This window comes from Columba livia, unplaced genomic scaffold, assembly GCF_036013475.1.
Source record: "Columba livia isolate bColLiv1 breed racing homer unplaced genomic scaffold, bColLiv1.pat.W.v2 Scaffold_107, whole genome shotgun sequence".
Lineage (NCBI taxonomy): Eukaryota > Metazoa > Chordata > Aves > Columbiformes > Columbidae > Columba > Columba livia.
In genome coordinates, this window is record NW_027043012.1 from 924,746 (window position 1) to 995,942 (window position 71,197).

Genomic DNA, 71,197 nt, shown 5'->3' on the forward strand with positions numbered 1-71,197 from the left:
TGCAGGTGACAGGGACACTGCAGGACTTGGTGTCAGCTCAGCAATTTCTCACTTCCCCTAAGAAGCGGAATTCTGCAAATTGCTGCCTTTGCTCTTGAAAGGATGTCATCAGGTGGGTGTTTTGGTGTCATACACTGAAAACAGAGCAGAAACTGTGAAATATTCCCATGATATGCATGGTCCCTGCCCCAAAGCACCATGACTCAGCCTAAGGAGATCTGCAGCTTATTTTTTTGTATTGCCAGCAGATTGTGGAAGTACAGTATAAAAACCATCCTTATGGAGAGATCTTGGTATTTTAGGCTTAGTCTAAGTGTCTCAAGTAGCTGGGGTTTTTGCTTGGGCCTAATCCATACGGTCTTATGGCTTTCCTCCTAGTCTGAAGACGGATGTGCTAGAAACTATAAAGCAAAAACACGTCCTGCAGCCTAGCCTTGCCTTGCCTGTCCTTGCCTGTCCTAGCCTCGCCTTATGTCCTTCTCATCCTGTTCTCTGTCCCATCCTCTCTCACTAAGCCCTCGTCTGGCTGCATGTCTCTTCTTTCCTTTTCTCTCACTCTCCTGCTTCCTGCCTCTTTTCTTGCAATTCCTCCATCTCACTCCTGCAGCCCAACACTACTTTTTATTCTTCCTTCCCTTTCTCCTGCTCCCTTCGCTTTCTCCTTCTGTCCCATATCTTTCTTCCCCACTTGTCTCTTGCAGACTTTGGGCCAAACTGGCCCCAAATCTGGGCATGGTTTGACAAGTTTTCAGAGGCCTGGCTGGTGGCAGCAGGGACACCAGGCTGTGACAGGCCCGGAGCTGACAGGCTCCCCATCCCCTAGGGGGCGCCTGGCTGCCACACCCAGCTGACATAGAACCTTTGTCACAATGTCCGCTACCGTGGCGAGGATGCGGTGACTCTGCAGGTGACAGGGACACTGCAGGACTTGGTGTCAGCTCAGCAATTTCTCACTTCCCCTAAGAAGCGGAATTCTGCAAATTGCTGCCTTTGCTCTTGAAAGGATGTCATCAGGTGGGTGTTTTGGTGTCATACACTGAAAACAGAGCAGAAACTGTGAAATATTCCCATGATATGCATGGTCCCTGCCCCAAAGCACCATGACTCAGCCTAAGGAGATCTGCAGCTTATTTTTTTGTACTGCCAGCAGATTGTGGAAGTACAGTATAAAAACCATCCTTATGGAGAGATCTTGGTATTTTAGGCTTAGTCTAAGTGTCTCAAGTAGCTGGGGTTTTTGCTTGGGCCTAATCCATACGGTCTTATGGCTTTCCTCCTAGTCTGAAGACGAATGTGCTAGAAACTATAAAGCAAAAACATGTCCTGCAGCCTAGCCTTGCCTTGCCTGTCCTTGCCTGTCCTAGCCTTGCCTTATGTCCTTCTCATCCTGTTCTCTGTCCCATCCTCTCTCACTAAGCCCTCGTCTGGCTGCATGTCTCTTCTTTCCTTTTCTCTCACTCTCCTGCTGCCTGCCTCTTTTCTTGCAATTCCTCCATCTCACTCCTGCAGCCCAACACTACTTTTTATTCTTCCTTCCCTTTCTCCTGCTCCCTTCGCTTTCTCCCTCTGTCCCATATCTTTCTTCCCGACTTGTCTCTTGCAGACTTTGGGCCAAACTGGCCCCAAGTCTGGGCATGGTTTGACAAGTTTTCAGAGGCCTGGCTGGTGGCAGCAGGGCCAGCAGGCAGTGACAGGCCCGGGGCTGACAGGCTCCCCATCCCCTAGGGGGCGCCTGGCTGCCACACCCAGCTGACATAGAACCTTTGTCACAATGCCCGCTACCGTGGCGAGGATGCGGTGGCTCTGCAGGTGACAGGGACACTGCAGGACTTGGTGTCAGCTCAGCAATTTCTCACTTCCCCTAAGAAGCGGAATTCTGCAAATTGCTGCCTTTGCTCTTGAAAGGATGTCATCAGGTGGGTGTTTTGGTGTCATACACTGAAAACAGAGCAGAAACTGTGAAATATTCCCATGATATGCATGGTCCCTGCCCCAAAGCACCATGACTCAGCCTAAGGAGATCTGCAGCTTATTTTTTTGTACTGCCAGCAGATTGTGGAAGTACAGTATAAAAACCATCCTTATGGAGAGATCTTGGTATTTTAGGCTTAGTCTAAGTGTCTCAAGTAGCTGGGGTTTTTGCTTGGGCCTAATCCATACGGTCTTATGGCTTTCCTCCTAGTCTGAAGACGAATGTGCTAGAAACTATAAAGCAAAAACACGTCCTGCAGCCTAGCCTTGCCTAGCCTTGCCTTGCCTGTCCTAGCCTTGCCTTATGTCCTTCTCATCCTGTTCTCTGTCCCATCCTCTCTCACTGAGCCCTCGTCTGGCTGCATGTCTCTTCTGTCCTTTTCTCTCACTCTCCTGCTTCCTGCCTCTTTTCTTGCAATTCCTCCATCTCACTCCTGCAGCCCAACACTACTTTTTATTCTTCCTTCCCTTTCTCCTGCTCCCTTCGCTTTCTCCTTCTGTCCCATATCTTTCTTCCCCACTTGTCTCTTGCAGACTTTGGGCCAAACTGGCCCCAAATCTGGGCATGGTTTGACAAGTTTTCAGAGGCCTGGCTGGTGGCAGCAGGGACACCAGGCTGTGACAGGCCCGGAGCTGACAGGCTCCCCATCCCCTAGGGGGCGCCTGGCTGCCACACCCAGCTGACATAGAACCTTTGTCACAATGTCCGCTACCGTGGCGAGGATGCGGTGACTCTGCAGGTGACAGGGACACTGCAGGACTTGGTGTCAGCTCAGCAATTTCTCACTTCCCCTAAGAAGCGGAATTCTGCAAATTGCTGCCTTTGCTCTTGAAAGGATGTCATCAGGTGGGTGTTTTGGTGTCATACACTGAAAACAGAGCAGAAACTGTGAAATATTCCCATGATATGCATGGTCCCTGCCCCAAAGCACCATGACTCAGCCTAAGGAGATCTGCAGCTTATTTTTTTGTACTGCCAGCAGATTGTGGAAGTACAGTATAAAAACCATCCTTATGGAGAGATCTTGGTATTTTAGGCTTAGTCTAAGTGTCTCAAGTAGCTGGGGTTTTTGCTTGGGCCTAATCCATACGGTCTTATGGCTTTCCTCCTAGTCTGAAGACGAATGTGCTAGAAACTATAAAGCAAAAACATGTCCTGCAGCCTAGCCTTGCCTTGCCTGTCCTTGCCTGTCCTAGCCTTGCCTTATGTCCTTCTCATCCTGTTCTCTGTCCCATCCTCTCTCACTAAGCCCTCGTCTGGCTGCATGTCTCTTCTTTCCTTTTCTCTCACTCTCCTGCTGCCTGCCTCTTTTCTTGCAATTCCTCCATCTCACTCCTGCAGCCCAACACTACTTTTTATTCTTCCTTCCCTTTCTCCTGCTCCATTCGCTTTCTCCCTCTGTCCCATATCTTTCTTCCCGACTTGTCTCTTGCAGACTTTGGGCCAAACTGGCCCCAAGTCTGGGCATGGTTTGACAAGTTTTCAGAGGCCTGGCTGGTGGCAGCAGGGACACCAGGCAGTGACAGGCCCGGGGCTGACAGGCTCCCCATCCCCTAGGGGGCGCCTGGCTGCCACACCCAGCTGACATAGAACCTTTGTCATAATGCCCGCTACCGTGGCGAGGATGCGGTGGCTCTGCAGGTGACAGGGACACTGCAGGACTTGGTGTCAGCTCAGCAATTTCTCACTTCCCCTAAGAAGCGGAATTCTGCAAATTGCTGCCTTTGCTCTTGAAAGGATGTCATCAGGTGGGTGTTTTGGTGTCATACACTGAAAACAGAGCAGAAACTGTGAAATATTCCCATGATATGCATGGTCCCTGCCCCAAAGCACCATGACTCAGCATAAGGAGATCTGCAGCTTATTTTTTTGTACTGCCAGCAGATTGTGGAAGTACAGTATAAAAACCATCCTTATGGAGAGATCTTGGTATTTTAGGCTTAGTCTAAGTGTCTCAAGTAGCTGGGGTTTTTGCTTGGGCCTAATCCATACGGTCTTATGGCTTTCCTCCTAGTCTGAAGACGAATGTGCTAGAAACTATAAAGCAAAAACACGTCCTGCAGCCTAGCCTTGCCTAGCCTTGCCTTGCCTGTCCTAGCCTTGCCTTATGTCCTTCTCATCCTGTTCTCTGTCCCATCCTCTCTCACTGAGCCCTCGTCTGGCTGCATGTCTCTTCTGTCCTTTTCTCTCACTCTCCTGCTTCCTGCCTCTTTTCTTGCAATTCCTCCATCTCACTCCTGCAGCCCAACACTACTTTTTATTCTTCCTTCCCTTTCTCCTGCTCCCTTCGCTTTCTCCCTCTGTCCCATATCTTTCTTCCCGACTTGTCTCTTGCAGACTTTGGGCTAAACTGGCCCAAATTCTGGCCATGGTTTGACAAGTTTTCAGAGGCCTGGCTGGTGGCAGCAGGGACAGCAGGCAGTGACAGGCCCGGGGCTGACAGGCTCCCCATCCCCTAGGGGGCGCCTGGCTGCCACACCCAGCTGACATAGAACCTTTGTCACAATGCCCGCTACCGTGGCGAGGATGCGGTGGCTCTGCAGGTGACAGGGACACTGCAGGACTTGGTGTCAGCTCAGCAATTTCTCACTTCCCCTAAGAAGCGGAATTCTGCAAATTGCTGCCTTTGCTCTTGAAAGGATGTCATCAGGTGGGTGTTTTGGTGTCATACACTGAAAACAGAGCAGAAACTGTGAAATATTCCCATGATATGCATGGTCCCTGCCCCAAAGCACCATGACTCAGCCTAAGGAGATCTGCAGCTTATTTTTTTGTACTGCCAGCAGATTGTGGAAGTACAGTATAAAAACCATCCTTATGGAGAGATCTTGGTATTTTAGGCTTAGTCTAAGTGTCTCAAGTAGCTGGGGTTTTTCCTTGGGCCTAATCCATACGGTCTTATGGCTTTCCTCCTAGTCTGAAGACGAATGTGCTAGAAACTATAAAGCAAAAACATGTCCTGCAGCCTAGCCTTGCCTTGCCTGTCCTTGCCTGTCCTAGCCTTGCCTTATGTCCTTCTCATCCTGTTCTCTGTCCCATCCTCTCTCACTAACCCCTCGTCTGGCTGCATGTCTCTTCTTTCCTTTTCTCTCACTCTCCTGCTTCCTGCCTCTTTTCTTGCAATTCCTCCATCTCACTCCTGCAGCCCAACACTACTTTTTATTCTTCCTTTGCTTTCTTCTGCTCCCTTCGCTTTCTCCCTCTGTCCCCTATCTTTCTTCCCGACTTGTCTCTTGCAGACTTTGGGCCAAACTGGCCCCAAGTCTGGGCATGGTTTGACAAGTTTTCAGAGGCCTGGCTGGTGCTAGCAGGGACACCAGGCAGTGACAGGCCCGGGGCTGACAGGCTCCCCATCCCCTAGGGGGCGCCTGGCTGCCACACCCAGCTGACATAGAACCTTTGTCACAATGCCCGCTACCGTGGCGAGGATGCGGTGGCTCTGCAGGTGACAGGGACACTGCAGGACTTGGTGTCAGCTCAGCAATTTCTCACTTCCCCTAAGAAGCGGAATTCTGCAAATTGCTGCCTTTGCTCTTGAAAGGATGTCATCAGGTGGGTGTTTTGGTGTCATACACTGAAAACAGAGCAGAAACTGTGAAATATTCCCATGATATGCATGGTCCCTGCCCCAAAGCACCATGACTCAGCCTAAGGAGATCTGCAGCTTATTTTTTTGTACTGCCAGCAGATTGTGGAAGTACAGTATAAAAACCATCCTTATGGAGAGATCTTGGTATTTTAGGCTTAGTCTAAGTGTCTCAAGTAGCTGGGGTTTTTCCTTGGGCCTAATCCATACGGTCTTATGGCTTTCCTCCTAGTCTGAAGACGAATGTGCTAGAAACTATAAAGCAAAAACATGTCCTGCAGCCTAGCCTTGCCTTGCCTGTCCTTGCCTGTCCTAGCCTTGCCTTATGTCCTTCTCATCCTGTTCTCTGTCCCATCCTCTCTCACTAACCCCTCGTCTGGCTGCATGTCTCTTCTTTCCTTTTCTCTCACTCTCCTGCTTCCTGCCTCTTTTCTTGCAATTCCTCCATCTCACTCCTGCAGCCCAACACTACTTTTTATTCTTCCTTTGCTTTCTTCTGCTCCCTTCGCTTTCTCCCTCTGTCCCCTATCTTTCTTCCCGACTTGTCTCTTGCAGACTTTGGGCCAAACTGGCCCCAAGTCTGGGCATGGTTTGACAAGTTTTCAGAGGCCTGGCTGGTGCTAGCAGGGACACCAGGCAGTGACAGGCCCGGGGCTGACAGGCTCCCCATCCCCTAGGGGGCGCCTGGCTGCCACACCCAGCTGACATAGAACCTTTGTCACAATGCCCGCTACCGTGGCGAGGATGCGGTGGCTCTGCAGGTGACAGGGACACTGCAGGACTTGGTGTCAGCTCAGCAATTTCTCACTTCCCCTAAGAAGCGGAATTCTGCAAATTGCTGCCTTTGCTCTTGAAAGGATGTCATCAGGTGGGTGTTTTGGTGTCATACACTGAAAACAGAGCAGAAACTGTGAAATATTCCCATGATATGCATGGTCCCTGCCCCAAAGCACCATGACTCAGCCTAAGGAGATCTGCAGCTTATTTTTTTGTATTGCCAGCAGATTGTGGAAGTACAGTATAAAAACCATCCTTATGGAGAGATCTTGGTATTTTAGGCTTAGTCTAAGTGTCTCAAGTAGCTGGGGTTTTTGCTTGGGCCTAATCCATACGGTCTTATGGCTTTCCTCCTAGTCTGAAGACGGATGTGCTAGAAACTATAAAGCAAAAACACGTCCTGCAGCCTAGCCTTGCCTTGCCTGTCCTTGCCTGTCCTAGCCTCGCCTTATGTCCTTCTCATCCTGTTCTCTGTCCCATCCTCTCTCACTAAGCCCTCGTCTGGCTGCATGTCTCTTCTTTCCTTTTCTCTCACTCTCCTGCTTCCTGCCTCTTTTCTTGCAATTCCTCCATCTCACTCCTGCAGCCCAACACTACTTTTTATTCTTCCTTCCCTTTCTCCTGCTCCCTTCGCTTTCTCCTTCTGTCCCATATCTTTCTTCCCCACTTGTCTCTTGCAGACTTTGGGCCAAACTGGCCCCAAATCTGGGCATGGTTTGACAAGTTTTCAGAGGCCTGGCTGGTGGCAGCAGGGACACCAGGCTGTGACAGGCCCGGAGCTGACAGGCTCCCCATCCCCTAGGGGGCGCCTGGCTGCCACACCCAGCTGACATAGAACCTTTGTCACAATGTCCGCTACCGTGGCGAGGATGCGGTGACTCTGCAGGTGACAGGGACACTGCAGGACTTGGTGTCAGCTCAGCAATTTCTCACTTCCCCTAAGAAGCGGAATTCTGCAAATTGCTGCCTTTGCTCTTGAAAGGATGTCATCAGGTGGGTGTTTTGGTGTCATACACTGAAAACAGAGCAGAAACTGTGAAATATTCCCATGATATGCATGGTCCCTGCCCCAAAGCACCATGACTCAGCCTAAGGAGATCTGCAGCTTATTTTTTTGTACTGCCAGCAGATTGTGGAAGTACAGTATAAAAACCATCCTTATGGAGAGATCTTGGTATTTTAGGCTTAGTCTAAGTGTCTCAAGTAGCTGGGGTTTTTGCTTGGGCCTAATCCATACGGTCTTATGGCTTTCCTCCTAGTCTGAAGACGAATGTGCTAGAAACTATAAAGCAAAAACATGTCCTGCAGCCTAGCCTTGCCTTGCCTGTCCTTGCCTGTCCTAGCCTTGCCTTATGTCCTTCTCATCCTGTTCTCTGTCCCATCCTCTCTCACTAAGCCCTCGTCTGGCTGCATGTCTCTTCTTTCCTTTTCTCTCACTCTCCTGCTGCCTGCCTCTTTTCTTGCAATTCCTCCATCTCACTCCTGCAGCCCAACACTACTTTTTATTCTTCCTTCCCTTTCTCCTGCTCCCTTCGCTTTCTCCCTCTGTCCCATATCTTTCTTCCCGACTTGTCTCTTGCAGACTTTGGGCCAAACTGGCCCCAAGTCTGGGCATGGTTTGACAAGTTTTCAGAGGCCTGGCTGGTGGCAGCAGGGACACCAGGCAGTGACAGGCCCGGGGCTGACAGGCTCCCCATCCCCTAGGGGGCGCCTGGCTGCCACACCCAGCTGACATAGAACCTTTGTCATAATGCCCGCTACCGTGGCGAGGATGCGGTGGCTCTGCAGGTGACAGGGACACTGCAGGACTTGGTGTCAGCTCAGCAATTTCTCACTTCCCCTAAGAAGCGGAATTCTGCAAATTGCTGCCTTTGCTCTTGAAAGGATGTCATCAGGTGGGTGTTTTGGTGTCATACACTGAAAACAGAGCAGAAACTGTGAAATATTCCCATGATATGCATGGTCCCTGCCCCAAAGCACCATGACTCAGCCTAAGGAGATCTGCAGCTTATTTTTTTGTACTGCCAGCAGATTGTGGAAGTACAGTATAAAAACCATCCTTATGGAGAGATCTTGGTATTTTAGGCTTAGTCTAAGTGTCTCAAGTAGCTGGGGTTTTTGCTTGGGCCTAATCCATACGGTCTTATGGCTTTCCTCCTAGTCTGAAGATGAATGTGCTAGAAACTATAAAGCAAAAACACGTCCTGCAGCCTAGCCTTGCCTAGCCTTGCCTTGCCTGTCCTAGCCTTGCCTTATGTCCTTCTCATCCTGTTCTCTGTCCCATCCTCTCTCACTGAGCCCTCGTCTGGCTGCATGTCTCTTCTGTCCTTTTCTCTCACTCTCCTGCTTCCTGCCTCTTTTCTTGCAATTCCTCCATCTCACTCCTGCAGCCCAACACTACTTTTTATTCTTCCTTCCCTTTCTCCTGCTCCCTTCGCTTTCTCCCTCTGTCCCATATCTTTCTTCCCGACTTGTCTCTTGCAGACTTTGGGCTAAACTGGCCCAAATTCTGGCCATGGTTTGACAAGTTTTCAGAGGCCTGGCTGGTGGCAGCAGGGACAGCAGGCAGTGACAGGCCCGGGGCTGACAGGCTCCCCATCCCCTAGGGGGCGCCTGGCTGCCACACCCAGCTGACATAGAACCTTTGTCACAATGCCCGCTACCGTGGCGAGGATGCGGTGGCTCTGCAGGTGACAGGAACACTGCAGGACTTGGTGTCAGCTCAGCAATTTCTCACTTCCCCTAAGAAGCGGAATTCTGCAAATTGCTGCCTTTGCTCTTGAAAGGATGTCATCAGGTGGGTGTTTTGGTGTCATACACTGAAAACAGAGCAGAAACTGTGAAATATTCCCATGATATGCATGGTCCCTGCCCCAAAGCACCATGACTCAGCCTAAGGAGATCTGCAGCTTATTTTTTTGTATTGCCAGCAGATTGTGGAAGTACAGTATAAAAACCATCCTTATGGAGAGATCTTGGTATTTTAGGCTTAGTCTAAGTGTCTCAAGTAGCTGGGGTTTTTCCTTGGGCCTAATCCATACGGTCTTATGGCTTTCCTCCTAGTCTGAAGACGAATGTGCTAGAAACTATAACGCAAAAACATGTCCTGCAGCCTAGCCTTGCCTTGCCTGTCCTTGCCTGTCCTAGCCTTGCCTTATGTCCTTCTCATCCTGTTCTCTGTCCCATCCTCTCTCACTAACCCCTCGTCTGGCTGCATGTGTCTTCTTTCCTTTTCTCTCACTCTCCTGCTTCCTGCCTCTTTTCTTGCAATTCCTCCATCTCACTCCTGCAGCCCAACACTACTTTTTATTCTTCCTTTGCTTTCTTCTGCTCCCTTCGCTTTCTCCCTCTGTCCCCTATCTTTCTTCCCGACTTGTCTCTTGCAGACTTTGGGCCAAACTGGCCCCAAGTCTGGGCATGGTTTGACAAGTTTTCAGAGGCCTGGCTGGTGCTAGCAGGGACACCAGGCAGTGACAGGCCCGGGGCTGACAGGCTCCCCATCCCCTAGGGGGCGCCTGGCTGCCACACCCAGCTGACATAGAACCTTTGTCACAATGCCCGCTACCGTGGCGAGGATGCGGTGGCTCTGCAGGTGACAGGGACACTGCAGGACTTGGTGTCAGCTCAGCAATTTCTCACTTCCCCTAAGAAGCGGAATTCTGCAAATTGCTGCCTTTGCTCTTGAAAGGATGTCATCAGGTGGGTGTTTTGGTGTCATACACTGAAAACAGAGCAGAAACTGTGAAATATTCCCATGATATGCATGGTCCCTGCCCCAAAGCACCATGACTCAGCCTAAGGAGATCTGCAGCTTATTTTTTTGTATTGCCAGCAGATTGTGGAAGTACAGTATAAAAACCATCCTTATGGAGAGATCTTGGTATTTTAGGCTTAGTCTAAGTGTCTCAAGTAGCTGGGGTTTTTGCTTGGGCCTAATCCATACGGTCTTATGGCTTTCCTCCTAGTCTGAAGACGGATGTGCTAGAAACTATAAAGCAAAAACACGTCCTGCAGCCTAGCCTTGCCTTGCCTGTCCTTGCCTGTCCTAGCCTCGCCTTATGTCCTTCTCATCCTGTTCTCTGTCCCATCCTCTCTCACTAAGCCCTCGTCTGGCTGCATGTCTCTTCTTTCCTTTTCTCTCACTCTCCTGCTTCCTGCCTCTTTTCTTGCAATTCCTCCATCTCACTCCTGCAGCCCAACACTACTTTTTATTCTTCCTTCCCTTTCTCCTGCTCCCTTCGCTTTCTCCTTCTGTCCCATATCTTTCTTCCCCACTTGTCTCTTGCAGACTTTGGGCCAAACTGGCCCCAAATCTGGGCATGGTTTGACAAGTTTTCAGAGGCCTGGCTGGTGGCAGCAGGGACACCAGGCTGTGACAGGCCCGGAGCTGACAGGCTCCCCATCCCCTAGGGGGCGCCTGGCTGCCACACCCAGCTGACATAGAACCTTTGTCACAATGTCCGCTACCGTGGCGAGGATGCGGTGACTCTGCAGGTGACAGGGACACTGCAGGACTTGGTGTCAGCTCAGCAATTTCTCACTTCCCCTAAGAAGCGGAATTCTGCAAATTGCTGCCTTTGCTCTTGAAAGGATGTCATCAGGTGGGTGTTTTGGTGTCATACACTGAAAACAGAGCAGAAACTGTGAAATATTCCCATGATATGCATGGTCCCTGCCCCAAAGCACCATGACTCAGCCTAAGGAGATCTGCAGCTTATTTTTTTGTACTGCCAGCAGATTGTGGAAGTACAGTATAAAAACCATCCTTATGGAGAGATCTTGGTATTTTAGGCTTAGTCTAAGTGTCTCAAGTAGCTGGGGTTTTTGCTTGGGCCTAATCCATACGGTCTTATGGCTTTCCTCCTAGTCTGAAGACGAATGTGCTAGAAACTATAAAGCAAAAACATGTCCTGCAGCCTAGCCTTGCCTTGCCTGTCCTTGCCTGTCCTAGCCTTGCCTTATGTCCTTCTCATCCTGTTCTCTGTCCCATCCTCTCTCACTAACCCCTCGTCTGGCTGCATGTGTCTTCTTTCCTTTTCTCTCACTCTCCTGCTTCCTGCCTCTTTTCTTGCAATTCCTCCATCTCACTCCTGCAGCCCAACACTACTTTTTATTCTTCCTTTGCTTTCTTCTGCTCCCTTCGCTTTCTCCCTCTGTCCCCTATCTTTCTTCCCGACTTGTCTCTTGCAGACTTTGGGCCAAACTGGCCCCAAGTCTGGGCATGGTTTGACAAGTTTTCAGAGGCCTGGCTGGTGCTAGCAGGGACACCAGGCAGTGACAGGCCCGGGGCTGACAGGCTCCCCATCCCCTAGGGGGCGCCTGGCTGCCACACCCAGCTGACATAGAACCTTTGTCACAATGCCCGCTACCGTGGCGAGGATGCGGTGGCTCTGCAGGTGACAGGGACACTGCAGGACTTGGTGTCAGCTCAGCAATTTCTCACTTCCCCTAAGAAGCGGAATTCTGCAAATTGCTGCCTTTGCTCTTGAAAGGATGTCATCAGGTGGGTGTTTTGGTGTCATACACTGAAAACAGAGCAGAAACTGTGAAATATTCCCATGATATGCATGGTCCCTGCCCCAAAGCACCATGACTCAGCCTAAGGAGATCTGCCGCTTATTTTTTTGTACTGCCAGCAGATTGTGGAAGTACAGTATAAAAACCATCCTTATGGAGAGATCTTCGTATTTTAGGCTTAGCCTAAGTGTCTCAAGTAGCTGGGGTTTTTGCTTGGGCCTAATCCATACGGTCTTATGGCTTTCCTCCTAGTCTGAAGACGAATGTGCTAGAAACCATAAAGCAAAAATATGTCCTGCAGCCTAGCCTTGCCTTGCCTGTCCTTGCCGGTCCTAGCCTTGCCTTATGTCCTTCTCATCCTGTTCTCTGTCCCATCCTCTCTCACTGTCTGCATGTCTCTTCTTTCCTTTTCTCTCACTCTCCTGCTTCCTGCCTCTTTTCTTGCAATTCCTCCATCTCACTCCTGCAGCCCAACACTCCTTTTTATTCTTCCTTCCCTTTCTCCTGCTCCCTTCGCTTTCTTCCTCTGTCCCATATCTTTCTTCCCGACTTGTCTCTTGTAGACTTTGGGCCAAACTGGCCCCAAGTCTGGGCATGGTTTGACAAGTTTTCAGAGGCCTGGCTGGTGGCAGCAGGGACACCAGGCAGTGACAGGCCCGGGGCTGACAGGCTCCCCATCCCCTAGGGGGCGCCTGGCTGCCACACCCAGCTGACATAGAACCTTTGTCACAATGCCCGCTACCGTGGCGAGGTTGCGGTGGCTCTGCAGGTGACAGGGACACTGCAGGACTTGGTGTCAGCTCAGCAATTTCTCACTTCCCCTAAGAAGCGGAATTCTGCAAATTGCTGCCTTTGCTCTTGAAAGGATGTCATCAGGTGGGTGTTTTGGTGTCATACACTGAAAACAGAGCAGAAACTGTGAAATATTCCCATGATATGCATGGTCCCTGCCCCAAAGCACCATGACTCAGCCTAAGGAGATCTGCAGCTTATTTTTTTGTACTGCCAGCAGATTGTGGAAGTACAGTATAAAAACCATCCTTATGGAGAGATCTTGGTATTTGAGGCTTACTCTAAGTGTCTCAAGTAGCTGGGGTTTTTGCTTGGGCCTAATCCATACGGTCTTATGGCTTTCCTCCTAGTCTGAAGACGAATGTGCTAGAAACTATAAAGCAAAAAAATGTCACGCAGCCTAGCCTTCCCTTGCCTGTCCTTGCCTGTCCTAGCCTTGCCTTATGTCCTTCTCATCCTGTTCTCTGTCCCATCCTCTCTCACTAACCCCTCGTCTGGCTGCATGTCTCTTCTTTCCTTTTCTCTCACTCTCCTGCTTCCTGCCTCTTTTCTTGCAATTCCTCCATCTCACTCCTGCAGCCCAACACTACTTTTTATTCTTCCTTCCCTTTCTCCTGCTCCCTTCGCTTTCTCCCTCTGTCCCATATCTTTCTTCCCGACTTGTCTCTTGCAGACTTTGGGCCAAACTGGCCCCAAGTCTGGGCATGGTTTGACAAGTTTTCAGAGGCCTGGCTGGTGGCAGCAGGGACACCAGGCAGTGACAGGCCCGGGGCTGACAGGCTCCCCATCCCCTAGGGGGCGCCTGGCTGCCACACCCAGCTGACATAGAACCTTTGTCACAATGCCCGCTACCGTGGCGAGGATGCGGTGGCTCTGCGGGTGACAGGGACACTGCAGGACTTGGTGTCAGCTCAGCAATTTCTCACTTCCCCTAAGAAGCGGAATTCTGCAAATTGCTGCCTTTGCTCTTGAAAGGATGTCATCAGGTGGGTGTTTTGGTGTCATACACTGAAAACAGAGCAGAAACTGTGAAATATTCCCATGATATGCATGGTCCCTGCCCCAAAGCACCATGACTCAGCCTAAGGAGATCTGCAGCTTATTTTTTTGTACTGCCAGCAGATTGTGGAAGTACAGTATAAAAACCATCCTTATGGAGAGATCTTGGTATTTTAGGCTTAGTCTAAGTGTCTCAAGTAGCTGGGGTTTTTGCTTGGGCCTAATCCATACGGTCTTATGGCTTTCCTCCTAGTCTGAAGACGAATGTGCTAGAAACTATAAAGCAAAAAAATGGCACGCAGCCTAGCCTTGCCTTGCCTGTCCTTGCCTGTCCTAGCCTTGCCTTATGTCCTTCTCATCCTGTTCTCTGTCCCATCCTCTCTCACTAACCCCTCGTCTGGCTGCATGTCTCTTCTTTCCTTTTCTCTCACTCTCCTGCTTCCTGCCTCTTTTCTTGAAATTCCTCCATCTCACTCCTGCAGCCCAACACTCCTTTTTATTCTTCCTTCCCTTTCTCCTGCTCCCTTCGCTTTCTCCCTCTGTCCCATATCTTTCTTCCCGACTTGTCTCTTGCAGACTTTGGGCCAAACTGGCCCCAAGTCTGGGCATGGTTTGACAAGTTTTCAGAGGCCTGGCTGGTGGCAGCAGGGACACCAGGCAGTGACAGGCCCGGGGCTGACAGGCTCCCCATCCCCTAGGGGGCGCCTGGCTGCCACACCCAGCTGACATAGAACCTTTGTCACAATGCCCGCTACCGTGGCGAGGATGCGGTGGCTCTGCAGGTGACAGGGACACTGCAGGACTTGGTGTCAGCTCAGCAATTTCTCACTTCCCCTAAGAAGCGGAATTCTGCAAATTGCTGCCTTTGCTCTTGAAAGGATGTCATCAGGTGGGTGTTTTGGTGTCATACACTGAAAACAGAGCAGAAACTGTGAAATATTCCCATGATATGCATGGTCCCTGCCCCAAAGCACCATGACTCAGCCTAAGGAGATCTGCAGCTTATTTTTTTGTACTGCCAGCAGATTGTGGAAGTACAGTATAAAAACCATCCTTATGGAGAGATCTTGGTATTTTAGGCTTAGTCTAAGTGTCTCAAGTAGCTGGGGTTTTTGCTTGGGCCTAATCCATACGGTCTTATGGCTTTCCTCCTAGTCTGAAGACGAATGTGCTAGAAACTATAAAGCAAAAAAATGGCACGCAGCCTAGCCTTGCCTTGCCTGTCCTTGCCTGTCCTAGCCTTGCCTTATGTCCTTCTCATCCTGTTCTCTGTCCCATCCTCTCTCACTAACCCCTCGTCTGGCTGCATGTCTCTTCTTTCCTTTTCTCTCACTCTCCTGCTTCCTGCCTCTTTTCTTGAAATTCCTCCATCTCACTCCTGCAGCCCAACACTCCTTTTTATTCTTCCTTCCCTTTCTCCTGCTCCCTTCGCTTTCTCCCTCTGTCCCATATCTTTCTTCCCGACTTGTCTCTTGCAGACTTTGGGCCAAACTGGCCCCAAGTCTGGGCATGGTTTGACAAGTTTTCAGAGGCCTGGCTGGTGGCAGCAGGGACACCAGGCAGTGACAGGCCCGGGGCTGACAGGCTCCCCATCCCCTAGGGGGCGCCTGGCTGCCACACCCAGCTGACATAGAACCTTTGTCACAATGCCCGCTACCGTGGCGAGGATGCGGTGGCTCTGCAGGTGACAGGGACACTGCAGGACTTGGTGTCAGCTCAGCAATTTCTCACTTCCCCTAAGAAGCGGAATTCTGCAAATTGCTGCCTTTGCTCTTGAAAGGATGTCATCAGGTGGGTGTTTTGGTGTCATACACTGAAAACAGAGCAGAAACTGTGAAATATTCCCATGATATGCATGGTCCCTGCCCCAAAGCACCATGACTCAGCCTAAGGAGATCTGCAGCTTATTTTTTTGTACTGCCAGCAGATTGTGGAAGTACAGTATAAAAACCATCCTTATGGAGAGATCTTGGTATTTTAGGCTTAGTCTAAGTGTCTCAAGTAGCTGGGGTTCTTGATTGGGCCTAATCCATACGGTCTTATGGCTTTCCTCCTAGTCTGATGACGAATGTGCTAGAAACTATAAAGCAAAAACAAGTCCTGCAGCCTAGCTACCTTGCCTGTCCTTTCCTGTCCTAGCCTTGCCTTATATCCTTTCCATCCTGTTCTCTGTCCCATCCTCTCTCACTAACCCCTCGTCTGGCTGCATGTCTCTTCTTTCCTTTTCTCTCACTCTCCTGCTTCCTGCCTCTTTTCTTGCAATTCCTCCATCTCACTCCTGCAGCCCAACACTACTTTTTATTCTTCCTTCCCTTTCTCCTGCTCCCTTCGCTTTCTCCCTCTGTCCCATATCTTTCTTCCCGACTTGTCTCTTGCAGACTTTGGGCCAAACTGGCCCCAAGTCTGGGCATGGTTTGACAAGTTTTCAGAGGCCTGGCTGGTGGCAGCAGGGACAGCAGGCAGTGACAGGCCCGGGGCTGACAGGCTCCCCATCCCCTAGGGGGCGCCTGGCTGCCACACCCAGCTGACATAGAACCTTTGCCACAATGCCCGCTACCGTGGCGAGGATGCGGTGGCTCTGCAGGTGACAGGGACACTGCAGGACTTGGTGTCAGCTCAGCAATTTCTCACTTCCCCTAAGAAGCGGAATTCTGCAAATTGCTGCCTTTGCTCTTGAAAGGATGTCATCAGGTGGGTGTTTTGGTGTCATACACTGAAAACAGAGCAGAAACTGTGAAATATTCCCATGATATGCATGGTCCCTGCCCCAAAGCACCATGACTCAGCCTAAGGAGATCTGCAACTTATTTTTTTGTACTGCCAGCAGATTGTGGAAGTACAGTATAAAAACCATCCTTATGGAGAGATCTTGGTATTTTAGGCTTAGTCTAAGTGTCTCAAGTAGCTGGGGTTTTTGCTTGGGCCTAATCCATACGGTCTTATGGCTTTCCTCCTAGTCTGAAGACGAATGTGCTAGAAACTATAAAGCAAAAACATGTCCTGCAGCCTAGCCTTGCCTTGCCTGTCCTTGCCTGTCCTAGCCTTGCCTTATGTCCTTCTCATCCTGTTCTCTGTCCCATCCTCTCTCACTAACCCCTCGTCTGGCTGCATGTCTCTTCTTTACTTTTCTCTCACTCTCCTGCTTCCTGCCTCTTTTCTTGCAATTCCTCCATCTCACTCCTGCAGCCCAACACTCCTTTTTATTCTCCCTTCCCTTTCTCCTGCTCCCTTCGCTTTCTCCCTCTGTCCCATATCTTTCTTCCCGACTTGTCTCTTGCAGACTTTGGGCCAAACTGGCCCCAAGTCTGGGCATGGTTTGACAAGTTTTCAGAGGCCTGGCTGGTGGCAGCAGGGACACCAGGCAGTGACAGGCCCGGGGCTGACAGGCTCCCCATCCCCTAGGGGGCGCCTGCCTGCCACACCCAGCTGACATAGAACCTTTGTCACAATGCCCGCTACCGTGGCGAGGATGCGGTGGCTCTGCAGGTGACAGGGACACTGCAGGACTTGGTGTCAGCTCAGCAATTTCTCACTTCCCCTAAGAAGCGGAATTCTGCAAATTGCTGCCTTTGCTCTTGAAAGGATGTCATCAGGTGGGTGTTTTGGTGTCATACACTGAAAACAGAGCAGAAACTGTGAAATATTCCCATGATATGCATGGTCCCTGCCCCAAAGCACCATGACTCAGCCTAAGGAGATCTGCCGCTTATTTTTTTGTACTGCCAGCAGATTGTGGAAGTACAGTATAAAAACCATCCTTATGGAAAGATCTTCGTATTTTAGGCTTAGTCTAAGTGTCTCAAGTAGCTGGGGTTTTTGCTTGGGCCTAATCCATACGGTCTTATGGCTTTCCTCCTAGTCTGAAGACGAATGTGCTAGAAACCATAAAGCAAAAATATGTCCTGCAGCCTAGCCTTGCCTTGCCTGTCCTTGCCGGTCCTAGCCTTGCCTTATGTCCTTCTCATCCTGTTCTCTGTCCCATCCTCTCTCACTGTCTGCATGTGTCTTCTTTCCTTTTCTCTCACTCTCCTGCTTCCTGCCTCTTTTCTTGCAATTCCTCCATCTCACTCCTGCAGCCCAACACTACTTTTTATTCTTCCTTCCCTTTCTCCTGCTCCCTTCGCTTTCTTCCTCTGTCCCATATCTTTCTTCCCGACTTGTCTCTTGTAGACTTTGGGCCAAACTGGCCCCAAGTCTGGGCATGGTTTGACAAGTTTTCAGAGGCCTGGCTGGTGGCAGCAGGGACACCAGGCAGTGACAGGCCCGGGGCTGACAGGCTCCCCATCCCCTAGGGGGCGCCTGGCTGCCACACCCAGCTGACATAGAACCTTTGTCACAATGCCCGCTACCGTGGCGAGGATGCGGTGGCTCTGCAGGTGACAGGGACACTGCAGGACTTGGTGTCAGCTCAGCAATTTCTCACTTCCCCTAAGAAGCGGAATTCTGCAAATTGCTGCCTTTGCTCTTGAAAGGATGTCATCAGGTGGGTGTTTTGGTGTCATACACTGAAAACAGAGCAGAAACTGTGAAATATTCCCATGATATGCATGGTCCCTGCCCCAAAGCACCATGACTCAGCCTAAGGAGATCTGCAGCTTATTTTTTTGTACTGCCAGCAGATTGTGGAAGTACAGTATAAAAACCATCCTTATGGAGAGATCTTGGTATTTGAGGCTTAGTCTAAGTGTCTCAAGTAGCTGGGGTTTTTGCTTGGGCCTAATCCATACAGTCTTATGGCTTTCCTCCTAGTCTGAAGATGAATGTGCTAGAAACTATAAAGCAAAAAAATGGCACGCAGCCTAGCCTTGCCTTGCCTGTCCTTGCCTGTCCTAGCCTTGCCTTATGTCCTTCTCATCCTGTTCTCTGTCCCATCCTCTCTCACTAACCCCTCGTCTGGCTGCATGTCTCTTCTTTCCTTTTCTCTCACTCTCCTGCTTCCTGCCTCTTTTCTTGCAATTCCTCCATCTCACTCCTGCAGCCCAACACTACTTTTTATTCTTCCTTCCCTTTCTCCTGCTCCCTTCGCTTTCTCCCTCTGTCCCCTATCTTTCTTCCCGACTTGTCTCTTGCAGACTTTGGGCCAAACTGGCCCCAAGTCTGGGCATGGTTTGACAAGTTTTCAGAGGCCTGGCTGGTGGCAGCAGGGACACCAGGCAGTGACAGGCCCGGGGCTGACAGGCTCCCCATCCCCTAGGGGGCGCCTGGCTGCCACACCCAGCTGACATAGAACCTTTGTCACAATGCCCGTTACCGTGGCGAGGATGCGGTGGCTCTGCAGGTGACAGGGACACTGCAGGACTTGGTGTCACCTCAGCAATTTCTCACTTCCCCTAAGAAGCGGAATTCTGCAAATTGCTCCCTTTTCTCTTGAAAGGATGTCATCAGGTGGGTGTTTTGGTGTCACACACTGAAAACAGAGCAGAAACTGTGAAATATTCCCATGATATGTATGGTCCCTGCCCCAAAGCACCATGACTCAGCCTAAGGAGATCTGCAGCTTATTTTTTTGTACTGCCAGCAGATTGTGGAAGTACAGTATAAAAACCATCCTTATGGAGAGATCTTGGTATTTTAGGCTTAGTCTAAGTGTCTCAAGTAGTTGGGGTTCTTGCTTGGGCCTAATCCATACGGTCTTATGGCTTTCCTCCTAGTCTGAAGACGAATGTGCTAGAAACTATAAAGCAAAAACAAGTCCTGCAGCCTAGCCTTGCCTTGCCTGTCCTTTCCTGTCCTAGCCTTGCCTTATGTCCTTCTCATCCTGTTCTCTGTCCCATCCTCTCTCACTAACCCCTCGTCTGGCTGCATGTCTCTTCTTTCCTTTTCTCTCACTCTCCTGCTTCCTGCCTCTTTTCTTGCAATTCCTCCATCTCACTCCTGCAGCCCAACACTACTTTGTATTCTTCCTTCCCTTTCTCCTGCTCCCTTCGCGTTCTCCCTCTGTCCCATATCTTTCTTCCCGACTTGTCTCTTGTAGACTTTGGGCCAAACTGGCCCCAAGTCTGGGCATGGTTTGACAAGTTTTCAGAGGCCTGGCTGGTGGCAGCAGGGACACCAGGCAGTGACAGGCCCGGGGCTGACAGGCTCCCCATCCCCTAGGGGGCGCCTGGCTGCCACACCCAGCTGACATAGAACCTTTGTCACAATGCCCGCTACCGTGGCGAGGATGCGGTGGCTCTGCAGGTGACAGGGACACTGCAGGACTTGGTGTCAGCTCAGCAATTTCTCACTTCCCCTAAGAAGCGGAATTCTGCAAATTGCTGCCTTTGCTCTTGAAAGGATGTCATCAGGTGGGTGTTTTGGTGTCATACACTGAAAACAGAGCAGAAACTGTGAAATATTCCCATGATATGCATGGTCCCTGCCCCAAAGCACCATGACTCAGCCTAAGGAGATCTGCAGCTTATTTTTTTGTACTGCCAGCAGATTGTGGAAGTACAGTATAAAAACCATCCTTATGGAGAGATCTTGGTATTTGAGGCTTAGTCTAAGTGTCTCAAGTAGCTGGGGTTTTTGCTTGGGCCTAATCCATACAGTCTTATGGCTTTCCTCCTAGTCTGAAGATGAATGTGCTAGAAACTATAAAGCAAAAACAAGTCCTGCAGCCTAGCCTTGCCTTGCCTGTCCTTTCCTGTCCTAGCCTTGCCTTATGTCCTTCTCATCCTGTTCTCTGTCCCATCCTCTCTCACTAACCCCTCGTCTGGCTGCATGTCTCTTCTTTCCTTTTCTCTCACTCTCCTGCTTCCTGCCTCTTTTCTTGCAATTCCTCCATCTCACTCCTGCAGCCCAACACTACTTTTTATTCTTCCTTCCCTTTCTTCTGCTCCCTTCGCTTTCTCCCTCTGTTCCATATCTTTCTTCCCGACTTGTCTCTTGCAGACTTTGGGCCAAACTGGCCCCAAGTCTGGGCATGGTTTGACAAGTTTTCAGAGGCCTGGCTGGTGGCAGCAGGGACAGCAGGCAGTGACAGGCCCGGGGCTGACAGGCTCCCCATCCCCTAGGGGGCGCCTGCCTGCCACACCCAGCTGACATAGAACCTTTGTCACAATGCCCGCTACCGTGGCGAGGATGCGGTGGCTCTGCAGGTGACAGGGACACTGCAGGACTTGGTGTCAGCTCAGCAATTTCTCACTTCCCCTAAGAAGCGGAATTCTGCAAATTGCTGCCTTTGCTCTTGAAAGGATGTCATCAGGTGGGTGTTTTGGTGTCATACACTGAAAACAGAGCAGAAACTGTGAAATATTCCCATGATATGCATGGTCCCTGCCCCAAAGCACCATGACTCAGCCTAAGGAGATCTGCAGCTTATTTTTTTGTACTGCCAGCAGATTGTGGAAGTACAGTATAAAAACCATCCTTATGGAAAGATCTTCGTATTTTAGGCTTAGTCTAAGTGTCTCAAGTAGCTGGGGTTTTTGCTTGGGCCTAATCCATACGGTCTTATGGCTTTCCTCCTAGTCTGAAGACGAATGTGCTAGAAACCATAAAGCAAAAATATGTCCTGCAGCCTAGCCTTGCCTTGCCTGTCCTTGCCGGTCCTAGCCTTGCCTTATGTCCTTCTCATCCTGTTCTCTGTCCCATCCTCTCTCACTGTCTGCATGTGTCTTCTTTCCTTTTCTCTCACTCTCCTGCTTCCTGCCTCTTTTCTTGCAATTCCTCCATCTCACTCCTGCAGCCCAACACTACTTTTTATTCTTCCTTCCCTTTCTCCTGCTCCCTTCGCTTTCTTCCTCTGTCCCATATCTTTCTTCCCGACTTGTCTCTTGTAGACTTTGGGCCAAACTGGCCCCAAGTCTGGGCATGGTTTGACAAGTTTTCAGAGGCCTGGCTGGTGGCAGCAGGGACACCAGGCAGTGACAGGCCCGGGGCTGACAGGCTCCCCATCCCCTAGGGGGCGCCTGGCTGCCACACCCAGCTGACATAGAACCTTTGTCACAATGCCCGCTACCGTGGCGAGGATGCGGTGGCTCTGCAGGTGACAGGGACACTGCAGGACTTGGTGTCAGCTCAGCAATTTCTCACTTCCCCTAAGAAGCGGAATTCTGCAAATTGCTGCCTTTGCTCTTGAAAGGATGTCATCAGGTGGGTGTTTTGGTGTCATACACTGAAAACAGAGCAGAAACTGTGAAATATTCCCATGATATGCATGGTCCCTGCCCCAAAGCACCATGACTCAGCCTAAGGAGATCTGCAGCTTATTTTTTTGTACTGCCAGCAGATTGTGGAAGTACTGTATAAAAACCATCCTTATGGAGAGATCTTGGTATTTTAGGCTTAGTCTAAGTGTCTCAAGTAGTTGGGGTTCTTGCTTGGGCCTAATCCATACGGTCTTATGGCTTTCCTCCTAGTCTGAAGACGAATGTGCTAGAAACTATAAAGCAAAAACAAGTCCTGCAGCCTAGCCTTGCCTTGCCTGTCCTTTCCTGTCCTAGCCTTGCCTTATGTCCTTCTCATCCTGTTCTCTGTCCCATCCTCTCTCACTAACCCCTCGTCTGGCTGCATGTCTCTTCTTTCCTTTTCTCTCACTCTCCTGCTTCCTGCCTCTTTTCTTGCAATTCCTCCATCTCACTCCTGCAGCCCAACACTACTTTTTATTCTTCCTTCCCTTTCTTCTGCTCCCTTCGCTTTCTCCCTCTGTTCCATATCTTTCTTCCCGACTTGTCTCTTGCAGACTTTTGGCCAAACTGGCCCCAAGTCTGGGCATGGTTTGACAAGTTTTCAGAGGCCTGGCTGGTGGCAGCAGGGACACCAGGCAGTGACAGGCCCGGGGCTGACAGGCTCCCCATCCCCTAGGGGGCGCCTGGCTGCCACACCCAGCTGACATAGAACCTTTGTCACAATGCCCGCTACCGTGGCGAGGATGCGGTGGCTCTGCAGGTGACAGGGACACTGCAGGACTTGGTGTCAGCTCAGCAATTTCTCACTTCCCCTAAGAAGCAGAATTCTGCAAATTGCTGCCTTTGCTCTTGAAAGGATGTCATCAGGTGGGTGTTTTGGTGTCATACACTGAAAACAGAGCAGAAACTGTGAAATATTCCCATGATATGCATGGTCCCTGCCCCAAAGCACCATGACTCAGCCTAAGGAGATCTGCAGCTTATTTTTTTGTACTGCCAGCAGATTGTGGAAGTACAGTATAAAAACCATCCTTATGGAGAGATCTTGGTATTTTAGGCTTAGTCTAAGTGTCTCAAGTAGCTGGGGTTTTCGCTTGGGCCTAATCCATACGGTCTTATGGCTTTCCTCCTCGTCTGAAGACGAATGTGCTGGAAACTATAAAGCAAAAACATGTCCTGCAGCCTAGCCTTGCCTTGCCTGTCCTTGCCTGTCCTAGCCTTGCCTTATGTCCTTCTCATCCTGTTCTCTGTCCCATCCTCTCTCACTAACCCCTCGTCTGGCTGCATGTCTCTTCTTTCCTTTTCTCTCACTCTCCTGCTTCCTGCCTCTTTTCTTGCAATTCCTCCATCTCACTCCTGCAGCCCAACACTACTTTTTATTCTTCCTTCCCTTTCTCCTGCTCCCTTCGCTTTCTCCCTCTGTCCCATATCTTTCTTCCCGACTTGTCTCTTGGAGACTTTGGGCCAAACTGGCCCCAAGTCTGGGAATGGTTTGACAAGTTTTCAGAGGCCTGGCTGGTGGCAGCAGGGACACCAGGCAGTGACAGGCCCGGGGCTGACAGGCTCCCCATCCCCTAGGGGGCGCCTGGCTGCCACACCCAGCTGACATAGAACCTTTGTCACAATGCCCGCTACCGTGGCGAGGATGCGGTGGCTCTGCAGGTGACAGGGACACTGCAGGACTTGGTGTCAGCTCAGCAATTTCTCACTTCCCCTAAGAAGCGGAATTCTGCAAATTGCTGCCTTTGCTCTTGAAAGGATGTCATCAGGTGGGTGTTTTGGTGTCATACACTGAAAACAGAGCAGAAACTGTGAAATATTCCCATGATATGCATGGTCTCTGCCCCAAAGCACCATGACTCAGCCTAAGGAGATCTGCAGCTTATTTTTTTGTACTGCCAGCAGATTGTGGAAGTACAGTATAAAAACCATCCTTATGGAGAGATCTTGGTATTTTAGGCTTAGTCTAAGTGTCTCAAGTAGCTGGGGTTTTTGCTTGGGCCTAATCCATACGGTCTTATGGCTTTCCTCCTCGTCTGAAGACGAATGTGCTAGAAACTATAAAGCAAAAACATGTCCTGCAGCCTAGCCTTGCCTTGCCTGTCCTTGCCGGTCCTAGCCTTGCCTTATGTCCTTCTCATCCTGTTCTATGTCCCCTCCTCTCTCACTGGCTGCATGTGTCTTCTTTCCTCTTCTCTCACTCTCCTGCTTCCTGCCTCTTTTCTTGCAATTCCTCCATCTCACTCCTGCAGCCCAACACTACTTTTTATTCTTCCTTCCCTTTCTCCTGCTCCCTTCGCTTTCTCCCTCTGTCCCATATCTTTCTTCCCGACTTATCTCTTGGAGACTTTGGGCCAAACTGGCCCCAAGTCTGGGCATGCTTTGACAAGTTTTCAGAGGCCTGGCTGGTGGCAGCAGGGACACCAGGCAGTGACAGGCCCGGGGCTGACAGGCTCCCCATCCCCTAGGGGGCGCCTGGCTGCCACACCCAGCTGACATAGAACCTTTGTCACAATGCCCGCTACCGTGGCGAGGATGCGGTGGCTCTGCAGGTGACAGGGACACTGCAGGACTTGGTGTCAGCTCAGCAATTTCTCACTTCCCCTAAGAAGCGGAATTCTGCAAATTGCTGCCTTTGCTCTTGAAAGGATGTCATCAGGTGGGTGTTTTGGTGTCATACACTGAAAACAGAGCAGAAACTGTGAAATATTCCCATGATATGCATGGTCCCTGCCCCAAAGCACCATGACTCAGCCTAAGGAGATCTGCAGCTTATTTTTTTGTACTGCCAGCAGATTGTGGAAGTACAGTATAAAAACCATCCTTATGGAGAGATCTTGGTATTTTAGGCTTAGTCTAAGTGTCTCAAGTAGCTGGGGTTTTTGCTTGGGCCTAATCCATACGGTCTTATGGCTTTCCTCCTCGTCTGAAGACGAATGTGCTAGAAACTATAAAGCAAAAACATGTCCTGCAGCCGAGCCTTGCCTTGCCTGTCCTTGCCTGTCCTAGCCTTGCCTTATGTCCTTCTCATCCTGTTCTCTGTCCCATCCTCTCTCACTAACCCCTCGTCTGGCTGCATGTCTCTTCTTTCCTTTTCTCTCACTCTCCTGCTTCCTGCCTCTTTTCTTGAAATTCCTCCATCTCACTCCTGCAGCCCAACACTACTTTTTATTCTTCCTTCCCTTTCTCCTGCTCCCTTCGCTTTCTCCCTCTGTCCCATATCTTTCTTCCCGACTTGTCTCTTGCAGACTTTGGGCCAAACTGGCCCCAAGTCTGGGCATGGTTTGACAAGTTTTCAGAGGCCTGGCTGGTGGCAGCAGGGATACCAGGCAGTGACAGGCCCGGGGCTGACAGGCTCCCCATCCCCTAGGGGGCGCCTGGCTGCCACACCCAGCTGACATTGAACCTTTGTCACAATGCCCGCTACCGTGGCGAGGATGCGGTGGCTCTGCAGGTGACAGGGATACTGCAGGACTTGGTGTCAGCTCAGCAATTTCTCACTTCCCCTAAGAAGCGGAATTCTGCAAATTGCTGCCTTTGCTCTTGAAAGGATGTCATCAGGTGGGTGTTTTGGTGTCATACACTGAAAACAGAGCAGAAACTGTGAAATATTCCCATGATATGCATGGTCCCTGCCCCAAAGCACCATGACTCAGCCTAAGGAGATCTGCAGCTTATTTTTTTGTACTGCCAGCAGATTGTGGAAGTACAGTATAAAAACCATCCTTATGGAGAGATCTTGGTATTTTAGGCTTAGTCTAAGTGTCTCAAGTAGCTGGGGTTTTTGCTTGGGCCTAATCCATACGGTCTTATGGCTTTCCTCCTCGTCTGAAGACGAATGTGCTAGAAACTATAAAGCAAAAAAGTGTCCGGCAGCCTAGCCTTGCCTTGCCTGTCCTTGCCTGTCCTAGCCTTGCCTTATGTCCTTCTCATCCTGTTCTCTGTCCCATCCTCTCTCACTAAGCCCTCGTCTGGCTGCATGTCTCTTCTTTCCTTTTCTCTCACTCTCCTGCTTCCTGCCTCTTTTCTTGCAATTCCTCCATCTCACACCTGCAGCCCAACACTACTTTTTATTCTTCCTTCCCTTTCTCCTGCTCCCTTCGCTTTCTCCCTCTGTCCCATATCTTTCTTCCCGACTTGTCTCTTGCAGACTTTGGGCCAAACTGGCCCCAACTCTGGGCATGGTTTGACAAGTTTTCAGAGGCCTGGCTGGTGGCAGCAGGGCCAGCAGGCAGTGACAGGCCCGGGGCTGACAGGCTCCCCATCCCCTAGGGGGCGCCTGCCTGCCACACCCAGCTGACATAGAACCTTTGTCACAATGCCCGCTACCGTGGCGAGGATGCGGTGGCTCTGCAGGTGACAGGGACACTGCAGGACTTGGTGTCAGCTCAGCAATTTCTCACTTCCCCTAAGAAGCGGAATTCTGCAAATTGCTGCCTTTGCTCTTGAAAGGATGTCATCAGGTGGGTGTTTTGGTGTCATACACTGAAAACAGAGCAGAAACTGTGAAATATTCCCATGATATGCATGGTCCCTGCCCCAAAGCACCATGACTCAGCCTAAGGAGATCTGCAGCTTATTTTTTTGTACTGCCAGCAGATTGTGGAAGTACAGTATAAAAGCCATCCTTATGGAGAGATCTTGGTATTTTAGGCTTAGTCTAAGTGTCTCAAGTAGCTGGGGTGTTTGCTTGGGCCTAATCCATACGGTCTTATGGCTTTCCTCCTCGTCTGAAGACGAATGTGCTAGAAACTATAAAGCAAAAACATGTCCTGCAGCCTAGCCTTGCCTTGCCTGTCCTTGCCTGTCCTAGCTTTGCCTTATGTCCTTCTCATCCTGTTCTCTGTCCCATCCTCTCTCACTAACCCCTCGTCTGGCTGCATGTCTCTTCTTTCCTTTTCTCTCACTCTCCTGCTTCCTGCCTCTTTTCTTGCAATTCCTCCATCTCACTCCTGCAGCACAACACTACTTTTTATTCTTCCTTCCCTTTCTCCTGCTCCCTTCGCTTTCTCCCTCTGTCCCATATCTTTCTTCCCGACTTGTCTCTTGGAGACTTTGGGCCAAACTGGCCCCAAGTCTGGGCATGGTTTGACAAGTTTTCAGAGGCCTGGCTGGTGGCAGCAGGGACACCAGGCAGTGACAGGCCCGGGGCTGACAGGCTCCCCATCCCCTAGGGGGCGCCTGGCTGCCACACCCAGCTGACATAGAACCTTTGTCACAATGCCCGCTACCGTGGCGAGGATGCGGTGGCTCTGCAGGTGACAGGGACACTGCAGGACTTGGTGTCAGCTCAGCAATTTCTCACTTCCCCTAAGAAGCGGAATTCTGCAAATTGCTGCCTTTGCTCTTGAAAGGATGTCATCAGGTGGGTGTTTTGGTGTCATACACTGAAAACAGAGCAGAAACTGTGAAATATTCCCATGATATGCATGGTCCCTGCCCCAAAGCACCATGACTCAGCCTAAGGAGATCTGCAGCTTATTTTTTGTACTGCCAGCAGATTGTGGAAGTACAGTATAAAAACCATCCTTATGGAGAGATCTTGGTATTTTAGGCTTAGTCTAAGTGTCTCAAGTAGCTGGGGTTTTTGCTTGGGCCTAATCCATACGGTCTTATGGCTTTCCTCCTCGTCTGAAGACGAATGTGCTAGAAACTATAAAGCAAAAACATGTCCTGCAGCCTAGCCTTGCCTTGCCTGTCCTTGCCTGTCCTAGCCTTGCCTTATGTCCTTCTCATCCTGTTCTCTGTCCCATCCTCTCTCACTAACCCCTCGTCTGGCTGCATGTCTCTTCTTTCCTTTTCTCTCACTCTCCTGCTTCCTGCCTCTTTTCTTGCAATTCCTCCATCTCACTCCTGCAGCCCAACACTACTTTTTATTCTTCCTTCCCTTTCTCCTGCTCCCTTCGCTTTCTCCCTCTGTCCCATATCTTTCTTCCCGACTTGTCTCTTGCAGACTTTGGGCCAAACTGGTCCCAGTCTGGGCATGGTTTGACAAGTTTTCAGAGGCCTGGCTGGTGGCAGCAGGGACACCAGGCAGTGACAGGCCCGGGGCTGACAGGCTTCCCATCCCCTAGGGGGCGCCTGGCTGCCACACCCAGCTGACATAGAACCTTTGTCACAATGCCCGCTACCGTGGCGAGGATGCGGTGGCTCTGCAGGTGACAGGGACACTGCAGGACTTGGTGTCAGCTCAGCAATTTCTCACTTCCCCTAAGAAGCGGAATTCTGCAAATTGCTGCCTTTGCTCTTGAAAGGATGTCATCAGGTGGGTGTTTTGGTGTCATACACTGAAAACAGAGCAGAAACTGTGAAATATTCCCATGATATGCATGGTCCCTGCCCCAAAGCACCATGACTCAGCCTAAGGAGATCTGCAGCGTATTTTTTTGTACTGCCAGCAGATTGTGGAAGTACAGTATAAAAACCATCCTTATGGAGAGATCTTGGTATTTTAGGCTTAGTCTAAGTGTCTCAAGTAGCTGGGGTTTTTGCTTCGGCCTAATCCATACGGTCTTATGGCTTTCCTCCTCGTCTGAAGACGGATGTGCTAGAAACTATAAAGCAAAAACACGTCCTGCAGCCTAGCCTTGCCTTGCCTGTCCTTGCCTGTCCTAGCCTTGCCTTAGGTCCTTCTCATCCTGTTCTCTGTCCCATCCTCTCTCACTAACCCCTCGTCTGGCTGCATGTCTCTTCTTTCCTTTTCTCTCACTCTCCTGCTTCCTGCCTCTTTTCTTGCAATTCCTCCATCTCACTCCTGCAGCCCAACACTACTTTTTATTCTTCCTTCCCTTTCTCCTGCTCCCTTCGCTTTCTCCTTCTGTCCCATACCTTTCTTCCCCACTTGTCTCTTGCAGACTTTGGGCCAAACTGGCCCCAAATCTGGGCATGGTTTGACAAGTTTTCAGAGGCCTGGCTGGTGGCAGCAGGGACACCAGGCAGTGACAGGCCCGGAGCTGACAGGCTCCCCATCCCCTAGGGGGCGCCTGGCTGCCACACCCAGCTGACATAGAACCTTTGTCACAATGCCCGCTACCGTGGCGAGGATGCGGTGGCTCTGCAGGTGACAGGGACACTGAAGAACTTGGTGTCAGCTCAGCAATTTCTCACTTCCCCTAAGAAGCGGAATTCTGCAAATTGCTGCCTTTGCTCTTGAAAGGATGTCATCAGGTGGGTGTTTTGGTGTCATACACTGAAAACAGAGCAGAAACTGTGAAATATTCCCATGATATGCATGGTCCCTGCCCCAAAGCACCATGACTCAGCCTAAGGAGATCTGCAGCTTATTTTTTTGTACTGCCAGCAGATTGTGGAAGTACAGTATAAAAACCACCCTTATGGAGAGATCTTGGTATTTTAGGCTTAGTCTAAGTGTCTCAAGTAGCTGGGGTTTTTGCTTGGGCCTAATCCATACGGTCTTATGGCTTTCCTCCTAGTCTGAAGACGAATGTGCTAGAAACTATAAAGCAAAAACATGTCCTGCAGCCTAGCCTTGCCTTGCCTGTCCTAGCCTTGCCATATGTCCTTCTCATCCTGTTCTCTGTCCCATCCTCTCTCACTAACCCCTCGTCTGGCTGCATGTCTCTTCTTTCCTTTTCTCTCACTCTCCTGCTTCCTGCCTCTTTTCTTGCAATTCCTCCATCTCACTCCTGCAGCCCAACACTACTTTTTATTCTTCCTTCCCTTTCTCCTGCTCCCTTCGCTTTCTCCCTCTGTCCCATATCTTTCTTCCCGACTTGTCTCTTGCAGACTTTGGGCCAAACTGGCCCCAAGTCTGGGCATGGTTTGACAAGTTTTCAGAGGCCTGGCTGGTGGCAGCAGGGATACCAGGCAGTGACAGGCCCGGGGCTGACAGGCTCCCCATCCCCTAGGGGGCGCCTGGCTGCCACACCCAGCTGACATAGAACCTTTGTCACAATGCCCGCTACCGTGGCGAGGATGCGGTGGCTCTGCAGGTGACAGGGACACTGCAGGACTTGGTGTCAGCTCAGCAATTTCTCACTTCCCCTAAGAAGCGGAATTCTGCAAATTGCTGCCTTTGCTCTTGAAAGGATGTCATCAGGTGGGTGTTTTGGTGTCATACACTGAAAACAGAGCAGAAACTGTGAAATATTCCCATGATATGCATGGTCCCTGCCCCAAAGCACCATGACTCAGCCTAAGGAGATCTGCAGCTTATTTTTTGTACTGCCAGGAGATTGTGGAAGTACAGTATAAAAACCATCCTTATGGAGAGATCTTGGTATTTTAGGCTTAGTCTAAGTGTCTCAAGTAGCTGGGGTTTTTGCTTGGGCCTAATCCATACGGTCTTATGGCTTTCCTCCTCGTCTGAAGACGAATGTGCTAGAAACTATAAAGCAAAAACATGTCCTGCAGCCTAGCCTTGCCTTGCCTGTCCTTGCCTGTCCTAGCCTTGCCTTATGTCCTTCTCATCCTGTTCTCTGTCCCATCCTCTCTCACTAACCCCTCGTCTGGCTGCATGTCTCTTCTTTCCTTTTCTCTCACTCTCCTGCTTCCTGCCTCTTTTCTTGCAATTCCTCCATCTCACTCCTGCAGCCCAACACTACTTTTTATTCTTCCTTCCCTTTCTCCTGCTCCCTTCGCTTTCTCCCTCTGTCCCATATCTTTCTTCCCGACTTGTCTCTTGTAGACTTTGGGCCAAACTGGCCCCAAGTCTGGGCATGGTTTGACAAGTTTTCAGAGGCCTGGCTGGTGGCAGCAGGGACACCAGGCAGTGACAGGCCCGGGGCTGACAGGCTCCCCATCCCCTAGGGGGCGCCTGGCTGCCACACCCAGCTGACATAGAACCTTTGTCACAATGCCCGCTACCGTGGCGAGGATGCGGTGGCTCTGCAGGTGACAGGGACACTGCAGGACTTGGTGTCAGCTCAGCAATTTCTCACTTCCCCTAAGAAGCGGAATTCTGCAAATTGCTGCCTTTGCTCTTGAAAGGATGTCATCAGGTGGGTGTTTTGGTGTCATACACTGAAAACAGAGCAGAAACTGTGAAATATTCCCATGATATGCATGGTCCCTGCCCCAAAGCACCATGACTCAGCCTAAGGAGATCTGCAGCTTATTTTTTTGTACTGCCAGAAGATTGTGGAAGTACAGTATAAAAACCATCCTTATGGAGAGATCTTGGTATTTTAGGCTTAGTCTAAGTGTCTCAAGTAGCTGGGGTTTTTGCTTGGGCCTAATCCATACGGTCTTATGGCTTTCCTCCTAGTCTGAAGATGAATGTGCTAGAAACTATAAAGCAAAAAAATGTCCTGCAGCCTAGCCTTGCCTTGCCTGTCCTTGCCTGTCCTTGCCTTGCCTTATGTCCTTCTCATCCTGTTCTCTGTCCCATCCTCTCTCACTAACCCCTCGTCTGGCTGCATGTCTCTTCTTTCCTTTTCTCTCACTCTCCTGCTTCCTGCCTCTTTTCTTGCAATTCCTCCATCTCACTCCTGCAGCCCAACACTACTTTTTATTCTTCCTTCCCTTTCTCCTGCTCCTTTCGCTTTCTCCCTCTGTCCCATATCTTTCTTCCCGACTTGTCTCTTGCAGACTTTGGGCCAAACTGGCCCCAAGTCTGGGCATGGTTTGACAAGTTTTCAGAGGCCTGGCTGGTGGCAGCAGGGACACCAGGCAGTGACAGGCCCGGGGCTGCCAGGCTCCCCATCCCCTAGGGGGCGCCTGGCTGCCACACCCAGCTGACATAGAACCTTTGTCACAATGCCCGCTACCGTGGCGAGGATGCGGTGGCTCTGCAGGTGACAGGGACACTGCAGGACTTGGTGTCAGCTCAGCAATTTCTCACTTCCCCTAAGAAGCGGAATTCTGCAAATTGCTGCCTTTGCTCTTGAAAGGATGTCATCAGGTGGGTGTTTTGGTGTCATACACTGAAAACAGAGCAGAAACTGTGAAATATTCCCATGATATGCATGGTCCCTGCCCCAAAGCACCATGACTCAGCCTAAGGAGATCTGCAGCTTATTTTTTTGTACTGCCAGCAGATTGTGGAAGTACAGTATAAAAACCATCCTTATGGAGAGATCTTGGTATTTTAGGCTTAGTCTAAGTGTCTCAAGTAGCTGGGGTTTTTGCTTGGGCCTAATCCATACGGTCTTATGGCTTTCCTCCTCGTCTGAAGACGAATGTGCTAGAAACTATAAAGCAAAAACATGTCCTGCAGCCTAGCCTTGCCTTGCCTGTCCTTTCCTGTCCTAGCCTTGCCTTATGTCCTTCTCATCCTGTTCTCTGTCCCATCCTCTCTCACTAACCCCTCGTCTGGCTGCATGTCTCTTCTTTCCTTTTCTCTCACTCTCCTGCTTCCTGCCTCTTTTCTTGCAATTCCTCCATCTCACTCCTGCAGCCCAACACTACTTTTTATTCTTCCTTCCCTTTCTCCTGCTCCCTTCGCTTTCTCCCTCTGTCCCATATCTTTCTTCCCGACTTGTCTCTTGCTGACTTTGGGCCAAACTGGCCCCAAGTCTGGGCATGGTTTGACAAGTTTTCAGAGGCCTGGCTGGTGGCAGCAGGGACAGCAGGCAGTGACAGGCCCGGGGCTGACAGGCTCCCCATCCCCTAGGGGGCGCCTGGCTGCCACACCCAGCTGACATAGAACCTTTGTCACAATGCCCGCTACCGTGGCGAGGATGCGGTGGCTCTGCGGGTGACAGGGACACTGCAGGACTTGGTGTCAGCTCAGCAATTTCTCACTTCCCCTAAGAAGCGGAATTCTGCAAATTGCTGCCTTTGCTCTTGAAAGGATGTCATCAGGTGGGTGTTTTGGTGTCATACACTGAAAACAGAGCAGAAACTGTGAAATATTCCCATGATATGCATGGTCCCTGCCCCAAAGCACCATGACTCAGCCTAAGGAGATCTGCAGCTTATTTTTTTGTACTGCCAGCAGATTGTGGAAGTACAGTATAAAAACCATCCTTATGGAGAGATCTTGGTATTTTAGGCTTAGTCTAAATGTCTCAAGTAGCTGGGGTTTTTGCTTGGGCCTAATCCATACGGTCTTATGGCTTTCCTCCTCGTCTGAAGACGAATGTGCTAGAAACTATAAAGCAAAAACATGTCCTGCAGCCTAGCCTTGCCTTGCCTGTCCTTGCCTGTCCTAGCCTTGCCTTATGTCCTTCTCATCCTGTTCTCTGTCCCATCCTCTCTCACTAAGCCCTCGTCTGGCTGCATGTGTCTTCTTTCCTTTTCTCTCATTCTCCTGCTTCTTGCCTCTTTTCTTGCAATTCCTCCATCTCACTCCTGCAGCCCAACACTACTTTTTATTCTTCCTTCCCTTTCTCCTGCTCCCTTCGCTTTCTCCCTCTGTCCCATATCTTTCTTCCCGACTTGTCTCTTGCTGACTTTGGGCCAAACTGGTCCCAAGTCTGGGCATGGTTTGACAAGTTTTCAGAGGCCTGGCTGGTGGCAGCAGGGACACCAGGCATGACAGGCCCGGGGCTGACAGGCTCCCCATCCCCTAGGGGGCGCCTGGCTGCCACACCCAGCTGACATAGAACCTTTGTCACAATGCCCGCTACCGTGGCGAGGATGCGGTGGCTCTGCAGGTGACAGGGACACTGCAGGACTTGGTGTCAGCTCAGCAATTTCTCACGTCACCTAAGAAGCGGAATTCTGCAAATTGCTGCCTTTGCTCTTGAAAGGATGTCATCAGGTGGGTGTTTTGGTGTCATACACTGAAAACCGAGCAGAAACTGTGAAATATTCCCATGATATGCATGGTCCCTGCCCCAAAGCACCATGACTCAGCCTAAGGAGATCTGCAGCTTATTTTTTTGTACTGCCAGCAGATTGTGGAAGTACTGTATAAAAACCATCCTTATGGAGAGATCTTGGTATTTTAGGCTTAGTCTAAGTGTCTCAAGTAGCTGGGGTTTTTGCTTGGGCCTAATCCATACGGTCTTATGGCTTTCCTCCTCGTCTGAAGACGAATGTGCTAGAAACTATAAAGCAAAAACATGTCCTGCAGCCTAGCCTTGCCTTGCCTGTCCTTGCCTGTCCTAGCCTTGCCTTATGTCCTTCTCATCCTGTTCTCTGTCCCATCCTCTCTCACTAACCCCTCGTCTGGCTGCATGTCTCTTCTTTCCTTTTCTCTCACTCTCCTGCTTCCTGCCTCTTTTCTTGCAATTCCTCCATCTCACTCCTGCAGCCCAACACTACTTTTTATTCTTCCTTCCCTTTCTCCTGCTCCCTTCGCTTTCTCCCTCTGTCCCATATCTTTCTTCCCGACTTGTCTCTTGTAGACGTTGGGCCAAACTGGCCCCAAGTCTGGGCATGGTTTGACAAGTTTTCAGAGGCCTGGCTGGTGGCAGCAGGGACACCAGGCAGTGACAGGCCCGGGGCTGACAGGCTCCCCATCCCCTAGGGGGCGCCTGGCTGCCACACCCAGCTGACACAGAACCTTTGTCACAATGCCCGCTACCGTGGCGAGGATGCGGTGGCTCTGCAGGTGACAGGGACACTGCAGGACTTGGTGTCAGCTCAGCAATTTCTCACTTCCCCTAAGAAGCGGAATTCTGCAAATTGCTGCCTTTGCTCTTGAAAGGATGTCATCAGGTGGGTGTTTTGGTGTCATACACTGAAAACAGAGCAGAAACTGTGAAATATTCCCATGATATGCATGGTCCCTGCCCCAAAGCACCATGACTCAGCCTAAGGAGATCTGCAGCTTATTTTTTTGTACTGCCAGCAGATTGTGGAAGTACAGTATAAAAACCACCCTTATGGAGAGATCTTGGTATTTTAGGCTTAGTCTAAGTGTCTCAAGTAGCTGGGGTTTTTGCTTGGGCCTAATCCATACGGTCTTATGGCTTTCCTCCTAGTCTGAAGACGAATGTGCTAGAAACTATAAAGCAAAAACATGTCCTGCAGCCTAGCCTTGCCTTGCCTGTCCTTGCCTGTCCTAGCCTTGCCTTATGTCCTTCTCATCCTGTTCTCTGTCCCATCCTCTCTCACTAAGCCCTCGTCTGGCTGCATGTCTCTTCTTTCCTTTTCTCTCACTCTCCTGCTTCTTGCCTCTTTTCTTGCAATTCCTCCATCTCACTCCTGCAGCCCAACACTACTTTTTATTCTTCCTTCCCTTTCTCCTGCTCCCTTCGCTTTCTCCCTCTGTCCCATATCTTTCTTCCCGACTTGTCTCTTGTAGACGTTGGGCCAAACTGGCCCCAAGTCTGGGCATGGTTTGACAAGTTTTCAGAGGCCTGGCTGGTGGCAGCAGGGACACCAGGCAGTGACAGGCCCGGGGCTGACAGGCTCCCCATCCCCTAGGGGGCGCCTGGCTGCCACATCCAGCTGACACAGAACCTTTGTCACAATGCCCGCTACCGTGGCGAGGATGCGGTGGCTCTGCAGGTGACAGGGACACTGCAGGACTTGGTGTCAGCTCAGCAATTTCTCACTTCCCCTAAGAAGCGGAATTCTGCAAATTGCTGCCTTTGCTCTTGAAAGGATGTCATCAGGTGGGTGTTTTGGTGTCATACACTGAAAACAGAGCAGAAACTGTGAAATATTCCCATGATATGCATGGTCCCTGCCCCAAAGCACCATGACTCAGCCTAAGGAGATCTGCCGCTTATTTTTTTGTACTGCCAGCAGATTGTGGAAGTACAGTATAAAAACCATACTTATGGAGAGATCTTGGTATTTTAGGCTTAGTCTAAGTGTCTCAAGTAGCTGGGGTTTTTGCTTGGGCCTAATCCATACGGTCTTATGGCTTTCGTCCTAGTCTGAAGACGAATGTGCTAGAAACTATAAAGCAAAAACATGTCCTGCAGCCTAGCCTTGCCTTGCCTGTCCTTGCCTGTCCTAGCCTTGCCTTATGTCCTTCTCATCCTGTTCTCTGTCCCATCCTCTCTCACTAAGCCCTCGTCTGGCTGCATGTGTCTTCTTTCCTTTTCTCTCATTCTCCTGCTTCTTGCCTCTTTTCTTGCAATTCCTCCATCTCACTCCTGCAGCCCAACACTACTTTTTATTCTTCCTTCCCTTTCTCCTGCTCCCTTCGCTTTCTCCCTCTGTCCCATATCTTTCTTCCCGACTTGTCTCTTGCTGACTTTGGGCCAAACTGGTCCCAAGTCTGGGCATGGTTTGACAAGTTTTCAGAGGCCTGGCTGGTGGCAGCAGGGACACCAGGCATGACAGGCCCGGGGCTGACAGGCTCCCCATCCCCTAGGGGGCGCCTGGCTGCCACACCCAGCTGACATAGAACCTTTGTCACAATGCCCGCTACCGTGGCGAGGATGCGGTGGCTCTACAGGTGCCAGGGACACTGCAGGACTTGGTGTCAGCTCAGCAATTTCTCACGTCACCTAAGAAGCGGAATTCTGCAAATTGCTGCCTTTGCTCTTGAAAGGATGTCATCAGGTGGGTGTTTTGGTGTCATACACTGAAAACCGAGCAGAAACTGTGAAATATTCCCATGATATGCATGGTCCCTGCCCCAAAGCACCATGACTCAGCCTAAGGAGATCTGCAGCTTATTTTTTTGTACTGCCAGCAGATTGTGGAAGTACAGTATAAAAACCATCCTTATGGAGAGATCTTGGTATTTTAGGCTTAGTCTAAGTGTCTCAAGTAGCTGGGGTTTTTGCTTGGGCCTAATCCATACGGTCTTATGGCTTTCCTCCTAGTCTGAAGACGAATGTGCTAGAAACTATAAAGCAAAAACATGTCCTGCAGCCTAGCCTTGCCTTGCCTGTCCTTGCCTGTCCTAGCCTTGCCTTATGTCCTTCTCATCCTGTTCTCTGTCCCATCCTCTCTCACTAACCCCTCGTCTGGCTGCATGTCTCTTCTTTCCTTTTCTCTCACTCTCCTGCTTCCTGCCTCTTTTCTTGCAATTCCTCCATCTCACTCCTGCAGCCCAACACTACTTTTTATTCTTCCTTCCCTTTCTCCTGCTCCCTTCGCTTTCTCCCTCTGTCCCATATCTTTCTTCCCGACTTGTCTCTTGTAGACGTTGGGCCAAACTGGCCCCAAGTCTGGGCATGGTTTGACAAGTTTTCAGAGGCCTGGCTGGTGGCAGCAGGGACACCAGGCAGTGACAGGCCCGGGGCTGACAGGCTCCCCATCCCCTAGGGGGCGCCTGGCTGCCACACCCAGCTGACACAGAACCTTTGTCACAATGCCCGCTACCGTGGCGAGGATGCGGTGGCTCTGCAGGTGACAGGGACACTGCAGGACTTGGTGTCAGCTCAGCAATTTCTCACTTCCCCTAAGAAGCGGAATTCTGCAAATTGCTGCCTTTGCTCTTGAAAGGATGTCATCAGGTGGGTGTTTTGGTGTCATACACTGAAAACAGAGCAGAAACTGTGAAATATTCCCATGATATGCATGGTCCCTGCCCCAAAGCACCATGACTCAGCCTAAGGAGATCTGCAGCTTATTTTTTTGTACTGCCAGCAGATTGTGGAAGTACAGTATAAAAACCATCCTTATGGAGAGATCTTGGTATTTTAGGCTTAGTCTAAGTGTCTCAAGTAGCTGGGGTTTTTGCTTGGGCCTAATCCATACGGTCTTATGGCTTTCCTCCTCGTCTGAAGACGAATGTGCTAGAAACTATAAAGCAAAAACATGTCCTGCAGCCTAGCCTTGCCTTGCCTGTCCTTGCCTGTCCTAGCCTTGCCTTATGTCCTTCTCATCCTGTTCTCTGTCCCATCCTCTCTCACTAACCCCTCGTCTGGCTGCATGTCTCTTCTTTCCTTTTCTCTCACTCTCCTGCTTCCTGCCTCTTTTCTTGCAATTCCTCCATCTCACTCCTGCAGCCCAACACTACTTTTTATTCTTCCTTCCCTTTCTCCTGCTCCCTTCGCTTTCTCCCTCTGTCCCATATCTTTCTTCCCGACTTGTCTCTTGTAGACGTTGGGCCAAACTGGCCCCAAGTCTGGGCATGGTTTGACAAGTTTTCAGAGGCCTGGCTGGTGGCAGCAGGGACACCAGGCAGTGACAGGCCCGGGGCTGACAGGCTCCCCATCCCCTAGGGGGCGCCTGGCTGCCACACCCAGCTGACACAGAACCTTTGTCACAATGCCCGCTACCGTGGCGAGGATGCGGTGGCTCTGCAGGTGACAGGGACACTGCAGGACTTGGTGTCAGCTCAGCAATTTCTCACTTCCCCTAAGAAGCGGAATTCTGCAAATTGCTGCCTTTGCTCTTGAAAGGATGTCATCAGGTGGGTGTTTTGGTGTCATACACTGAAAACAGAGCAGAAACTGTGAAATATTCCCATGATATGCATGGTCCCTGCCCCAAAGCACCATGACTCAGCCTAAGGAGATCTGCAGCTATTTTTTTGTACTGCCAGCAGATTGTGGAAGTACAGTATAAAAACCATCCTTATGGAGAGATCTTGGTATTTTAGGCTTAGTCTAAGTGTCTCAAGTAGCTGGGGTTTTTGCTTGGGCCTAATCCATACGGTCTTATGGCTTTCCTCCTCGTCTGAAGACGAATGTGCTAGAAACTATAAAGCAAAAACATGTCCTGCAGCCTAGCCTTGCCTTGCCTGTCCTTGCCTGTCCTAGCCTTGCCTTATGTCCTTCTCATCCTGTTCTCTGTCCCATCCTCTCTCACTAAGCCCTTGTCTGGCTGCATGTGTCTTCTTTCCTTTTCTCTCACTCTCCTGCTTCCTGCCTCTTTTCTTGCAATTCCTCCATCTCACTCCTGCAGCCCAACACTACTTTTTATTCTTCCTTCCCTTTCTCCTGCTCCCTTCGCTTTCTCCCTCTGTCCCATATCTTTCTTCCCGACTTGTCTCTTGTAGACGTTGGGCCAAACTGGCCCCAAGTCTGGGCATGGTTTGACAAGTTTTCAGAGGCCTGGCTGGTGGCAGCAGGGACACCAGGCAGTGACAGGCCCGGGGCTGACAGGCTCCCCATCCCCTAGGGGGCGCCTGCCTGCCACACCCAGCTGACATAGAACCTTTGTCACAATGCCCGCTACCGTGGCGAGGATGCGGTGGCTCTGCAGGTGGCAGGGACACTGCAGGGCTTGGTGTCAGCTCAGCAATTTCTCACTTCCCCTAAGAAGCGGAATTCTGCAAATTGCTGCCTTTGCTCTTGAAAGGATGTCATCAGGTGGGTGTTTTGGTGTCATACACTGAAAACAGAGCAGAAACTGTGAAATATTCCCATGATATGCATGGTCCCTGCCCCAAAGCACCATGACTCAGCCTAAGGAGATCTGCCGCTTATTTTTTTGTACTGCCAGCAGATTGTGGAAGTACAGTATAAAAACCATACTTATGGAGAGATCTTGGTATATTAGGCTTAGTCTAAGTGTCTCAAGTAGCTGGGGTTTTTGCTTGGGCCTAATCCATACGGTCTTATGGCTTTCCTCCTCGTCTGAAGACGAATGTGCTAGAAACTATAAAGCAAAAACATGTCCTGCAGCCTAGCCTTGCCTTGCCTGTCCTTGCCTGTCCTAGCCTTGCCTTATGTCCTTCTCATCCTGTTCTCTGTCCCATCCTCTCTCACTAACCCCTCGTCTGGCTGCATGTCTCTTCTTTCCTTTTCTCTCACTCTCCTGCTTCCTGCCTCTTTTCTTGCAATTCCTCCATCTCACTCCTGCAGCCCAACACTACTTTTTATTCTTCCTTCCCTTTCTCCTGCTCCCTTCGCTTTCTCCCTCTGTCCCATATCTTTCTTCCCGACTTGTCTCTTGCTGACTTTGGGCCAAACTGGTCCCAGTCTGGGCATGGTTTGACAAGTTTTCAGAGGCCTGGCTGGTGGCAGCAGGGACACCAGGCATGACAGGCCCGGGGCTGACAGGCTCCCCATCCCCTAGGGGGCGCCTGGCTGCCACACCCAGCTGACATAGAACCTTTGTCACAATGCCCGCTACCATGGCGAGGATGTGGTGGCTCTGCAGGTGACAGGGACACTGCAGGACTTGGTGTCAGCTCAGCAATTTCTCACTTCCCCTAAGAAGCGGAATTCTGCAAATTGCTGCCTTTGCTCTTGAAAGGATGTCATCAGGTGGGTGTTTTGGTGTCATACACTGAAAACAGAGCAGAAACTGTGAAATATTCCCATGATATGCATGGTCCCTGCCCCAAAGCACCATGACTCAGCCTAAGGAGATCTGCAGCTTATTTTTTTGTACTGCCAGCAGATTGTGGAAGTACAGTATAAAAACCATCCTTATGGAGAGATCTTGGTATTTTAGGCTTAGTCTAAGTGTCTCAAGTAGCTGGGGTTTTTGCTTGGGCCTAATCCATACGGTCTTATGGCTTTCCTCCTCGTCTGAAGACGAATGTGCTAGAAACTATAAAGCAAAAACATGTCCTGCAGCCTAGCCTTGCCTTGCCTGTCCTTGCCTGTCCTAGCCTTGCCTTATGTCCTTCTCATCCTGTTCTCTGTCCCATCCTCTCTCACTAAGCCCTCGTCTGGCTGCATGTCTCTTCTTTCCTTTTCTCTCACTCTCCTGCTTCCTGCCTCTTTTCTTGCAATTCCTCCATCTCACTTCTGCAGCCCAACGCTACTTTTTATTCTTCCTTCCCTTTCTCCTGCTCCCTTCGCTTTCTCCCTCTGTCCCATATCTTTCTTCCCGACTTGTCTCTTGCAGACTTTGGGCCAAACTGGCCCCAAGTCTGGGCATGGTTTGACAAGTTTTCAGAGGCCTGCCTGGTGGCAGCAGGGATACCAGGCAGTGACAGGCCCGGGGCTGACAGGCTCCCCATCCCCTAGGGGGCGCCTGGCTGCCACACCCAGCTGACATAGAACCTTTGTCACAATGCCCGATACCGTGGCGAGGATGCGGTGGCTCTGCAGGTGACAGGGACACTGCAGGACTTGGTGTCAGCTCAGCAATTTCTCACTTCCCCTAAGAAGCGGAATTCTGCAAATTGCTGCCTTTGCTCTTGAAAGGATGTCATCAGGTGGGTGTTTTGGTGTCATACACTGAAAACAGAGCAGAAACTGTGAAATATTCCCATGATATGCATGGTCCCTGCCCCAAAGCACCATGACTCAGCCTAAGGAGATCTGCAGCTTATTTTTTTGTACTGCCAGCAGATTGTGGAAGTACTGTATAAAAACCATCCTTATGGAGAGATCTTGGTATTTTAGGCTTAGTCTAAGTGTCTCAAGTAGCTGGGGTTTTTGCTTGGGCCTAATCCATACGGTCTTATGGCTTTCCTCCTCGTCTGAAGACGAATGTGCTAGAAACTATAAAGCAAAAACATGTCCTGCAGCCTAGCCTTGCCTTGCCTGTCCTTGCATGTCCTAGCCTTGCCTTATGTCCTTCTCATCCTGTTCTCTGTCCCATCCTCTCTCACTAAGCCCTCGTCTGGCTGCATGTCTCTTCTTTCCTTTTCTCTCACTCTCCTGCTTCCTGCCTCTTTTCTTGCAATTCCTCCATCTCACTTCTGCAGCCCAACACTACTTTTTATTCTTCCTTCCCTTTCTCCTGCTCCCTTCGCTTTCTCCCTCTGTCCCATATCTTTCTTCCCGACTTGTCTCTTGCAGACTTTGGGCCAAACTGGCCCCAAGTCTGGGCATGGTTTGACAAGTTTTCAGAGGCCTGGCTGGTGGCAGCAGGGATACCAGGCATTGACAGGCCCGGGGCTGACAGGCTCCCCATCCCCTAGGGGGCGCCTGGCTGCCACACCCAGCTGACATAGAACCTTTGTCACAATGCCCGCTACCGTGGCGAGGATGCGGTGGCTCTGCAGGTGACAGGGACACTGCAGGACTTGGTGTCAGCTCAGCAATTTCTCACTTCCCCTAAGAAGCGGAATTCTGCAAATTGCTGCCTTTGCTCTTGAAAGGATGTCATCAGGTGGGTGTTTTGGTGTCATACACTGAAAACAGAGCAGAAACTGTGAAATATTCCCATGATATGCATGGTCCCTGCCCCAAAGCACCATGACTCAGCCTAAGGAGATCTGCAGCTTATTTTTTTGTACTGCCAGCAGATTGTGGAAGTACAGTATAAAAACCATCCTTATGGAGAGATCTTGGTATTTTAGGCTTAGTCTAAGTGTCTCAAGTAGCTGGGGTTTTTGCTTGGGCCTAATCCATACGGTCTTATGGCTTTCCTCCTAGTCTGAAGACGAATGTGCTAGAAACTATAAAGCAAAAACATGTCCTGCAGCCTAGCCTTGCCTTGCCTGTCCTTGCCTGTCCTAGCCTTGCCTTATGTCCTTCTCATCCTGTTCTCTGTCCCATCCTCTCTCACTAACCCCTCGTCTGGCTGCATGTCTCTTCTTTCCTTTTCTCTCACTCTCCTGCTTCCTGCCTCTTTTCTTGCAATTCCTCCATCTCACTCCTGCAGCCCAACACTACTTTTTATTCTTCCTTCCCTTTCTCCTGCTCCCTTCGCTTTCTCCCTCTGTCCCATATCTTTCTTCCCGACTTGTCTCTTGCAGACTTTGGGCCAAACTGGCCCCAAGTCTGGGCATGGTTTGACAAGTTTTCAGAGGCCTGGCTGGTGGCAGCAGGGATACCAGGCAGTGACAGGCCCGGGGCTGACAGGCTCCCCATCCCCTAGGGGGCGCCTGGCTGCCACACCCAGCTGACATAGAACCTTTGTCACAATGCCCGCTACCGTGGCGAGGATGCGGTGGCTCTGCAGGTGACAGGGACACTGCAGGACTTGGTGTCAGCTCAGCAATTTCTCACTTCCCCTAAGAAGCGGAATTCTGCAAATTGCTGCCTTTGCTCTTGAAAGGATGTCATCAGGTGGGTGTTTTGGTGTCATACACTGAAAACAGAGCAGAAACTGTGAAATATTCCCATGATATGCATGGTCCCTGCCCCAAAGCACCATGACTCAGCCTAAGGAGATCTGCAGCTTATTTTTTTGTACTGCCAGCAGATTGTGGAAGTACAGTATAAAAACCATCCTTATGGAGAGATCTTGGTATTTTAGGCTTAGTCTAAGTGTCTCAAGTAGCTGGGGTTTTTGCTTGGGCCTAATCCATACGGTCTTATGGCTTTCCTCCTCGTCTGAAGACGAATGTGCTAGAAACTATAAAGCAAAAACATGTCCTGCAGCCTAGCCTTGCCTTGCCTGTCCTTGCCTGTCCTAGCCTTGCCTTATGTCCTTCTCATCCTGTTCTCTGTCCCATCCTCTCTCACTAAGCCCTCGTCGGGCTGCATGTCTCTTCTTTCCTTTTCTCTCACTCTCCTGCTGCCTGCCTCTTTTCTTGCAATTCCTCCATCTCACTCCTGCAGCCCAACACTACTTTTTATTCTTCCTTCCCTTTCTCCTGCTCCCTTCGCTTTCTCCCTCTGTCCCATATCTTTCTTCCCGACTTGTCTCTTGTAGACGTTGGGCCAAACTGGCCCCAAGTCTGGGCATGGTTTGACAAGTTTTCAGAGGCCTGGCTGGTGGCAGCAGGGACACCAGGCAGTGACAGGCCCGGGGCTGACAGGCTCCCCATCCCCTAGGGGGCGCCTGGCTGCCACACCCAGCTGACATAGAACCTTTGTCACAATGCCCGCTACCGTGGCGAGGATGCGGTGGCTCTGCAGGTGGCAGGGACACTGCAGGACTTGGTGTCAGCTCAGCAATTTCTCACTTCCCCTAAGAAGCGGAATTCTGCAAATTGCTGCCTTTGCTCTTGAAAGGATGTCATCAGGTGGGTGTTTTGGTGTCATACACTGAAAACAGAGCAGAAACTGTGAAATATTCCCATGATATGCATGGTCCCTGCCCCAAAGCACCATGACTCAGCCTAAGGAGATCTGCAGCTTATTTTTTTGTACTGCCAGCAGATTGTGGAAGTACAGTATAAAAACCATCCTTATGGAGAGATCTTGGTATTTTAGGCTTAGTCTAAGTGTCTCAAGTAGCTGGGGTTTTTGCTTGGGCCTAATCCATACGGTCTTATGGCTTTCCTCCTAGTCTGAAGACGAATGTGCTAGAAACTATAAAGCAAAAACATGTCCTGCAGCCTAGCCTTGCCTTGCCTGTCCTTGCCTGTCCTAGCCTTGCCTTATGTCCTTCTCATCCTGTTCTCTGTCCCATCCTCTCTCACTAACCCCTCGTCTGGCTGCATGTCTCTTCTTTCCTTTTCTCTCACTCTCCTGCTTCCTGCCTCTTTTCTTGCAATTCCTCCATCTCACTCCTGCAGCCCAACACTACTTTTTATTCTTCCTTCCCTTTCTCCTGCTCCCTTCGCTTTCTCCCTCTGTCCCATATCTTTCTTCCCGACTTGTCTCTTGCAGACTTTGGGCCAAACTGGCCCCAAGTCTGGGCATGGTTTGACAAGTTTTCAGAGGCCTGGCTGGTGGCAGCAGGGATACCAGGCAGTGACAGGCCCGGGGCTGACAGGCTCCCCATCCCCTAGGGGGCGCCTGGCTGCCACACCCAGCTGACATAGAACCTTTGTCACAATGCCCGCTACCGTGGCGAGGATGCGGTGGCTCTGCAGGTGACAGGGACACTGCAGGACTTGGTGTCAGCTCAGCAATTTCTCACTTCCCCTAAGAAGCGGAATTCTGCAAATTGCTGCCTTTGCTCTTGAAAGGATGTCATCAGGTGGGTGTTTTGGTGTCATACACTGAAAACAGAGCAGAAACTGTGAAATATTCCCATGATATGCATGGTCCCTGCCCCAAAGCACCATGACTCAGCCTAAGGAGATCTGCAGCTTATTTTTTTGTACTGCCAGCAGATTGTGGAAGTACAGTATAAAAACCATCCTTATGGAGAGATCTTGGTATTTTAGGCTTAGTCTAAGTGTCTCAAGTAGCTGGGGTTTTTGCTTGGGCCTAATCCATACGGTCTTATGGCTTTCCTCCTAGTCTGAAGACGAATGTGCTAGAAACTATAAAGCAAAAACATGTCCTGCAGCCTAGCCTTGCCTTGCCTGTCCTTGCCTGTCCTAGCCTTGCCTTATGTCCTTCTCATCCTGTTCTCTGTCCCATCCTCTCTCACTAAGCCCTCGTCTGGCTGCATGTCTCTTCTTTCCTTTTCTCTCACTCTCCTGCTTCCTGCCTCTTTTCTTGCAATTCCTCCATCTCACTCCTGCAGCCCAACACTACTTTTTATTCTTCCTTCCCTTTCTCCTGCTCCCTTCGCTTTCTCCCTCTGTCCCATATCTTTCTTCCCGACTTGTCTCTTGCAGACTTTGGGCCAAACTGGCCCCAAGTCTGGGCATGGTTTGACAAGTTTTCAGATGCCTGGCTGGTGACAGCAGGGATACCAGGCAGTGACAGGCCTGGGGCTGACAGGCTCCCCATCCCCTAGGGGGCGCCTGGCTGCCACACCCAGTGACATAGAACCTTTGTCACAATGCCCGCTACCGTGGCGAGGATGCAGTGGCTCTGCAGGTGACAGGGACACTGCAGGACTTGGTGTCAGCTCAGCAATTTCTCACTTCCCCTAAGAAGCGGAATTCTGCAAATTGCTGCCTTTGCTCTTGAAAGGATGTCATCAGGTGGGTGTTTTGGTGTCATACACTGAAAACAGAGCAGAAACTGTGAAATATTCCCATGATATGCATGGTCCCTGCCCCAAAGCACCATGACTCAGCCTAAGGAGATCTGCAGCTTATTTTTTTGTACTGCCAGCAGATTGTGGAAGTACTGTATAAAAGCCATCCTTATGGAGAGATCTTCGTATTTTAGGCTTAGCCTAAGTGTCTCAAGTAGCTGGGGTTTTTGCTTGGGCCTAATCCATACGGTCTTATGGCTTTCCTCCTAATCTGAAGACGAATGTGCTAGAAACTATAAAGCAAAAACATGTCCTGCAGCCTAGCCTTGCCTTGCCTGTCCTTGCCGGTCCTAGCCTTGCCTTATGTCCTTCTCATCCTGTTCTCTGTCCCATCCTCTCTCACTGGCTGCATGTGTCTTCTTTCCTTTTCTCTCACTCTCCCGCTTCCTGCCTCTTTTCTTGCAATTCCTCCATCTCACTCCTGCAGCCCAACACTACTTTTTATTCTTCCTTCCCTTTCTCCTGCTCCCTTCGCTTTCTCCCTCTGTCCCATATCTTTCTTCCAGACTTGTCTCTTGCAGACTTTGGGCCAAACTAGCCCCAAGTCTGGGCATGGTTTGACAAGTTTTCAGAGGCCTGGCTGGTGGCAGCAGGGACACCAGGCAGTGACAGGCCCGGGGCTGACAGGCTCCCCATCCCCTAGGGGGCGTCTGGCTGCCACACCCAGCTGACATAGAACCTTTGTCACAATGCCCGCTACCGTGGCGAGGATGCGGTGGCTCTGCAGGTGACAGGGACACTGCAGGACTTGGTGTCAGCTCAGCAATTTCTCACTTCCCCTAAGAAGCGGAATTCTGCAAATTGCTGCCTTTGCTCTTGAAAGGATGTCATCAGGTGGGTGTTTTGGTGTCATACACTGAAAACAGAGCAGAAACTGTGAAATATTCCCATGATATGCATGGTCCCTGCCCCAAAGCACCATGACTCAGCCTAAGGAGATCTGCAGCTTATTTTTTTGTACTGCCAGCAGATTGTGGAAGTACTGTATAAAAACCATCCTTATGGAGAGATCTTGGTATTTTAGGCTTAGTCTAAGTGTCTCAAGTAGCTGGGGTTTTTGCTTGGGCCTAATCCATACGGTCTTATGGCTTTCCTCCTCGTCTGAAGACGAATGTGCTAGAAACTATAAAGCAAAAACATGTCCTGCAGCCTAGCCTTGCCTTGCCTGTCCTTGCCTGTCCTAGCCTTGCCTTATGTCCTTCTCATCCTGTTCTCTGTCCCATCCTCTCTCACTAAGCCCTCGTCTGGCTGCATGTCTCTTCTTTCCTTTTCTCTCACTCTCCTGCTTCCTGCCTCTTTTCTTGCAATTCCTCCATCTCACTTCTGCAGCCCAACACTACTTTTTATTCTTCCTTCCCTTTCTCCTGCTCCCTTCGCTTTCTCCCTCTGTCCCATATCTTTCTTCCCGACTTGTCTCTTGCAGACTTTGGGCCAAACTGGCCCCAAGTCTGGGCATGGTTTGACAAGTTTTCAGAGGCCTGCCTGGTGGCAGCAGGGATACCAGGCAGTGACAGGCCCGGGGCTGACAGGCTCCCCATCCCCTAGGGGGCGCCTGGCTGCCACACCCAGCTGACATAGAACCTTTGTCACAATGCCCGCTACCGTGGCGAGGATGCGGTGGCTCTGCAGGTGACAGGGACACTGCAGGACTTGGTGTCAGCTCAGCAATTTCTCACTTCCCCTAAGAAGCGGAATTCTGCAAATTGCTGCCTTTGCTCTTGAAAGGATGTCATCAGGTGGGTGTTTTGGTGTCATACACTGAAAACAGAGCAGAAACTGTGAAATATTCCCATGATATGCATGGTCCCTGCCCCAAAGCACCATGACTCAGCCTAAGGAGATCTGCAGCTTATTTTTTTGTACTGCCAGCAGATTGTGGAAGTACAGTATAAAAACCATCCTTATGGAGAGATCTTGGTATTTTAGGCTTAGTCTAAGTGTCTCAAGTAGCTGGGGTTTTTGCTTGGGCCTAATCCATACGGTCTTATGGCTTTCCTCCTAGTCTGAAGCCGAATGTGCTAGAAACTATAAAGCAAAAACATGTCCTGCAGCCTAGCCTTGCCTTGCCTGTCCTTGCCTGTCCTAGCCTTGCCTTATTTCCTTCTCATCCTGTTCTCTGTCCCATCCTCTCTCACTAAGCCCTCGTCTGGCTGCATGTCTCTTCTTTCCTTTTCTCTCACTCTCCTGCTTCCTGCCTCTTTTCTTGCAATTCCTCCATCTCACTCCTGCAGCCCAACACTACTTTTTATTCTTCCTTCCCTTTCTCCTGCTCCCTTCGCTTTCTCCCTCTGTCCCATATCTTTCTTCCCGACTTGTCTCTTGCAGACTTTGGGCCAAACTGGCCCCAAGTCTGGGCATGGTTTGACAAGTTTTCAGAGGCCTGGCTGGTGGCAGCAGGGACACCAGGCAGTGACAGGCCCGGGGCTGACAGGCTCCCCATCCCCTAGGGGGCGCCTGGCTGCCACACCCAGCTGACATAGAACCTTTGTCACAATGCCCGCTACCGTGGCGAGGATGCGGTGGCTCTGCAGGTGACAGGGACACTGCAGGACTTGGTGTCAGCTCAGCAATTTCTCACTTCCCCTAAGAAGCGGAATTCTGCAAATTGCTGCCTTTGCTCTTGAAAGGATGTCATCAGGTGGGTGTTTTGGTGTCATACACTGAAAACAGAGCAGAAACTGTGAAATATTCCCATGATATGCATGGTCCCTGCCCCAAAGCACCATGACTCAGCCTAAGGAGATCTGCAGCTTATTTTTTTCTACTGCCAGCAGATTGTGGAAGTACAGTATAAAAACCATCCTTATGGAGAGATCTTCGTATTTTAGGCTTAGTCTAAGTGTCTCAAGTAGCTGGGGTTTTTGCTTGGGCCTAATCCATACGGTCTTATGGCTTTCCTCCTAGTCTGAAGATGAATGTGCTAGAAACTATAAAGCAAAAACATGTCCTGCAGCCTAGCCTTGCCTTGCCTGTCCTTGCCTGTCCTAGCCTTGCCTTATGTCCTTCTCATCCTGTTCTCTGTCCCATCCTCTCTCACTAAGCCCTCGTCTGGCTGCATGTCTCTTCTTTCCTTTTCTCTCACTCTCCTGCTTCCTGCCTCTTTTCTTGCAATTCCTCCATCTCACTCCTGCAGCCCAACACTACTTTTTATTCTTCCTTCCCTTTCTCCTGCTCCCTCTGCTTTCTCCCTCTGTCCCATATCTTTCTTCCCGACTTGTCTCTTGCAGACTTTGGGCCAAACTGGCCCCAAGTCTGGGCATGGTTTGACAAGTTTTCAGAGGCCTGGCTGGTGGCAGCAGGGACACCAGGCAGTGACAGGCCCGGGGCTGACAGGCTCCCCATCCCCTAGGGGGCACCTGGCTGCCACACCCAGCTGACATAGAACCTTTGTCACAATGCCCGCTACCGTGGCGAGGATGCGGTGGCTCTGCAGGTGACAGGGACACTGCAGGACTTGGTGTCAGCTCAGCAATTTCTCACTTCCCCTAAGAAGCGGAATTCTGCAAATTGCTGCCTTTGCTCTTGAAAGGATGTCATCAGGTGGGTGTTTTGGTGTCATACACTGAAAACAGAGCAGAAACTGTGAAATATTCCCATGATATGCATGGTCCCTGCCCCAAAGCACCATGACTCAGCCTAAGGAGATCTGCAGCTTATTTTTTTGTACTGCCAGCAGATTGTGGAAGTACTGTATAAAAACCATCCTTATGGAGAGATCTTGGTATTTTAGGCTTAGTCTAAGTGTCTCAAGTAGCTGGGGTTTTTGCTTGGGCCTAATCCATACGGTCTTATGGCTTTCCTCCTAGTCTGAAGACGAATGTGCTAGAAACTATAAAGCAAAAACATGTCCTGCAGCCTAGCCTTGCCTTGCCTGTCCTTGCCTGTCCTAGCCTTGCCTTATGTCCTTCTCATCCTGTTCTCTGTCCCATCCTCTCTCACTAAGCCCTCGTCTGGCTGCATGTCTCTTCTTTCCTTTTCTCTCACTCTCCTGCTTCCTGCCTCTTTTCTTGCAATTCCTCCATCTCACTCCTGCAGCCCAACACTACTTTTTATTCTTCCTTCCCTTTCTCCTGCTCCCTTCGCTTTCTCCCTCTGTCCCATATCTTTCTTCCCGACTTGTCTCTTGCAGACTTTGGGCCAAACTGGCCCCAAGTCTGGGCATGGTTTGACAAGTTTTCAGAGGCCTGGCTGGTGGCAGCAGGGACACCAGGCAGTGACAGGCCCGGGGCTGACAGGCTCCCCATCCCCTAGGGGGCGCCTGGCTGCCACACCCAGCTGACATAGAACCTTTGTCACAATGCCCGCTACCGTGGTGAGGATGCGGTGGCTCTGCAGGTGACAGGGACACTGCAGGACTTGGTGTCAGCTCAGCAATTTCTCACTTCCCCTAAGAAGCGGAATTCTGCAAATTGCTGCCTTTGCTCTTGAAAGGATGTCATCAGGTGGGTGTTTTGGTGTCATACACTGAAAACAGAGCAGAAACTGTGAAATATTCCCATGATATGCATGGTCCCTGCCCCAAAGCACCATGACTCAGCCTAAGGAGATCTGCAGCTTATTTTTTTGTACTGCCAGCAGATTGTGGAAGTACAGTATAAAAACCATCCTTATGGAGAGATCTTGGTATTTTAGGCTTAGTCTAAGTGTCTCAAGTAGCTGGGGTTTTTGCTTGGGCCTAATCCATACGGTCTTATGGCTTTCCTCCTAGTCTGAAGCCGAATGTGCTAGAAACTATAAAGCAAAAACATGTCCTGCAGCCTAGCCTTGCCTTGCCTGTCCTTGCCTGTCCTAGCCTTGCCTTATGTCCTTCTCATCCTGTTCTCTGTCCCATCCTCTCTCACTAACCCCTCGTCTGGCTGCATGTCTCTTCTTTCCTTTTCTCTCACTCTCCTGCTTCCTGCCTCTTTTCTTGCAATTCCTCCATCTCACTCCTGCAGCCCAACACTACTTTTTATTCTTCCTTCCCTTTCTCCTGCTCCCTTCGCTTTCTCCCTCTGTCCCATATCTTTCTTCCCGACTTGTCTCTTGCAGACTTTGGGCCAAACTGGCCCCAAGTCTGGGCATGGTTTGACAAGTTTTCAGAGGCCTGCCTGGTGGCAGCAGGGATACCAGGCAGTGACAGGCCCGGGGCTGACAGGCTCCCCATCCCCTAGGGGGCGCCTGGCTGCCACACCCAGCTGACATAGAACCTTTGTCACAATGCCCGCTACCGTGGCGAGGATGCGGTGGCTCTGCAGGTGACAGGGACACTGCAGGACTTGGTGTCAGCTCAGCAATTTCTCACTTCCCCTAAGAAGTGGAATTCTGCCAATTGCTGCCTTTGCTCTTGAAAGGATGTCATCAGGTGGGTGTTTTGGTGTCATACACTGAAAACAGAGCAGAAACTGTGAAATATTCCCATGATATGCATGGTCCCTGCCCCAAAGCACCATGACTCAGCCTAAGGAGATCTGCAGCTTATTTTTTTGTACTGCCAGCAGATTGTGGAAGTACAGTATAAAAACCATCCTTATGGAGAGATCTTGGTATTTTAGGCTTAGTCTAAGTGTCTCAAGTAGCTGGGGTTTTTGCTTGGGCCTAATCCATACGGTCTTATGGCTTTCCTCCTAGTCTGAAGCCGAATGTGCTAGAAACTATAAAGCAAAAACATGTCCTGCAGCCTAGCCTTGCCTTGCCTGTCCTTGCCTGTCCTAGCCTTGCCTTATGTCCTTCTCATCCTGTTCTCTGTCCCATCCTCTCTCACTAACCCCTCGTCTGGCTGCATGTCTCTTCTTTCCTTTTCTCTCACTCTCCTGCTTCCTGCCTCTTTTCTTGCAATTCCTCCATCTCACTCCTGCAGCCCAACACTACTTTTTATTCTTCCTTCCCTTTCTCCTGCTCCCTTCGCTTTCTCCCTCTGTCCCATATCTTTCTTCCCGACTTGTCTCTTGCAGACTTTGGGCCAAACTGGCCCCAAGTCTGGGCATGGTTTGACAAGTTTTCAGAGGCCTGGCTGGTGGCAGCAGGGACACCAGGCAGTGACAGGCCCGGGGCTGACAGGCTCCCCATCCCCTAGGGGGCACCTGGCTGCCACACCCAGCTGACATAGAACCTTTGTCACAATGCCCGCTACCGTGGCGAGGATGCGGTGGCTCTGCAGGTGACAGGGACACTGCAGGACTTGGTGTCAGCTCAGCAATTTCTCACTTCCCCTAAGAAGCGGAATTCTGCAAATTGCTGCCTTTGCTCTTGAAAGGATGTCATCAGGTGGGTGTTTTGGTGTCATACACTGAAAACAGAGCAGAAACTGTGAAATATTCCCATGATATGCATGGTCCCTGCCCCAAAGCACCATGACTCAGCCTAAGGAGATCTGCAGCTTATTTTTTTGTACTGCCAGCAGATTGTGGAAGTACTGTATAAAAACCATCCTTATGGAGAGATCTTGGTATTTTAGGCTTAGTCTAAGTGTCTCAAGTAGCTGGGGTTTTTGCTTGGGCCTAATCCATACGGTCTTATGGCTTTCCTCCTAGTCTGAAGACGAATGTGCTAGAAACTATAAAGCAAAAACATGTCCTGCAGCCTAGCCTTGCCTTGCCTGTCCTTGCCTGTCCTAGCCTTGCCTTATGTCCTTCTCATCCTGTTCTCTGTCCCATCCTCTCTCACTAAGCCCTCGTCTGGCTGCATGTCTCTTCTTTCCTTTTCTCTCACTCTCCTGCTTCCTGCCTCTTTTCTTGCAATTCCTCCATCTCACTCCTGCAGCCCAACACTACTTTTTATTCTTCCTTCCCTTTCTCCTGCTCCCTTCGCTTTCTCCCTCTGTCCCATATCTTTCTTCCCGACTTGTCTCTTGCAGACTTTGGGCCAAACTGGCCCCAAGTCTGGGCATGGTTTGACAAGTTTTCAGAGGCCTGGCTGGTGGCAGCAGGGACACCAGGCAGTGACAGGCCCGGGGCTGACAGGCTCCCCATCCCCTAGGGGGCGCCTGGCTGCCACACCCAGCTGACATAGAACCTTTGTCACAATGCCCGCTACCGTGGTGAGGATGCGGTGGCTCTGCAGGTGACAGGGACACTGCAGGACTTGGTGTCAGCTCAGCAATTTCTCACTTCCCCTAAGAAGCGGAATTCTGCAAATTGCTGCCTTTGCTCTTGAAAGGATGTCATCAGGTGGGTGTTTTGGTGTCATACACTGAAAACAGAGCAGAAACTGTGAAATATTCCCATGATATGCATGGTCCCTGCCCCAAAGCACCATGACTCAGCCTAAGGAGATCTGCAGCTTATTTTTTTGTACTGCCAGCAGATTGTGGAAGTACAGTATAAAAACCATCCTTATGGAGAGATCTTGGTATTTTAGGCTTAGTCTAAGTGTCTCAAGTAGCTGGGGTTTTTGCTTGGGCCTAATCCATACGGTCTTATGGCTTTCCTCCTAGTCTGAAGACGAATGTGCTAGAAACTATAAAGCAAAAACATGTCCTGCAGCCTAGCCTTGCCTTGCCTGTCCTTGCCTGTCCTAGCCTTGCCTTATGTCCTTCTCATCCTGTTCTCTGTCCCATCCTCTCTCACTAACCCCTCGTCTGGCTGCATGTCTCTTCTTTCCTTTTCTCTCACTCTCCTGCTTCCTGCCTCTTTTCTTGCAATTCCTCCATCTCACTCCTGCAGCCCAACACTACTTTTTATTCTTCCTTCCCTTTCTCCTGCTCCCTTCGCTTTCTCCCTCTGTCCCATATCTTTCTTCCAGACTTGTCTCTTGCAGACTTTGGGCCAAACTGGCCCCAAGTCTGGGCATGGTTTGACAAGTTTTCAGAGGCCTGGCTGGTGGCAGCAGGGATACCAGGCAGTGACAGGCCCGGGGCTGACAGGCTCCCCATCCCCTAGGGGGCGCCTGGCTGCCACACCCAGCTGACATAGAACCTTTGTCACAATGCCCGCTACCGTGGTGAGGATGCGGTGGCTCTGCAGGTGACAGGGACACTGCAGGACTTGGTGTCAGCTCAGCAATTTCTCACTTCCCCTAAGAAGCGGAATTCTGCCAATTGCTGCCTTTGCTCTTGAAAGGATGTCATCAGGTGGGTGTTTTGGTGTCATACACTGAAAACAGAGCAGAAACTGTGAAATATTCCCATGATATGCATGGTCCCTGCCCCAAAGCACCATGACTCAGCCTAAGGAGATCTGCAGCTTATTTTTTTGTACTGCCAGCAGATTGTGGAAGTACAGTATAAAAACCATCCTTATGGAGAGATCTTGGTATTTTAGGCTTAGTCTAAGTGTCTCAAGTAGCTGGGGTTTTTGCTTGGGCCTAATCCATACGGTCTTATGGCTTTCCTCCTAGTCTGAAGACGAATGTGCTAGAAACTATAAAGCAAAAACATGTCCTGCAGCCTAGCCTTGCCTTGCCTGTCCTTGCCTGTCCTAGCCTTGCCTTATGTCCTTCTCATCCTGTTCTCTGTCCCATCCTCTCTCACTAAGCCCTCGTCTGGCTGCATGTCTCTTCTTTCCTTTTCTCTCACTCTCCTGCTTCCTGCCTCTTTTCTTGCAATTCCTCCATCTCACTCCTGCAGCCCAACACTACTTTTTATTCTTCCTTCCCTTTCTCCTGCTCCCTTCGCTTTCTCCCTCTGTCCCATATCTTTCTTCCCGACTTGTCTCTTGCAGACTTTGGGCCAAACTGGCCCCAAGTCTGGGCATGGTTTGACAAGTTTTCAGAGGCCTGGCTGGTGGCAGCAGGGACACCAGGCAGTGACAGGCCCGGGGCTGACAGGCTCCCCATCCCCTAGGGGGCGCCTGGCTGCCACACCCAGCTGACATAGAACCTTTGTCACAATGCCCGCTACCGTGGTGAGGATGCGGTGGCTCTGCAGGTGACAGGGACACTGCAGGACTTGGTGTCAGCTCAGCAATTTCTCACTTCCCCTAAGAAGCGGAATTCTGCAAATTGCTGCCTTTGCTCTTGAAAGGATGTCATCAGGTGGGTGTTTTGGTGTCATACACTGAAAACAGAGCAGAAACTGTGAAATATTCCCATGATATGCATGGTCCCTGCCCCAAAGCACCATGACTCAGCCTAAGGAGATCTGCAGCTTATTTTTTTGTACTGCCAGCAGATTGTGGAAGTACAGTATAAAAACCATCCTTATGGAGAGATCTTGGTATTTTAGGCTTAGTCTAAGTGTCTCAAGTAGCTGGGGTTTTTGCTTGGGCCTAATCCATACGGTCTTATGGCTTTCCTCCTAGTCTGAAGCCGAATGTGCTAGAAACTATAAAGCAAAAACATGTCCTGCAGCCTAGCCTTGCCTTGCCTGTCCTTGCCTGTCCTAGCCTTGCCTTATGTCCTTCTCATCCTGTTCTCTGTCCCATCCTCTCTCACTAACCCCTCGTCTGGCTGCATGTCTCTTCTTTCCTTTTCTCTCACTCTCCTGCTTCCTGCCTCTTTTCTTGCAATTCCTCCATCTCACTCCTGCAGCCCAACACTACTTTTTATTCTTCCTTCCCTTTCTCCTGCTCCCTTCGCTTTCTCCCTCTGTCCCATATCTTTCTTCCCGACTTGTCTCTTGCAGACTTTGGGCCAAACTGGCCCCAAGTCTGGGCATGGTTTGACAAGTTTTCAGAGGCCTGGCTGGTGGCAGCAGGGATACCAGGCAGTGACAGGCCCGGGGATGACAGGCTCCCCATCCCCTAGGGGGCGCCTGGCTGCCACACCCAGCTGACATAGAACCTTTGTCACAATGCCCGCTACCGTGGCGAGGATGCGGTGGCTCTGCAGGTGACAGGGACACTGCAGGACTTGGTGTCAGCTCAGCAATTTCTCACTTCCCCTAAGAAGTGGAATTCTGCCAATTGCTGCCTTTGCTCTTGAAAGGATGTCATCAGGTGGGTGTTTTGGTGTCATACACTGAAAACAGAGCAGAAACTGTGAAATATTCCCATGATATGCATGGTCCCTGCCCCAAAGCACCATGACTCAGCCTAAGGAGATCTGCAGCTTATTTTTTTGTACTGCCAGCAGATTGTGGAAGTACAGTATAAAAACCATCCTTATGGAGAGATCTTGGTATTTTAGGCTTAGTCTAAGTGTCTCAAGTAGCTGGGGTTTTTGCTTGGGCCTAATCCATACGGTCTTATGGCTTTCCTCCTAGTCTGAAGCCGAATGTGCTAGAAACTATAAAGCAAAAACATGTCCTGCAGCCTAGCCTTGCCTTGCCTGTCCTTGCCTGTCCTAGCCTTGCCTTATGTCCTTCTCATCCTGTTCTCTGTCCCATCCTCTCTCACTAACCCCTCGTCTGGCTGCATGTCTCTTCTTTCCTTTTCTCTCACTCTCCTGCTTCCTGCCTCTTTTCTTGCAATTCCTCCATCTCACTCCTGCAGCCCAACACTACTTTTTATTCTTCCTTCCCTTTCTCCTGCTCCCTTCGCTTTCTCCCTCTGTCCCATATCTTTCTTCCCGACTTGTCTCTTGCAGACTTTGGGCCAAACTGGCCCCAAGTCTGGGCATGGTTTGACAAGTTTTCAGAGGCCTGGCTGGTGGCAGCAGGGACACCAGGCAGTGACAGGCCCGGGGCTGACAGGCTCCCCATCCCCTAGGGGGCACCTGGCTGCCACACCCAGCTGACATAGAACCTTTGTCACAATGCCCGCTACCGTGGCGAGGATGCGGTGGCTCTGCAGGTGACAGGGACACTGCAGGACTTGGTGTCAGCTCAGCAATTTCTCACTTCCCCTAAGAAGCGGAATTCTGCAAATTGCTGCCTTTGCTCTTGAAAGGATGTCATCAGGTGGGTGTTTTGGTGTCATACACTGAAAACAGAGCAGAAACTGTGAAATATTCCCATGATATGCATGGTCCCTGCCCCAAAGCACCATGACTCAGCCTAAGGAGATCTGCAGCTTATTTTTTTGTACTGCCAGCAGATTGTGGAAGTACTGTATAAAAACCATCCTTATGGAGAGATCTTGGTATTTTAGGCTTAGTCTAAGTGTCTCAAGTAGCTGGGGTTTTTGCTTGGGCCTAATCCATACGGTCTTATGGCTTTCCTCCTAGTCTGAAGACGAATGTGCTAGAAACTATAAAGCAAAAACATGTCCTGCAGCCTAGCCTTGCCTTGCCTGTCCTTGCCTGTCCTAGCCTTGCCTTATGTCCTTCTCATCCTGTTCTCTGTCCCATCCTCTCTCACTAAGCCCTCGTCTGGCTGCATGTCTCTTCTTTCCTTTTCTCTCACTCTCCTGCTTCCTGCCTCTTTTCTTGCAATTCCTCCATCTCACTCCTGCAGCCCAACACTACTTTTTATTCTTCCTTCCCTTTCTCCTGCTCCCTTCGCTTTCTCCCTCTGTCCCATATCTTTCTTCCCGACTTGTCTCTTGCAGACTTTGGGCCAAACTGGCCCCAAGTCTGGGCATGGTTTGACAAGTTTTCAGAGGCCTGGCTGGTGGCAGCAGGGACACCAGGCAGTGACAGGCCCGGGGCTGACAGGCTCCCCATCCCCTAGGGGGCGCCTGGCTGCCACACCCAGCTGACATAGAACCTTTGTCACAATGCCCGCTACCGTGGTGAGGATGCGGTGGCTCTGCAGGTGACAGGGACACTGCAGGACTTGGTGTCAGCTCAGCAATTTCTCACTTCCCCTAAGAAGCGGAATTCTGCAAATTGCTGCCTTTGCTCTTGAAAGGATGTCATCAGGTGGGTGTTTTGGTGTCATACACTGAAAACAGAGCAGAAACTGTGAAATATTCCCATGATATGCATGGTCCCTGCCCCAAAGCACCATGACTCAGCCTAAGGAGATCTGCAGCTTATTTTTTTGTACTGCCAGCAGATTGTGGAAGTACAGTATAAAAACCATCCTTATGGAGAGATCTTGGTATTTTAGGCTTAGTCTAAGTGTCTCAAGTAGCTGGGGTTTTTGCTTGGGCCTAATCCATACGGTCTTATGGCTTTCCTCCTAGTCTGAAGACGAATGTGCTAGAAACTATAAAGCAAAAACATGTCCTGCAGCCTAGCCTTGCCTTGCCTGTCCTTGCCTGTCCTAGCCTTGCCTTATGTCCTTCTCATCCTGTTCTCTGTCCCATCCTCTCTCACTAACCCCTCGTCTGGCTGCATGTCTCTTCTTTCCTTTTCTCTCACTCTCCTGCTTCCTGCCTCTTTTCTTGCAATTCCTCCATCTCACTCCTGCAGCCCAACACTACTTTTTATTCTTCCTTCCCTTTCTCCTGCTCCCTTCGCTTTCTCCCTCTGTCCCATATCTTTCTTCCCGACTTGTCTCTTGCAGACTTTGGGCCAAACTGGCCCCAAGTCTGGGCATGGTTTGACAAGTTTTCAGAGGCCTGGCTGGTGGCAGCAGGGATACCAGGCAGTGACAGGCCCGGGGCTGACAGGCTCCCCATCCCCTAGGGGGCGCCTGGCTGCCACACCCAGCTGACATAGAACCTTTGTCACAATGCCCGCTACCGTGGTGAGGATGCGGTGGCTCTGCAGGTGACAGGGACACTGCAGGACTTGGTGTCAGCTCAGCAATTTCTCACTTCCCCTAAGAAGCGGAATTCTGCCAATTGCTGCCTTTGCTCTTGAAAGGATGTCATCAGGTGGGTGTTTTGGTGTCATACACTGAAAACAGAGCAGAAACTGTGAAATATTCCCATGATATGCATGGTCCCTGCCCCAAAGCACCATGACTCAGCCTAAGGAGATCTGCAGCTTATTTTTTTGTACTGCCAGCAGATTGTGGAAGTACAGTATAAAAACCATCCTTATGGAGAGATCTTGGTATTTTAGGCTTAGTCTAAGTGTCTCAAGTAGCTGGGGTTTTTGCTTGGGCCTAATCCATACGGTCTTATGGCTTTCCTCCTAGTCTGAAGCCGAATGTGCTAGAAACTATAAAGCAAAAACATGTCCTGCAGCCTAGCCTTGCCTTGCCTGTCCTTGCCTGTCCTAGCCTTGCCTTATGTCCTTCTCATCCTGTTCTCTGTCCCATCCTCTCTCACTAACCCCTCGTCTGGCTGCATGTCTCTTCTTTCCTTTTCTCTCACTCTCCTGCTTCCTGCCTCTTTTCTTGCAATTCCTCCATCTCACTCCTGCAGCCCAACACTACTTTTTATTCTTCCTTCCCTTTCTCCTGCTCCCTTCGCTTTCTCCCTCTGTCCCATATCTTTCTTCCCGACTTGTCTCTTGCAGACTTTGGGCCAAACTGGCCCCAAGTCTGGGCATGGTTTGACAAGTTTTCAGGGGCCTTGCTGGTGGCAGCAGGAACACCAGGCAGTGACAGGCCCGGGGCTGACAGGCTCCCCATCCCCTAGGGGGCACCTGGCTGCCACACCCAGCTGACATAGAACCTTTGTCACAATGCCCGCTACCGTGGCGAGGATGCGGTGGCTCTGCAAGTGACAGGGACACTGCAGGACTTGGGGTCAGCTCAGCAATTTCGCACTTCCCCTAAGAAGCGGAATTCTGCAAATTGCTGCCTTTGCTCTTGAAAGGATGTCATCAGGTGGGTGTTTTGGTGTCATACACTGAAAACAGAGCAGAAACTGTGAAATATTCCCATGATATGCATGGTCCCTGCCCCAAAGCACCATGACTCAGCCTAAGGAGATCTGCAGCTTATTTTTTTGTACTGCCAGCAGATTGTGGAAGTACAGTATAAAAACCATCCTTATGGAGAGATCTTGGTATTTTAGGCTTAGTCTAAGTGTCTCAAGTAGCTGGGGTTTTTGCTTGGGCCTAATCCATACGGTCTTATGGCTTTCCTCCTCGTCTGAAGATGAATGTGCTAGAAACTATAAAGCAAAAAAATGTCCTGCAGCCTAGCCTTGCCTTGCCTGTCCTTGCCTGTCCTAGCCTTGCCTTATGTCTTTCTCATCCTGTTCTCTGTCCCATCCTCTCTCACTAATCCCTCGTCTGGCTGCATGTGTCTTCTTTCCTTTTCTCTCACTCTCCTGCTTCCTGCCTCTTTTCTTGCAATTCCTCCATCTCACTCCTGCAGCCCAACACTACTTTTTATTCTTCCTTCCCTTTCTCCTGCTCCCTTCGCTTTCTCCCTCTGTCCCATATCTTTCTTCCCGACTTGTCTCTTGCAGACTTTGGGCCAAACTGGCCCCAAGTCTGGGCATGGTTTGACAAGTTTTCAGAGGCCTGCCTGGTGGCAGCAGGGATACCAGGCAGTGACAGGCCCGGGGCTGACAGGCTCCCCATCCCCTAGGGGGCGCCTGGCTGCCACACCCAGCTGACATAGAACCTTTGTCACAATGCCCGCTACCGTGGCGAGGATGCGGTGGCTCTGCAGGTGACAGGGACACTGCAGGACTTGGTGTCAGCTCAGCAATTTCTCACTTCCCCTAAGAAGCGGAATTCTGCAAATTGCTGCCTTTGCTCTTGAAAGGATGTCATCAGGTGGGTGTTTTGGTGTCATACACTGAAAACAGAGCAGAAACTGTGAAATATTCCCATGATATGCATGGTCCCTGCCCCAAAGCACCATGACTCAGCCTAAGGAGATCTGCAGCTTATTTTTTTGTACTGCCAGCAGATTGTGGAAGTACTGTATAAAAACCATCCTTATGGAGAGATCTTGGTATTTTAGGCTTAGTCTAAGTGTCTCAAGTAGCTGGGGTTTTTGCTTGGGCCTAATCCATACGGTCTTATGGCTTTCCTCCTCGTCTGAAGACGAATGTGCTAGAAACTATAAAGCAAAAACATGTCCTGCAGCCTAGCCTTGCCTTGCCTGTCCTTGCCGGTCCTAGCCTTGCCTTATGTCCTTCTCATCCTGTTCTCTGTCCCATCCTCTCTCACTGGCTGCATGTGTTTTCTTTCCTTTTCTCTCACTCTCCCGCTTCCTGCCTCTTTTCTTGCAATTCCTCCATCTCACTCCTGCAGCCCAACACTACTTTTTATCTTCCTTCCCTTTCTCCTGCTCCCTTCGCTTTCTCCCTCTGTCCCATATCTTTCTTCCCGACTTGTCTCTTGCAGACTTTGGGCCAAACTGGCCCCAAGTCTGGGCATGGTTTGACAAGTTTTCAGAGGCCTGGCTGGTGGCAGCAGGGACACCAGGCAGTGACAGGCCCGGGGCTGACAGGCTCCCCATCCCCTAGGGGGCGCCTGGCTGCCACACCCAGCTGACATTGAACCTTTGTCACAATGCCCGCTACCGTGGCGAGGATGCGGTGGCTCTGCAGGTGACAGGGACACTGCAGGACTTGGTGTCAGCTCAGCAATTTCTCACTTCCCCTAAGAAGCGGAATTCTGCAAATTGCTGCCTTTGCTCTTGAAAGGATGTCATCAGGTGGGTGTTTTGGTGTCATACACTGAAAACAGAGCAGAAACTGTGAAATATTCCCATGATATGCATGGTCCCTGCCCCAAAGCACCATGACTCAGCCTAAGGAGATCTGCAGTTTATTTTTTTGTACTGCCAGCAGATTGTGGAAGTACAGTATAAAAACCATCCTTATGGAAAGATCTTCGTATTTTAGGCTTAGTCTAAGTGTCCAGTACACTTGGAATCGCTTGCCCCAGGGGTGGAAACACAGTCCTACCATCTGCCATGGACTGATCCAGACCACGCTGGAGCAAGGTAAAGCTCCAGAACACTTGCAGTATATTGATGACATCATCGTATGGGGCGACACAGCGAAAGAAGTCTTCGAGAAAGGTGAGAGAATAATTCAGATTCTTTTGGATGCTGGTTTTGCCATAAAACGAAGCAAGGTCAAGGGACCTGCACGAGAGATACAGTTTTTAGGAATAAAATGGCAAGATGGCCGTCGTCAGATCCCAATGGATGTGATCAACAAAATTGCTGCAATGTCTCCACCTACTAATAAAAAGGAGACACAGACTTTCTTAGGCGTTGTAGGTTTTTGGAGAATGCATATTCCTGACTACAGCCAGATTGTGAGCCCTCTCTATCGAGTGACTCGTAAAAAGAACCAATTTGAGTGGGGCCCTGAACAACGACAAGCCTTTGAACAAATTAAGCGTGAGATAACTCATGCGGTGGCCCTTGGACCAGTTCGGACTGGACTAGATGTTAAAAATGTGCTCTATACTGCAGCCGGAGATAATGGACTTACCTGGAGCCTCTGGCAGAAAGCACCAGGAGAAACCCGAGGTCGACCCTTAGGTTTTTGGAGTCGAGGATACAAAGGATCTGAGGCCAACTATACTCCAACTGAAAAAGAGATACTAGCAGCATACGAAGGAGTTCGAGCTGCTTCAGAAGTGATCGGTACTGAAGCACAGCTCCTCCTGGCACCTCGACTGCCAGTGCTGAGTTGGATGTTCAAAGGGACGGTTCCCTCTCCACATCATGCAACCGAAGTTACGTGGAGTAAATGGATTGCATTGATCACGCAACGAGCTCGAATTGGAAATCCCAATCGCCCAGGGATCTTAGAAGTGATTACAGACTGGCCAGAAAGCAAAGACTTTGGGATGTCTCCAGATGAGGAGGAAGTAAAACGTGCTGAAGAAGCACCACCATATAATACTCTTTCAGAGACTGATAAGCAGTATGCACTGTTCACAGATGGATCCTGTCGTCTTGTAGGAAAACATCGAAGGTGGAAAGCTGCTGTGTGGAGTCCCACACGACAAGTTACAGAAGCCACTGAAGGACAAGGTGAATCTAGTCAATTTGCAGAAGTGAAAGCCATCCAGCTGGCTTTGGACATTGCTGAACGAGAGAAGTGGCCAATACTTTATCTCTATACTGACTCATGGATGGTAGCAAATGCCTTGTGGGGATGGCTACAGCAATGGAAGAAAAGCAATTGGCAGTGCAGAGGTAAACCCATTTGGGCTGCCACACTGTGGCAAGACATTGCTGCTCGGCTAGAGAGCCTGCCTGTGAAAGTTCGGCATGTAGATGCTCATGTCCCTAAAAGTCGAGCCACCGAGGAACATCTAAACAACCAACAAGCGGACCAAGCTGCTAAGATTAAAGTAGCTGAGGTGGACTTGGACTGGCAACATAAAGGTGAACTTTTCCTAGCTCGGTGGGCCCATGATGCTTCAGGGCATCAAGGTAGAGATGCAACATATAAATGGGCTCGAGATCGAGGGGTGGATTTAACTATGGACACTATTTCACAGGTTATTCATGAACGTGAGACTTGCGCCGAAATCAAACAAGCAAAACGGTTAAAGCCTATATGGTATGGGGGGCGATGGTTAAAGTATAAGTATGGAGAAGCTTGGCAGATTGATTATATTACACTTCCACAAACACGTCAAGGTAAGCGTTATGTACTTACAATGGTGGAAGCAACCACTGGATGGTTGGAAACATATGCCGTACCTCATGCTACAGCCCGAAATACTATCTTGGGCCTTGAAAAGCAAGTCCTTTGGCGACATGGTACGCCAGAAAGAATTGAATCAGACAATGGTACTCATTTCAAAAACAGTCTTATAGACAATTGGGCCAAAGAACATGGTATTGAGTGGGTATATCATATTCCATATCATGCACCAGCCTCTGGAAAAATTGAAAGGTACAATGGTTTGCTAAAAACAACACTAAAGGCACTTGGTGGTGGAACCTTTAAAAATTGGGACTCACATTTAGCAAAAGCCACTTGGTTGGTCAACACCAGGGGATCAACCAATCGAGCCGGGCCTGCCCAATCAGAAATTCTATGGACTGTAGAAGGAGATAAAGTCCCTGTAGTACACATGAAAAACATGTTAGGAAAGGCAGTCTGGGTTACTCCTGCCTCAGGCAAAGGCAAACCCATTCGTGGGATTGTTTTTGCCCAGGGACCTGGCAGCACCTGGTGGGTGATGCTTAAGGATGGAGAAGTTCGGTGTGTACCTCAAGGGGATTTGAGTTTAGGTGAAAATATGCAATACTGAACTGCATAATGTGAATTGCCATGCTAACAGTGTTTAATAAGTGTTTTTCAGATCAAAACAGTGATGATGAAACCAGAGCTAGCTTCTTCGAGTGGCGCCTGACAACTTCTTCGAAGTTGATGTCTTTAACCCACAAACAGTGGTCATGAGATGCACTTGTACCATTTTTCCTGCCCTGGGAGACTGTCGTGACAAAATGAACTTAATGAACTTTTCAAAGGATGGTCCACTGATTAATTACTCCTGTGTATATATGTGCATATGTGTATATATATAGTAGTAGTGATTAATTAGATTATATTGATAGATTGTATTGATAAGGTTTAAGCATTCAGTGAATGGCATATTATAAGGGGTGGAATGTCCTGGTTTTGTTAAAAACAAGTTTTTCTTTCAGTGAATTTGCCTGTCAGCTAAAGCCTTCATATTAACTGCATTTTCCTGGAGCACCAGACACATGTTTTGGTAAACCTATCAATGGAATGCAAACTTAATGATAAGCACAGATGGACATCTCGCGAGAGGGGCGACGAGAAGAAAGAGACCAAGAAACTGACCAACTGGGTATAACATTCCATTCACGTGAATACTTCATATATAAGTGGGAGATCACGAGGATCTCGTGTTGCTTTTCCCTCTTCCCTGCTGCTTATGGCCGACCTTAGGAGAGGACCTTGCTAGTCATCCCTGCGAACTGAGGCCAAGTGACAGACTGAATCCAGCTCCGGTTGGCTGCAGAGTCTAATCCAGGACTTTGGGTGCCAGCTCTGCAGTTGCTGAGACTTTCAAGATTGGTTTTGTATATTTTGTATTATTTTCTCTATTCTTATTAGTAGCATTAGTAAAACATCTTTAATTTTTTCCAACTCTCTTCACTCTGTGCTTCTTTTCCTTCCAATCGCCTCTCCTTAGTGAAAAGGGGGAGAGGGAGGGGGAAGTGTGGGGGGTAGAGGGGGCTAACAATACATCTGCCAGGGTTTTATTGTCACCCCGCAATCTTAACCCTCGACAGATAATTGGCGCCCAACGTGGGGCAAGAGAAAGGGGTAAATTTGAAGATTTTTTGGCTTCTCCAGTGCTCTGACGTACCTTTCAGTTTTCTTGGCACGGTGCCAACTCATAGAGTTGTGATACTCGCGCGTCCGTTTGCTTTGGATATTATTTAGTTGTATTAAGGCAAAGTGAATTACACTGATTTAAAGATGTTATGGCATAAGTTGTATCAGTTATTTTCTACACTGTGCTCACTGATTCCATATCTGTGTTGGGCCTTCTTTTTAAATCGAAGTATTCATTATATAACAACAAGGAACTGGACAATGGTCATGATGATACTGTGTGGTTTGTCACTGGTTTATTTCACTATACTGCAGCCGCTAATGAATTTCTACTCGCTTCTGCTTTACCTTGAAAAGCCTCCAGGAGAGATTAAAGAGCAGTACGGCTCTGTGTTTGCTAATTGGTCGAGCGAATCTTTAGAAAGGCTGACTAACAATACTTTCGTTTTTTCGCTAGGACAGTTTGCAAATGTTTTAGAGAATTTTGAATATCCTTGGAGTTTTGATAGAACTGTGATGGTGTTATCTGGTTTGCTGAATGTGTGTCAGTTTGTGCTTCTGTTAAGAGAAATGGCGTTCAACAGGAGGTTTGCGTCTCTTTGTTGTCCTGAGATTTGCGGTGCGTCTTCGGAAGCTTTAGCAAAAAGCACTCCGAGCCGCTCGAGAAAGAGCAAAACAGCCAAAGCTGCCGCTGCAGCCACTGCCCCCACAACGGCGGCTTCGCAGGCTGAAGCTACAGCTCCTCCTCAGAGTTCCTCTGCCAAGGTCGCTGCAGATAACATTACTTCTCCAGCCTCAAAGGCTAACAGGGCAGCCCCCCCTTCTTCACACACTGGGCACTGTTGCTGCTGTAACCACTGTGACAGTCATTCAGACTCTGGAAATAAATCAAATGATGGTAAACCCATATCAGCATCAGTTGCTGGTTGTAAGAAAGTCACTAGAAAGACTACCCGTGCAGCAGATGATGGCACAGGGCCAACATCAACCCAAGGTGCACCATCAGGACAGGGAGGAGATGAAGTGACCACCACTCGGTCCTTTTCTCCAGGTGAGCTGAGAGATATGAGAAAAGACTTTAGTCGCCGTGAAGGCGAGAATATTTTAACCTGGCTGCTCCGATGTTGGGACAATGGGGCAGAAACAATTGAATTGGAAGGTGGTGAAGCCAGGCAGCTGGGATCTCTGTCAAGAGATTCCACCATTGATAGGGCAATTTCAAGAGAGTCTAATGCCACTAGTCTCTGGACCCGACTCCTGGCAGCTATGAAAGTAAGATTTCCCTACAAGGAAGATTGTATATCCAAGTTAGGGAAATGGAATACTATGGAGAGAGGTATTCAGTTCCTGAGAGAATTAGCTGTGCGAGAGATCATCTATTTTGGATCAGACAACCAAGAGGGGACAGACCCAGATAAAATCAATTGTACACGATCTCTGTGGCGCAGATTTGTACAAAGTGCACCCCCTGCATATGCTAGGTCATTGGCAGGAATGGTCTGGTCAGCTGGAGGTCAACAAGAGATTAATGAAGTGATTGAGCAGCTTCGGAACTTTGAGGACAGCCTTGCTGGTTCTCTACGGGCTTGTGTCTCTGCTGTAGAGAAACTGTGTGAAAAATCTGGTGACCGGTTTGAAAAGATATTGCAAGAAATCAAAGAACTCAGAGAAGACACATACCATTCACGACCTGCACAAACCTATGTTTCAGCTATTAGGAAAAGGCGTTTCCAATCTCGAGAGAGAGGACGGAGGCAGCCCACAAAAAGAGGTTCACTGTGGTTCTTCCTACATGAGCAGGGAGAAAACATGAATAAGTGGCATGGAAGACCTACCTCAGAACTTCAGGAACGAGTACGTGAGCTAAAAAGAAAAACTCCTAGGAAGGTGGCTGCTCCAGTTTACAAAAGGAGCAGAAGAGATTCTGATGCTCTTGAAGGAACCTCTAATTCACACCCAGAGACTGTGCAAAACAGAAATTAGAGGTGCCCTGCCTCCAACCAGGTGGAGGAAAGGGATAACAGAGTTTATTGGACTGTACAAATACGATGGCCTGGTACAACACACCCCCAGGAGTACAAAGCTTTAGTGGACACTGGTGCACAGTGCACAATAATTCCTTCCGATTATAAAGGAATGCAATCTATCAATATTGTTGGAGTGACTGGGGGACCCCAGGAACTGACTGTTGTAGAGGCTGAAATGAGCCTAACTGGAAAAAACTGGCAAAAGCATCCCATTGTGACTGGTCCAGATGCTCCGTGCATCCTTGGCATAGACTACCTCAAGAGAGGGTATTTTAAGGACCCAAAAGGGTATAGGTGGGCATTTGGTATAGCAGCTGTGGACACTGAGAAAATTGAACAGCTGTCTGATTTGCCTGGTCTCTCAGATGATCCTTCTGTTGTAGGACTGCTGATGGTTGACGATCAGCAGGTGCCAATTGCTACCACAACAGTGCATCGCCGGCAATATCGCACCAACCGAGACTCTTTGATTCCTATCCAGAAGTTGATCCGTCAATTGGAAAGCCAGGGTGTGATCAGTAAGACTCGTTCACCTTTTAACAGCCCAATCTGGCCAGTGCGTAAGTCTAGTGACGAGTGGAGACTAACTGTAGACTATCGTGGCCTGAATGAAGTTACACCACCACTGAGTGCTGCTGTGCCTGACATGCTAGAACTGCAATTTGAACTGGAGTCAAAGGCAGCTAAGTGGTATGCTACAATTGACATTGCTAATGCATTTTTCTCTATTCCTGTAGCAGCAGAGTGCAGGCCGCAGTTTGCTTTCACCTGGAGAGGCATCCAGTACACTTGGAATCGCTTGCCCCAGGGGTGGAAACACAGTCCTACCATCTGCCATGGACTGATCCAGACCACGCTGGAGCAAGGTAAAGCTCCAGAACACTTGCAGTATATTGATGACATCATCGTATGGGGCGACACAGCGAAAGAAGTCTTCGAGAAAGGTGAGAGAATAATTCAGATTCTTTTGGATGCTGGTTTTGCCATAAAACGAAGCAAGGTCAAGGGACCTGCACGAGAGATACAGTTTTTAGGAATAAAATGGCAAGATGGCCGTCGTCAGATCCCAATGGATGTGATCAACAAAATTGCTGCAATGTCTCCACCTACTAATAAAAAGGAGACACAGACTTTCTTAGGCGTTGTAGGTTTTTGGAGAATGCATATTCCTGACTACAGCCAGATTGTGAGCCCTCTCTATCGAGTGACTCGTAAAAAGAACCAATTTGAGTGGGGCCCTGAACAACGACAAGCCTTTGAACAAATTAAGCGTGAGATAACTCATGCGGTGGCCCTTGGACCAGTTCGGACTGGACTAGATGTTAAAAATGTGCTCTATACTGCAGCCGGAGATAATGGACTTACCTGGAGCCTCTGGCAGAAAGCACCAGGAGAAACCCGAGGTCGACCCTTAGGTTTTTGGAGTCGAGGATACAAAGGATCTGAGGCCAACTATACTCCAACTGAAAAAGAGATACTAGCAGCATACGAAGGAGTTCGAGCTGCTTCAGAAGTGATCGGTACTGAAGCACAGCTCCTCCTGGCACCTCGACTGCCAGTGCTGAGTTGGATGTTCAAAGGGACGGTTCCCTCTCCACATCATGCAACCGAAGTTACGTGGAGTAAATGGATTGCATTGATCACGCAACGAGCTCGAATTGGAAATCCCAATCGCCCAGGGATCTTAGAAGTGATTACAGACTGGCCAGAAAGCAAAGACTTTGGGATGTCTCCAGATGAGGAGGAAGTAAAACGTGCTGAAGAAGCACCACCATATAATACTCTTTCAGAGACTGATAAGCAGTATGCACTGTTCACAGATGGATCCTGTCGTCTTGTAGGAAAACATCGAAGGTGGAAAGCTGCTGTGTGGAGTCCCACACGACAAGTTACAGAAGCCACTGAAGGACAAGGTGAATCTAGTCAATTTGCAGAAGTGAAAGCCATCCAGCTGGCTTTGGACATTGCTGAACGAGAGAAGTGGCCAATACTTTATCTCTATACTGACTCATGGATGGTAGCAAATGCCTTGTGGGGATGGCTACAGCAATGGAAGAAAAGCAATTGGCAGTGCAGAGGTAAACCCATTTGGGCTGCCACACTGTGGCAAGACATTGCTGCTCGGCTAGAGAGCCTGCCTGTGAAAGTTCGGCATGTAGATGCTCATGTCCCTAAAAGTCGAGCCACCGAGGAACATCTAAACAACCAACAAGCGGACCAAGCTGCTAAGATTAAAGTAGCTGAGGTGGACTTGGACTGGCAACATAAAGGTGAACTTTTCCTAGCTCGGTGGGCCCATGATGCTTCAGGGCATCAAGGTAGAGATGCAACATATAAATGGGCTCGAGATCGAGGGGTGGATTTAACTATGGACACTATTTCACAGGTTATTCATGAATGTGAGACTTGCGCCGAAATCAAACAAGCAAAACGGTTAAAGCCTATATGGTATGGGGGGCGATGGTTAAAGTATAAGTATGGAGAAGCTTGGCAGATTGATTATATTACACTTCCACAAACACGTCAAGGTAAGCGTTATGTACTTACAATGGTGGAAGCAACCACTGGATGGTTGGAAACATATGCCGTACCTCATGCTACAGCCCGAAATACTATCTTGGGCCTTGAAAAGCAAGTCCTTTGGCGACATGGTACGCCAGAAAGAATTGAATCAGACAATGGTACTCATTTCAAAAACAGTCTTATAGACAATTGGGCCAAAGAACATGGTATTGAGTGGGTATATCATATTCCATATCATGCACCAGCCTCTGGAAAAATTGAAAGGTACAATGGTTTGCTAAAAACAACACTAAAGGCACTTGGTGGTGGAACCTTTAAAAATTGGGACTCACATTTAGCAAAAGCCACTTGGTTGGTCAACACCAGGGGATCAACCAATCGAGCCGGGCCTGCCCAATCAGAAATTCTATGGACTGTAGAAGGAGATAAAGTCCCTGTAGTACACATGAAAAACATGTTAGGAAAGGCAGTCTGGGTTACTCCTGCCTCAGGCAAAGGCAAACCCATTCGTGGGATTGTTTTTGCCCAGGGACCTGGCAGCACCTGGTGGGTGATGCTTAAGGATGGAGAAGTTCGGTGTGTACCTCAAGGGGATTTGAGTTTAGGTGAAAATATGCAATACTGAACTGCATAATGTGAATTGCCATGCTAACAGTGTTTAATAAGTGTTTTTCAGATCAAAACAGTGATGATGAAACCAGAGCTAGCTTCTTCGAGTGGCGCCTGACAACTTCTTCGAAGTTGATGTCTTTAACCCACAAACAGTGGTCATGAGATGCACTTGTACCATTTTTCCTGCCCTGGGAGACTGTCGTGACAAAATGAACTTAATGAACTTTTCAAAGGATGGTCCACTGATTAATTACTCCTGTGTATATATGTGCATATGTGTATATATATAGTAGTAGTGATTAATTAGATTATATTGATAGATTGTATTGATAAGGTTTAAGCATTCAGTGAATGGCATATTATAAGGGGTGGAATGTCCTGGTTTTGTTAAAAACAAGTTTTTCTTTCAGTGAATTTGCCTGTCAGCTAAAGCCTTCATATTAACTGCATTTTCCTGGAGCACCAGACACATGTTTTGGTAAACCTATCAATGGAATGCAAACTTAATGATAAGCACAGATGGACATCTCGCGAGAGGGGCGACGAGAAGAAAGAGACCAAGAAACTGACCAACTGGGTATAACATTCCATTCACGTGAATACTTCATATATAAGTGGGAGATCACGAGGATCTCGTGTTGCTTTTCCCTCTTCCCTGCTGCTTATGGCCGACCTTAGGAGAGGACCTTGCTAGTCATCCCTGCGAACTGAGGCCAAGTGACAGACTGAATCCAGCTCCGGTTGGCTGCAGAGTCTAATCCAGGACTTTGGGTGCCAGCTCTGCAGTTGCTGAGACTTTCAAGATTGGTTTTGTATATTTTGTATTATTTTCTCTATTCTTATTAGTAGCATTAGTAAAACATCTTTAATTTTTTCCAACTCTCTTCACTCTGTGCTTCTTTTCCTTCCAATCGCCTCTCCTTAGTGAAAAGGGGGAGAGGGAGGGGGAAGTGTGGGGGGTAGAGGGGGCTAACAATACATCTGCCAGGGTTTTATTGTCACCCCGCAATCTTAACCCTCGACAGATAATTGGCGCCCAACGTGGGGCAAGAGAAAGGGGTAAATTTGAAGATTTTTTGGCTTCTCCAGTGCTCTGACGTACCTTTCAGTTTTCTTGGCACGGTGCCAACTCATAGAGTTGTGATACTCGCGCGTCCGTTTGCTTTGGATATTATTTAGTTGTATTAAGGCAAAGTGAATTACACTGATTTAAAGATGTTATGGCATAAGTTGTATCAGTTATTTTCTACACTGTGCTCACTGATTCCATATCTGTGTTGGGCCTTCTTTTTAAATCGAAGTATTCATTATATAACAACAAGGAACTGGACAATGGTCATGATGATACTGTGTGGTTTGTCACTGGTTTATTTCACTATACTGCAGCCGCTAATGAATTTCTACTCGCTTCTGCTTTACCTTGAAAAGCCTCCAGGAGAGATTAAAGAGCAGTACGGCTCTGTGTTTGCTAATTGGTCGAGCGAATCTTTAGAAAGGCTGACTAACAATACTTTCGTTTTTTCGCTAGGACAGTTTGCAAATGTTTTAGAGAATTTTGAATATCCTTGGAGTTTTGATAGAACTGTGATGGTGTTATCTGGTTTGCTGAATGTGTGTCAGTTTGTGCTTCTGTTAAGAGAAATGGCGTTCAACAGGAGGTTTGCGTCTCTTTGTTGTCCTGAGATTTGCGGTGCGTCTTCGGAAGCTTTAGCAAAAAGCACTCCGAGCCGCTCGAGAAAGAGCAAAACAGCCAAAGCTGCCGCTGCAGCCACTGCCCCCACAACGGCGGCTTCGCAGGCTGAAGCTACAGCTCCTCCTCAGAGTTCCTCTGCCAAGGTCGCTGCAGATAACATTACTTCTCCAGCCTCAAAGGCTAACAGGGCAGCCCCCCCTTCTTCACACACTGGGCACTGTTGCTGCTGTAACCACTGTGACAGTCATTCAGACTCTGG